This window comes from Cupressus sempervirens, chromosome 5 (genome assembly GCF_028749045.1).
Source record: "Cupressus sempervirens isolate cs-2001-9-10 chromosome 5, ASM2874904v1, whole genome shotgun sequence".
Classification (NCBI taxonomy): Eukaryota; Viridiplantae; Streptophyta; class Pinopsida; order Cupressales; family Cupressaceae; genus Cupressus; species Cupressus sempervirens.
Genome location: NC_143122.1, coordinates 552,018,715 through 552,090,803, shown reverse-complemented (window position 1 = coordinate 552,090,803; position 72,089 = coordinate 552,018,715). Strand labels below are relative to the sequence as shown.

General features: G+C 35.4%; 1 pseudogene; it reads right to left on the bottom strand.

Annotated features, from left to right (window-relative positions):
- Positions 1-13,975: 13,975 nt before the first annotated feature.
- Positions 13,976-60,899, bottom strand: LOC149557123 (beta-fructofuranosidase, insoluble isoenzyme 1 pseudogene; annotated as a pseudogene).
- Positions 60,900-72,089: the final 11,190 nt, after the last annotated feature.

Genomic DNA, 72,089 nt, shown 5'->3' with positions numbered 1-72,089 from the left:
TAATATGCACACATATAGTCTAATTTGTTTTACATGCTATTAGATTAATCATATACACATTTAGATTAATTGCACATCATCTAGATTTAATTACATTCTTCAAACCCTTCATACTAGATGTTTTGGTTGCCTGCACCTCAACTCTAAGAGCATAAATAGGCAAAATCCTTCTAGTTAGAAGGCAATGGGTCACACTGTTGGACCTCTTGGATGAACTATTCCATGTTCATTCTAGGATGAATCCATAGGTAAGGACCACGTTGAAGTGTGCATAAGGTTTAGAGGCCCACAAATTCATGTATACATTTCTGGCGCCCACCGTGGGGCGGGGAAAAATAGTTTTCTGGCCTCATTTATTTAATTTTCTATCATTTTTATTATTCTATCCATACTGTTATGTACAATTTTCTGAATTCTCGCATGAGAAATTTCATTTTCACGCAAAAATTTGAGGGTCTCACCCGAATCTCTATACTTTCTCATGCGAAAAAGTGCCCTATTGTGCAAGTCTTCACGCGACACCTCATTTTCTTGCGTGGGTTAGTGAAAGATCTCGCATGGTCCTGTGCAGGATTTCGTGTGAATTTTTGAAAGAGCAAGGTTAATTTTGTTGTTTTTCAACATGTTTTTCATTATCTTTTATTGATGTACTTTTCTCTGAAGCATTACTGTTCTATTTTTCTGGTTTTCTGCAGCTTAATGGTTGTCTATAGGACGTTTGATGAAGATTCCTTATACAAACTATTCAAACATGAACTGACTTTTTGTTTGTAGGATGATTTTTAAAGATACATTTGTCGAAGAAAACATTAAAACCCACAAAACAATGTGTCTTCTTTTTTATTTTATAAACATAGTCTAAATAGGGCTTGTGAACTTCTTAAGGTGCAAGACATAATAATAAGGGATTATGCTCTTCACCACTTGGAGGTCATGACCAAGGGTGAATCATAAACCTAGACGCTTTTGAAAGATAACATTTCGAGGGAGGCAAGCATCTTAGTGGTTATCTAGTGCTAATTCTTTTCTATGATGAGATGATGGTTTTGTTTTAAGGGGATCAAAATCTTTAGGAAGGATGAGTCTAGATTGATTAATCTAAGTCAACAATTAATGTGTTCTATGTATTTGGGTGAGAAAATAAGATAGAGGAGTATGCTCTTTCCCCTTTGAGGGAAATCAGAAACTTGAACCTTTATGTTCGAACCATTAGTCTGAGTCAATCCTTTAGAGGGCTTGCTAGAGTGATCCAACCTCTGGGAATGACCCAAGTGAGCACACTCCTTTCATTAGAGATTCCAACTCACTATAATCAAGATGCTTTGTGGAGCGACAAACTCCAAAGCTAGATTAATTTCTTTCCCTTGATTCTTGATATCACTTATCAAGGGGAAGCTCTATCTATTGCACTGGCCGACGCCGACCCTAGTCTTGCTAAGCAAGTGTGTACACCCTCAGATGTTGGTGTGGGCTACTAGTCTCAACTCCACTTGTGGATCCACTGGGGATTAATATGAATGGAAGCCAAGTAAAAACCTCTTAGTCAGAAGCTACCCGGTTCACCTTCGAAAGGAGGCATAATCTTTGTGCAAGGAGGGGGGAGAATCTCTCCTATAGAACTCACCATAGGCATGCTACTGGGAATTTGAAGGTGGTATACGTGCTTGACCCCTACCACAAGGGCATTCATTTGGCATATATGTTATTGAGCCTTTTGAATACACCAAAAACATAGGCGCCCTCTAGGGGGTGATACGGCTATGTGAGGTGCACGCATGTGCATAAGTTGTGGGACAAAGGTTTTGCCTTCTCTAGCAGTTTCTATTTCTAGGGATAAAGCGTGTTTGTTATCGAGTCCTAAACATGTCCAAACCTTCTTAAACAAATTGAAAGTCAAGAATCCCATGTCCCTCTGAGTTGCTTTGCCCTTAGTTGGATTGTATTTGACTATTGCTTGCTTTCTATGTCCTATTGAAAACACTTTGTCTTGTTTGAAACCCAGCGTCACCTTCACAAATCTGAAATCAACCCTACAATCTATCTATTAATTGTCAAAAAAACCTCCAATCTATCTGGAACAGTCCAAAATTGTCAAAAATCTCTTCAAAATTCAAAGTCTACTCTTTGTCCAGTCTCAAATTTTGCACATAGTTTTGCAAGATTTCGTGCGAGCCCATTTGTCTTGTCACTTCTTCGCACAAGTTTGCTAAGGTCTTCGAGCAAGAACTTGCATATGTTTGCATCAGATCTTGCTAGTTATCTTTTGTCAAAACTTGTTATTTGTTCATGCGAGTTGGAGTACATCTTCACATGAGTTTACGTTGTTGTTCTGAGATTTCACATCCCCCAATGTACTTTCTCACGCGCCTATCAAATGATCTTCACGTGATACCTTGTGTTAAAACTCAAATCAACTTATTTGAGCAACTTGTGATCTGTGTCTAGTTTGCTTCCTGCATTGAGTTATCTCTTCTCTGTCTATAAATAGTCCCAAACAATGACATTTCGCTTGACTAATGATTTGTGGTCTACACTTTAACTAGTCTCGTATCTTATTGTCTTTTTCTTGCCTCTTAGTGTTCATTATACTTTGTGTCATGGTAGTCATAATCCTTGGTTGTTCTAGCCTTCACGTGGACTACTTGTACCTTAGTATACAACACTCTTACTTTTACTTTTTGAGAGTATGTTTTAGTGTGATTCCTGTCTGGGTTCTTGCTTCTTGTCCTTGTCTATGACTGTCACAACAAGAAGCGACAATGTATTTTATCCTCTTAGACTTAGGCAAGGTTGTGCTAGGGGTCTTAATCATGGTAGAGGTCACCTTGCTTTTGTTACACGGTTTATATCTAATTTGTCTAGTGAGGCATCTTCACGATCTCCCTCACCTGTCAAGTCACCTTGAGTCCAGTGAACATTCTCCATAAACTTGTGACAAACCAGGAACCCTTTGTATCAAGAGGATCATGAGACTAGTAAAGGTCTCGTATCTCTGAATAAAATGTTTGAATTCATTTTCAAAGGACCTTTCCAATCCCAACATATTGAAATTGAACACATTCCTACAATGACTGATCATGAACCTAAACATGGTAGTTACATCAGACATCAAGAACCACCTAGGAATGATAGAGAGAAAGACCATGACATTGATGAGGAACAGGAAGAGGTGGAAATACTTCCTAAACACATAGCAAAGTGTTGGAAAAACAAAAACTTTCAAAAGGTCATGGAAATTCTACTCAATGAAGAGAAAGAAAAGTACGTTCTCAAACTTGCCCAAGAGGGAGCTAAGTTACCTTCTCATTTCAATGTGGAAACCATTGTCACACATGAAGAGGAAATTGAGATCTCTAAACTCCAAAAGCAATTAAAAATCATGCAAGACCAACTAGCTCAGATGATGCGTGAGAAAGAAAAACCCACAAAACATACACCTTAGACGCTCTTTGTCCATTTCTATTTGACAAGAGCATAGACATGCCTCCTTTCCCAAGATAAGTAGAATTACTTAAGTATGGAAAATACTTTGGAACCACCAATCCACAAGATCAATTGCAGGAATTTGGTGTCGTTTCTATGGAATTTATGCATAACTAGACATATCTCATGCATTTATTCCCTAGAAGTCTAGGTGATTAGGCTTTGGAGTGGTTCTCATACTTGCCTCTCGGTATCAAGACGTTTGATGAAATTGCTAACTTCTTTGTCTAACAGTATTCTCATAACATTCAACACCTTGTCAATATTCGAGATTTATGTAACCTTACTCAGAAGGTTGGGGAATCCTTCCTCACATTCCTCCAAAGGTGGAGATAGCTTTACACTAAGTATTTACACAAGATTCTAGAAATGGAAAAGCTTGACATCTTCACTGATAATCTTCTACCTGATTTTGGGTATAGAGTCCAACTTCAAGGTCCTCGTACCTTTGAAGACATGATCACACAAGCCATCCGCATAGAAGAAATTATGGTCAAGAAGGGTGAACTCACTCTTCAAAAAGACACAAAACAAAGCTCCACCTCCAACAAGGACAAACCCAAGTATGTCAACAAGAACTAAGAAATTGTACATGGTGGGGTTGTTGACAATGTCACTCCTAAACTTGCTAATGTAGCCTTTAACCTCACAAATGGTCTCAATGCAGCCAAAAATGCTGAGAAACCTCCTCCTAACAACAAGACGTCTAGGAACAAATTGAGAAACTCATGGGCTATACGCCCTAAACGAGAGTATACACCTTTGGGTGAAGCTTTGGATGTGGTTTACAAAACCTTGTTACAAAACAAGCTCATTTCACCATTGGACAACTCTTGTCCTTATGATCTACAACCATGCCCACCATGGTGGAGTGAAACAATGTTATGTGAGTACCACCAAAATAAGGGGCACAAAAGTAGCAACTGCATAAAGTTGCATCACAAAGTTTGGGACATGATTGATGCTGGTGACATTGTGGTAGATGCACATAACAAGAACTTGGATCACAAGGCATTCAAAGATCCCTTCTCGGCCTATGAAAAAGGAGAAAGTTCAAAACCAAAACCTAACGACAAGGTCAACTATACATATTCTAACAATGATGATGAGATAATCAACATGGTTGAATCTATGGATTTTGAATACTGTGACATCATTACCATCAAGGGCAAGCAAGATAAGGATAGACCCAAGACACCATTTATCTTGAGGGGCCCTATTCTAACACAACAAACAATGCATCTTCACAATACTATGCTAACACTATTACACGCTCTTGTGCCAAGTTGGTGCTCAAAGGCCCTGCACCTTCTACTCCTGATCTTGAACAACATAAAGAAAAAACCCTTGCTAGTCCATCTAGCAAAGTTGCAAAACTCACAATGAATTCAGCAACAACTAGTTATATTGTTCTCAATAAATTGAAACAAACTAATGCTCAAATCTCCATCTTTGAGTTGCTTAAAATCTTGCCTTCTCATAGACAGATTCTAGACAAAGCCCTCACTGAGGAAAACATTCCTCAAGATCTGAATCTTGAGTGATTTCAATCTATGGTAGGTCACCTGACCTCACCATACTTTATGAATTTCTCTGAGGAGGATGGCAACTCATTGAGTCACCCACACAATCAACCTCTACACATTGAGGTCATGATACATTAGATGCGTGTTTGTCAGGTTCTCATCAATAATGGTGTTGGATTGAACATTGTCTCTACCTCTTTTCTTAGACAATTGAATTATTTTGAGGACTTTATTGATCCTTGACACAAGATCACTATCAAAGCATATGACAAAGTCAAACAAAAGTCTCTAGGTCTTGTAGTCTTACAGCTTCACGTTGGTCCTATAGAAAGGGATGTCAATTTTCAAGTCCTTGACATTCCCTTGGCTTATAATATCCTGCTAGGACGGCCATGGATACATGAGATGCGTGTTGTGCCATCCACATATCACCAATGCATCAAATTCCCATTTCATGGCTCCAAAGTCACTATTCCTACCACTACTAGCTATACTTGCAATATGCTCAAAGTTGCCAAGAATTTCGTCCCCGCTAATAGGGAATCCATTGATTATCATGACAAGAAGCTAAAACAAATTGAGTAATCATTCAAGCTAAAAGAAACTAGCATGGGGGAGTAACATATCAAACCAGTGTTTTCATTAACATCTCTTCCTGAGTCTCCTCATCATTATGGGAGACCATATGAGGCAAAGAAGCCATTTATGTTGACACCTCAAACCAAGTATAACAACACTTTTGTCAAGGTTATAGTTCCCCTAGAGGATGAAAGCAAAAATAGAGCCATTACTACATGGCTTTACAAAGAAGAGACTCCAGTAGACCTAACGGAGCAAGCTCGAGAGATCACTCTTGAGAAATATGGACCTAGTCTTAGACTCATGAAGCGTTTTGGCTACAAGGGAACTGGTCCTATTGGGTGCAATACCAATGACCTAGTTGATCCTATCAAGGAAATAGCTTAAAGAAATAGAGATACATCTGGTCTAGGCTTTAAGAAGGTTCCCTTTCATTTGGGGGCTAACAAATTCATACCAGAGTCTGAAGATTCATCCAAAAATGAGTCACAAGCTAAGTCAGATACTCAAGAGGACCAATTTGATGATGAGGATCCTTATCCTTATCCTATTCCTCATGATTTGGCTAAATTCTTTGCTGAGGCTAATGACTTTGTGCCATGCATTAGCACTGTGGATGATACTAGTGATTCTTCTGCGGACAATACAAATCCACACAATACTCATTTAGAAAAGGGAGAGTCTAGTCAGTAATTGCGTATTAAATATTTGTTTAAGAACCTAGATGATGAAGGCAAGTATGTCCCCATCATTTTAGGGGGATTCTATAGCTTGTCGCCATGCAACATTGATTCTAAGGAATATGAGTTTGACTCTCTTTCAGAAGTGACTACTGATAAAGACATTGACCAAGTTCATGTCTATAAAAACTAACTCAAGGTGGGTGAAATGTTTAGGGTTAGGTCAGACGAGTTTGATCCAGCTAGTGTCCTCGAGTCATAAGTTGCTAACATTAGTACTCAAAGGCATTTGAAAACACCTATGGATGAAGTCATTGTAGGTCTCAAATTGCTGGTCCAAGCATTTAATGACTATACCATGAACACAATCAAACCTGCCACTACTCTTTCACTCACACATCCCAAGCTTATAGACTTGAACCCTAATGCATCTAGTGAAGTCCCCACATTCCAAAATAACTATGCTCTTGCTTGCTACCTAAATGCTATCGAACCTATAACGTCTTCCACCAGTGAATAGAGCATTAACATGACTGAAGGTGACATCAAATATCTCAGTCATACAATTAAAAATAAAAAATGCAAAAGGTCTAATGGTGAAAACCACATTGTGGCAGTATTGGAACCCAAAAAAGTAAAAACAAAAGACACATCCAAGGGTGAAAACCTCTCTAAGGTGCCCATGGATGAGATATTTGATGTACTTTCAAGTCACTTTCAAGAGAGATCATTAGTGTTGATAGAGCCAACACAACCGATCAACCTAGGTACAGAAGAGCATCCTCATATGATACATCTGGCACAGTCACTGTCTCTTGAAGAAAGGGAGGAATTCATTGCCTTCTTCCAAGAGAAGAAGATAAATTTTGCTTGGACATATTCTGACATGCCAAGATTAGATCATGATCTCATCATGCATCATTTGTCCATTACACTAGGCATTAAACTAGTTAAATAGAAACTTCAAAAAATGCATCTTCATGTTGTAATGCTCATCAAAGCAGAACTGGAGAAACTTCTAAAAGCAAGATTCATTTGTGCAATTGATTATGCTGAGTGGATATCCAACATTGTCCCAGTCTCCAAGCACGATAAGTCTATCAAAGTTTGTACTAACTTTCGTGATCTCAACTTGGCATGTCCTAAGGATGATTTTCCACTTCCCAACATTGATATGATAGTGGACATAACAACAGGCTATGAGATGTACTCACTCATGGATGGATTTTCTAGTTATAATCAGATCAAATTTGTGCCAAAAGATCAAGAGAAGACTGCTTTCACATGTGCATGGGGAACCTTCTGCTAGAACGTAATGCCATTTGGCTTGAAAAATGTTGATGCAACCTATTAGAGAGCAATAACTACAATTTTCTATAATATGATGCACAAGACCATGGAGGACTACGTGGATGATACCTTGGTCAAAAGTGCAAAACACAATACTCATCTACAAGATTTGGAACCCATCCTAGATTGTCTGAAAAAATTTAGTCTCAGGCTCAATCCTAAGAAATGCGCATTTGGTGTCACATCAAGAAAGTTACTGGGATACATTGTGTCTGCTAAAGGAATTGAGGTGGATCTAGAGAAAGTTCAAGCAATTATAGACATGCCACCACCTTATAACATTAGCTAGATGTGAGGGTTACAAGGAAGACTGCAATCTATCCACAGGTTCATCTCATAGTTGGTGAATAGATCACAAACTTTTACAAAGACTTTACATAAGGGTGTGAAATTCAACTGGAGTCAAGACTGATAGCAACGTTTAACACAGATCAAACAATATCTTGCCAATCCACCAATCTTGATGCCTCCTATCTATGGGAAGCCTTTGATGTTGTACATTTCAGAAATGGAAACATCTTTGGGAATCTTATTAGCTCAAGAGGATAACAATAACAAGGAGAGAGTTATTTACTACTTGAGTCATACACTGATCTCTTATGAGAGGAATTACAACGTCATTGAGAAAGCTTGCTTGGTAGTTGTCTTTGCTTCCCAGAAGTTGAAACATTACATGCTTGCCCACACTACGTGGTTGGTGGCTAAAATAGATTGACTAAAGTATTTGCTCAGTAAGGCGGATCTCATGAGAAGATTGGCTAAATGGGTCATGGTACTCAGTGAGTTTGACATTCAGTATGTTGAACGAAAAGCCATTAAGGGACAAGTGATTGCGGATTAGCTAGTAGATGCACCTATTCAGAGTCTTCTCCCAACGAACATTGATTTCCCTGATGAGTTAATTTTGACACTCACACACCAAACGTGGGTGATGTTCTTCGACAGGTCCTTCACGCAATAGGGATTTGGTGCTAGATTACTCTTCATAATGCCACAGAGGTATTCATTACCCAAAGCATACAAGATTTTGTTTCCTTATACAAACAACATTGTTGAATACGAGGCTTTGATTAATGGCATGAAGATTGCAGCTGAATGGAGAGTTGATTAGTTAGATATCTTTGGAGACTCTCAGCTTATAATCAACCAGGTTAATGATGTGTATCAAACAAAGGATGAGAAACTGATCCCTTACAAACACATGGTTGATGATTTGAAGAAGTATTTTGTGCACATCACCTTCTAGCAAATTCATCGAGCAGATAATGAAGTGGTTGATGCTATGGTTACTTTGGCCTCCTTGCTACAGATGCCTGAAAATGATCTCCGACATGAGTTCCTGGTGGAAGTATTACACTACCCAGCCTATGACACCCCTGATTCTAGGATGATCTATTCTATTATAGGACAAGACTCATCTTGCTGCCATCACATCTATTCCTATCTCTGTAACCAAACCATTCTAGAAGGTCTAACCCAGAATGAGAAACATTACCTTATCCCTAATGCTTCGTGGTATGTCATTATTGCTGATGACTTGTTTAGGAGAGGTCTCGATGAAACACTCCTTAGGTATTTAGAACTTGAAGAGTCCAAATGTGCATTAATTGATGTTCATGAGGGCATTTGCAGATCCCACTCAAATGGCTTGACACTAGCTCACAAACTCGTTACAGCTGGTTACTATTGGCCTAAAATGGAGCAAGAGGCAATCAAGTATGCTAAGTCCTGCAAACAGTGCTAGCTCCATGGGAATCTGATTCATGATCCAGCCAGGGAGCTGATCCCATCTACCACAATTTGGCCATTTCAATAATGGGCTTTCGACTTGGTGGATCAAATTCACCCAACTTCTTCTAATGGACATAAGTTCATTATCACAACTGCAGACTACTTCGTTCATTATCACAGCTACAGAATACTTCACGAAGTGGGTAGAGGCAGTACCTCTCGCAATAGAAAATGGCAAAATTGTAGCTATTTTTATCACAAGCTACATCTTCTATAGGTATGGTGTACCATCCTCCATCATTATTGACAATGGAGGACAATTCAAAAATAAAGACCTCAAGGAACTCTGCAAGCGATTCAAAATCACACAATATTGGTCTTCTATTTATTACCCCCAAGGTAATGGCTAGGCCGAGGCATCCAATAAGGCGATCCTCAAGATCCTCCATCGCACAATCAGCAAATCTAGGAGGGATTGGTACCTCCAGATTAATCCAGTCTTGTGGGCATATAGGACAAGCATCAAGACTTTGACGGGTATAATGCCCTTCACTTTGGTTTATGGAGTGAATGTTGTGCTTCCAATAGAGGTTGAGATTCCTACCTTGAGAATCTCTATGAAAGGCCTTATTACCAATGAAGATTACACAATAGCTTGGCTTCTAGAGCTAGTGTTACTAGAAAAACATTGACAAGTGGCGTGTGATCATTTGTGAGCTTATCAACAGTGAATGTCAAGAAGCTACAATTGGAAAGCTAGGCCACGTGACTTCCAACTAGGTGATCTCATCCTCAGAGAGAACTCTAAGAATCATCAATAGTGAGTCCAAAAAGGGAAGTTTGAACCAAACTAGCTTGATCCTCACATCATTACAATAGTGTATGGATATGGTGCTTACTAACTTTCCATATCTGAGGGAGAAGTGCTCAAGGAACCTATCAACACTCTCCACCTGAAGCAGTTTTACAGCTGATCTGATTATAGAAGCTCTGTGTACATACCTATATGTCTTGAAAAAAATTCTAAAAATCTAAAGAAGTCCTAAAAAAAATTGTTACCTTGGTGAAAAAATAGCAATAGGCACCTTGGTAACACCAAAAAAAGAAGAAGAAGAAAGAAAAATACAAAAAAATCGAAAAATAAAAAAAAGTGCCATTGGTGAAAACTTGGAAACAGACATCATGGTAGCAAAAAAATGAAAGCTCTGCCAACAAGGTGAAAACCTAAAAACAAGCATCATGATAGCCAAAAAATGAAAGCTCTACCAAGAAGGTGAAAACCTAGTAAACAGGCACCTCTTGTTCCTAATGCTCCATCTTGCAGTGCATCTTCTGGCTTCCTAGACAGTTGCTTTCCTACTTTAGTTTGCCATTTTTTCTCATGTATCCATGGATTGAGCCTCATTGTAGCTCGAGGGCATTCCCCTTCAATGTCATTCTCTTTTCAAGATTCTCCTCACAATATCTCTTGCATGATAGTCACCAGTTGTTTTAGCTGTGTCTGCCTACTATTACTTTTTGTCAAGATTCTCCTCATAGAATCTCTTTCGCAATAGTCACCAGTTGTTTCAGTTGTGTTTGTCTACTATCGCTTAGTTCTCTTAGGTTCTTCACCTTGAAGATTCCTCTTTGACCTTAGTCACCAGTCGTTCTGGCTATGTTTATCTACTATCATCACCCTACTGAAGAGATTTCTTTCATCTATGTTCTGGACATTGACACTTGACATCAATTCCATGACAAACATTGAACTCAAAATGACATACTTGTTTGGATATGCGAAGCATTTTCTTTGTTTTTTTTTTTTTTTTTTTTTTCACTTTATCATGTTTCCTCGAGCAAATTGATGATGTCATTTCTGACTAAAGAAGTAATGACTGGGGGCATGATCTTTTCTTTGTTTTCAGTTTGTGATTTAGTTCCAATAAGTTGACATATTCCTATAAATGGGGCATCCACTATAAGAGCCTCCATCTCATATTAGATGGCCAGGTTTACCTCAATTCTATTTATAGGAATAAATCAATAACGTTGGTCCTTCTCCTTGTTTGTTGGAGTGAACTCTTCATGTTATAGTAAATACTGATACTCATCCTGCTAAGTGAACGTATGGGTCACTGCGCATATATCTAGCACACTTCTATCTCAGATTACAAATGCAAGGGTCATTACAAACATACTACTTACTAAATACTTAGCATGAGATGGATCTCTTGTGTGTTTGGTGTGTCTGCCATGCAAGCAACATTTTGGTCATCCTAACATTTATGTTTTGATGCTTATGTTAACTTTCTACAATAAAAGGGACAAATGTTCTGGTCATTCTGGCTTCTTGTGCCTCAAATGTTTACATTTAATCCTAAAAAAACTATAACATATGTCTTATTCATATTCCCATGATTGCAATGTCAGTGGGAATTGTACGACATATGGGATTTTGTCCTATGCTCAGTGATGATAATTATCGAGGCTTGGTAGCCAGACCTAGGATTGCATCTAGCATAGGGTTGCATTACTCAGTTTAGCATATATGATTTGATGATAAATCTACTTTCACCTTTTGTAATTATGGATTCTTAGTTTCTTCAAAGTATCATGACTCTTCATGGCTGCATAAGCATTTGATCCTGTGGTTCGTCCTCTTGCGCTCCTCGTTTGGATACCTATCATTGTCAACCAAAAACATGAAACAATACATCAGATGTCAGTTCATTCACCTGTGCATTTCATCCATGATACCATACATCCATCTCGTCTACATAAACAACTCAAATCAAACATGCATTCATATATCACATTACGTTTGCATCTCATAATTGCAAGCCTAAAAAAATCTCATGTAAATCAAAAGACAAACAATGACAATGACATGAACACACTGCTACTTGGCTCAAAATCTCATATATGTCTCAAAGAATGTGTTAGTACAAAAATGAGTGCTACTCGAGCACTATCAATCAAAAAATGGCACAAAATGGTGCTGGCACACCAATTGATACATAGCTAGGACCATCAAAAACTAGAGGTAAGAGCATCAAATGTCTTAACTCTGACCCGCTCTTGATGGAGAAGGAGGAGGCGACATATCTGGCCTGGCTGGTGGGCATGCACCTCTAGAGTCTCATGCATACTGTGAAAAGTGAGGCACCTGCTGAGCCTCATCGGGCACCATTGTTGAATAAGCTACGAAGTAATAGGTTGCTCAGGCCATCTACAATCTCACCTCATCCTATAACATTTTTTCCCTCTGCTTGGCTACCTGTACCCACTCCTGCAGCCTTTAGATCTCATGATCTCTCTCTGTAATCCATGCATCCCTCATTGCAACCTAAATCTACAGCTCTCCCAACTATCAAGAGGTCTGCCTAATCCTTTCCCTCGCCCTCCTCATGGCATCCTAAGGCCCTGTAGCAAATTGCTCCTGCATCTCCTCATCAAGCATCTCAGGATGCTGCTCAGGTGCCTGCTCCTCCATCCACAACCTCTATCATCAACTCTTCTCCCCACCACTACCACCTACACCTAGATCAAACCCCATCTGACATGGGGGAATCAACATCTATCTAACCCTTTGTCATACCTATGGTTATGGACCCTGAGGCGCATGCTATTGGGGTGCCTACTGCTGGGGTGCTTGCTATGGTGCCTATGCTACCATCCTTAAAGGATCTGTGAACCGCGAGAAGGGGTGGCTAATGAAGTAAGCCTAATATGTAGGTGTCATCCCTGCATCTAATACCTCAGGGAGGTAATCCCACTATGTCTCAACTAGGTTGCGCACATCAATCATGGAACACCCAGGATCTAACTGTGCTAACCAACCCTGCTATAAGTCCTGTGCCAACCTGGCGTATGTGCAGTACTCTTGAGATATGTCCTAAGGACTACCATATTGTCTCCAACCCATGTGATAAGGAACCACTCAATGATCTGTGATGCTCGGCCTAACAGTGGCTAGGAGCAGAACATCCAACTGAGCTCTTTGGGAGCATCATCCCAATCCTCTGTCTCTTGCTAAGGCCACCATACAACGAAGACTAGGTCACCGAGATCGATCCTCCAATGCTCTGTCTTACCTAGGCCTACCTGGGTAAGATTCCCTCTATATCTGCAAATGTAGAGCTCCATGGGCTCTTTGGCATCCTCAAAGATAGGTTTGCATATAGGAAGGTGCTCCCAAGCCCAGATCTGTAACATATAAATGCCAACAGCCATACTCCTCCACCCATGGTAAATGATCTCGTGCATTTTTTAAAACATATGGGCGAGCATCTACTAGCCCCATCCAAATTGCTTGGGTGAGTTGAGCATCCTTTGCAGCATAAACGCCCACCCACACTCCAGTCTGTGCTACCCCCTGTCTAGTACTAGGAAGCAGTTGATAAAAATAGCCAAAATTGAGGTCAACCTATGTGTCTAGTCGTATGTATGGATGAGCTCATCCCAAGTGATGGCTCGCCCTATCGCTAACTCTCTTTGGAATATGGCCCTCAATGCCTCTATCCCTGCTCGAGGCACTGTATCATAAACCACCCGTGGTCCATGGAATGGTATGCAAAGTATCCTATAGATATGCTCTGGGGTGATTGTCATCTCCCCCTATGGCAAATGGAATGTCTTCATTTTCTAATGGAAATGCTCCACCAGTGCTGTCAAGAGGCCGTGATTCACCAGCACTACTGAGATCCGACATAGAGAGGTAAGACTCAATCTATCTATGTGGGCCATGTCTATGTCATTGAAGCTCCACAACAAAGATCCATACGATGGATAATGAGACCTAAATGTGACATCATCGAAGACATCCTGCACTCATGAACACCAACAACATGCAAACAGTCAGTACTTGCTTGACAAGTCAAAACAATGATGAAACGAAAGAAAATTCAAGGCTAAAACATCAAAAATGCAACTTTCAATTCACATGTTGTGCCATATTTTCATGTGAGAATGCATTTCTTTGCACAAGAATTCATTTCTTTGCATGAGAATTCAATTCTTCGTGCGAGAAATCAAGTTCTCGTGCGAGAAATCAAGTTCTCGTGCGAGAAACGAAAAGATCACGAGAAAAGTTTGCCAAAAATCTTGCGCTTCTCACCTGAGAAGTGGGTATCTCCTGTGCGAGATTTCCCATTGACGCGCACAAAGAAACACCAGGATTGTGGATCTTTGCACGAGAAATGATTGGCTTCGCGCGAGAACCGATTGATGACCTCCTTAAACATGCTAAAAATATACTAAAACTACCTCAAAATGTGTGAAAAATTGAATGCAAAACTAGGTTATCAACCACTCACTGGAGGTCCATAGGACACTGACTGTGTCATCGGGAGCGCTCAAAATGATGAAATCGCATGGAAACTGCCATCTTCCTCTTAGAGCTCTCTTATTCACTAAAGACAAAATGTAGAAATGATTTGAAAATGACCCTTTGGGCACTTATATAGGTTTTAACCTAATTTTTCAAAGTGCTTTGATTTGTGCAAAAATCACACCCCTAGCTAATTTGACTACTTTGAACCCATTTTCGAGATCAAGTTCAAAATCTTACACACTTAAGCAGCCCAAAAATGCGTTTTAAAATTTTGGGGCCAAGGTGATCGAACGCTTGTGCAGTCCAAATTTTTCTAATACTTTATGATTCTTGGAATCTTTTTCAACTCAAAATTCATCATGTTTTTTATATTTATTTCAAAAAAAGTCAACTCAAGTCAACTCTAGTCAAATCTAGTCAACTTTTGGTCAAAATTGGTCTTCGGGACCTCCAAATCATGCTGAATTGACTCTGAATTTTCTTCTGATCATTTTGATTCCTTCTACATTTTGCTGAATCTCATATTTCTTGTATATCTCTCAACATACTACTTTACATCATATTTTTGGTGTTTCATCTTTTGATTTCACTCCCGAGGGGGTAGGATGATTACATCATTAAATCAAAATTTTGAACCAATTTTAATCTTCATTGCTTGGGGCATTTTGTTCCCATCTTATGTCTTCATTACTTGGGGCATCTCATCACTTGGGGCATCTTATTCCCCTCTCTCTAGCATCTTTTCCATCTATCACATCTTACAAAGAGTTCGATGAACAGGTATCGAGACAATCTAAACCCCAATTCCTCAAGATCAAGCCTTGTTTTGGGGATGATTCTATGACTCACAATTTGATCTTGTTATCTTCTCTGAATTTCAGGTATCTAGATGTTCTATCTGGATCCTTAAAGGTTAAGCTTCGTTCTGGAGATAATCTTTTAAATGCTATCAATTTTAGGTGTCTAGATGTTCTATCTGGATCCTTAAAGGTTAATCTCCATTCTGGAGATAATCTTTTAAATGCTATCAATTTTAGGTATCTAGATGTTCTATTTGGATCCTTAAAGGTTAAGCTTCATTCTTGAGATAATCTTTTAAATGCTATCAATTTGAGGTATCTAGATGTTCTATCTAGATTCTTAAAGGTCAAGCTCCATTCTGGAGAAAATATTTAAAATGCTTATCAATTTAGGTATCTAGGTGCTCTACTTGGATTCCTTAGGATTAAACTATGTTCTAGAGAGGGTCCTTAAAAGCTTATCAATTGGTCTCCGTGACATAACCTTTGGAACCAATGTTATTTCCTGATCTGTGCATCACACTTTCTGATTTTCTTTGAATCAAATGTGTTGCTCACCCATTCATTCAAAGAGGGGTTAAATGTAATACTCCAAAATTAGATCATTGCCATGATTACCAATTTTGGTCTATTTTGATCAATTCTAAAGTCCTATTTCACTAGGTAATTCTTACTCTGATGTTCGCTACTTGACTTAATTGTCAAATGAAAAAAACCCTAATCTGCATTAATCATGCTATTTATTTAATTCCTAAAATATTGACTCGTATTAGTCACATTAAACCTATTGATCAAGATCTAATTTAATTTGAAGTATTTATTCTTTAATTAAATTAAATTATCTCCTAAGGCTAATGTACTAAGGAATTAAAGAATATTTAATTTAATAACTATGCTTATTTTAATTAATAGAATGTAATTATTCAATTAAATAGAAAAGGCATTTATGAGGTCATATTTCATTTTATTAAATTGAATATGTTTCCTGAATTCTATTTCTTAGTTCAAAATGGAAATTCTTAGTTAACTACTTCTCGAATTAGAAGTGACTTAATTCACTTACTCTCACACTAAAGTGAATTTGAGTTAACTGTTTCTTGCACTCAAAATTTGGGGCAATTAACTGCATCTGTATTGGGAATCTTCCACTTTGACTGGATCTTGGCTTCAATCTTGACCTTCGATTTGAGTTGATCTCAATTGTTGATGGATTCTAGGAATTCTATTTAAGAGATTCTTAATTCCTCCTTACAGAAGGTTTGACTTGATTTGCATCAAATTTCTGTCAAATTGTGCACTCATTTGCTTACTATCATCATAGCTTTTTATTGCTTAGATTTAATATCATATAGTTTTGATATGCACACATATAGTCTAATTTGTTTTACATGCTTTTAGATTAATTGCATACACATTTAGATTAATTGCACATCATCTAGATTTAATTGCATTCATCAAACCCTTCATACTAGATGGTTTGGTTGCCTGCACCTCAACTCCGAGAGCATAAAAAAGCAAAATCCTTCTAGTTAGAAGGCAACGGGTCACACTGTCAGACCTCTTGGATGAACTATTTCATATTCATTCCAAGATGAATCTACAGGTAAGGACCACATTGAAGTGTGTGTGAGGTTTAGAGGCCCACAAATTCACACATACAGTCGTGACATTGGCAGAGCACAAGGATTTTTTGAGAATATCCTAGTGCAAAGGAGATAACTCTAACAACTCAAAGATGGATATTGGGGTTGGAGTTCATTCTAGTTGACTAACTAGGTCATAACTAGATATTGCTAAGGTAGTTGCTTGTTTGTATGATGAAGTATTTTTAGGATCATTAGCAATTTCAAGAACAAGTTTGGATTGCCCACTAGTGATAGCATTAAGTGGCTCACTCTGTAAGGAGGAAGATTCTGCCACTTTAAGTACAACCTTGGGTTGAGTGTTCTTAAGTTGTTGTTGAGAATTCCATGTTCTGAGGACAACCTTGGTTCTTTCATCCTCAACATCATAATTAGGTTGTTTGTTAGAATTAGAACTCATCATGCAAAGATATTCAATGGGCTCGATCATGTTTATAACATTGTCTTTGTTAGCGTACGCATAGTTGATCTTAACATCATGGTTTTTCTTTGTAGCCTTGGAGGATTCACCTTTTCCATAATCTTGTAATGGTTGTTTGAAATCTTTGTGATTAGAGTTTTTGGCTAGGCCATCTATGACAACTTTCCCAACGTCTATGAGATCTTGAATGACATCTTTGAGCTTAAAACAATGTTCAATGTTATGGCCTTTGCTTTTGTGATAACTGCAAATATGATCCTCTCTCCACCAAGGGGGTTTGATGGGTGGGTCACAGGGATGGGAACTGTCTTGAAGTGCAACTTGTTTATTCTCAATCAAGGTCTTCAAGACCACTTCATAAGGTTCGACCATCAGTGTGTAAACATGTCTTTTCTTAGCAAATTTGTTGAATTGGTCAAATGTTTGAGGCTTCAAACCCTCTTGTTGTTTTGCAGTGTTAATGGCATTGGAAAGGTTGAAAATAATCTCCTTGGCCTTAGGAGCATCCACTACTCCATCATTGACAACGTATTTGTTTTTGTTCCAAGGCTTGTTCTTTTCCTCATTATTTTTGTCGCCATTCTTGTCTTTGTTCACGACATTGTCACCTCTCTTGATAGAAACATCCTTAATATGATATGCACTTTCAACCATGGAGTTGAAGGATGTGAACAACTACTTTCTCAAATTGAAGTAAAGCATTGGTACAAGTGTATTGACAAAGATGACAATCTTCTTGGTCTCAAGAAATTGCTAAGGCTATCTAGATTGTAAAGATCTTCATCACTGGAGATATGTTGCAAAAGGTTCTCCTGGTTTTTGTTTGATGCTACATAAATCCAACATAGTGACAAGGTGCTAAATGTTCTAGGAGTATTGTTGAATAAAACATTGGGCAAGTTCATCAAATGTCTTAAGAAGGGGTGTCAATTTTGTGAACTATTCCATGACTTTCCCTCTTAGACTCCTAGGAAACAACTACATGAGATAGGTGTTTTCATGCATGAAATCCATGCTAATAGCATAAAAGTGCCTCATATGATTGTGAAGGTCACCATTTCCATCATATTTATCATACTAAGGAACCTCTATATCCCTAGGAAATGGAGGCATGTAAAGACTCTTGTCAAAGGGAATAACACATATTGATTCGACAAATGAAGCCTTAGGTTGTTCTTTGCATGTTTGTAGCTGTGCAAGTTGTATCCTAAGTTCTTGCATTTCTTCTCTCAAGATTTTAGCCTTGGTGGGCTCTCATGTTTTTTAAAAATTCTTTGCACATCAAAATCTTGAGGGAGTTTCCATCCCTTTGTTGCCATATATTGAAAATATTGGTCCCTATTATGTTCTAAGGCTTTGAGCATCAATTTTTGGGTGACCTCATCTTGTTGAAATCTTATGGCATCTTCATTAGTGATTTCATCATCACTTTCATGATGTGATTCTGATTATCTAGGTGGTGATGGGCATACTCCCATGCTGACTCTAGGAGTCCTAGGAGGTGTGTTGTTTCCATCATTTCCATCAAGGGGGATGTTCTCAAATGGATTGTTGTAGTAGCGTCTTCTATTTTCCTCATTGCATGCATGAGCATCAGGCTCAACTTGTTGATAAGTTTTTTCTCTAGTGCGTATGGCCTCTTTGAGTTTTTCATTTTCTTACGCTTGTTCTTCTAGGTGACATTTGCTCTCCCTAGGATGCATGGTGATCGAAATGTTGTCTTCACCCTTAGGTGCATCAAAAGGTGTATTGAATGGGTTTTAAAAGCTATAGAGTGGATTTTGTCAGATGTTGGTTTCTAACATTTGATTAGAGTCAAGATCTTCCACACAAGGTTTTTTGTGAGGGCGCCTAGGTGGAGTTTCCAATTGTGTAAAGGTGAAATAGGGACGACTACCTTTATTAACTTGGAACCTAGTTGTGACTGACATGTAAGGATATGTCTTCATTTAGTAGGATGAGAAAAATGTTTCAGATTTGAAGCTCGTACAATCAAGAATAATCACTTGTTAAAGTAAAATAGATGGCTTGTCAAGAGTGCTCAAGAATTTATAGCACTAATGTTTCGAGCCAAGATAGTGAGCAAGAAGCTCAATAGAAAATAGTTAGCATAGAACAATAAATGGATTTTTCCAAGTGATCATCAATGACATTTTGAGACTTACATCTGGCAGACTAGACCCATCTTTTTAACTCAGGACAGTACCTAACATGGAGGTTTGTGATCAGGTTCAGGAAGGATGAAGCAACAAGACCTCTAGATCAGCTAAGACATGTTTTAGACTCTGTTTTGAAGACAAAATAACCCAAGCAATACTTTTTCAAGAGCCAGAAAATAGTAGGATAACAATTTGTATCATATGATATAGTTCAAAGTAACCAATCGACACTTTTCTTGTGGGTGATACTTTCCTTTAAAGAAGATGACATAATTCACTATAACTAGGCGATATAATTTTGGAAAAAAGTATCATGCAATATTTCTCCAGAGATGGTATGACAGTGTGCCAGTGAATTGTGAAAAAGGATAGTTTTGACTCAAAAAGTTTGCATTTCAGTCTGATAGTTGAGTAGTTCATGTCAAAATGTTGTGTAGGCAGTGTAGAACTTCAGTTTATGTCAAGGAAAAACATAGTTTGTAAACATTAGAGGTATTTTTCATGTCTCAATCAATTGAACAAGGGACAAAGTAACCTTGCCAATATGCATTTGTGATATTAGAACAAACTTTCTATCATCCTACTAAGATTTTTTATTTGAGAGAACATTTACATAGGTTAGGACATTCAAAAACACTTGCCAAGCATATCTACCTAAAAGTCACGATTCATTGCTCAAAAACTTGGCCAACAATAAATGCTCCTTTGCCTCAAATCAAGTGGCTACCCACAAGAGATATTGTCTTTGTCATGGAAATTCCATAAGCATAACCAAGGGAACACAGATGGTGGGTGTAAGATCTTATGGTGATCCTGGTAATGCACTAGGACCGATCCTTGCACCAAGAAGTTGAGTGCCAAAATAGGGTAATTACTGAATTAGAGTGTTTAGAAAGGGCTTCTATTCATAATGTTCCTCTTGCACCCAATTATGGGACATTGCACCTTGCGACAGGTAACATACCTTGTGGCCACAAAAACACCTTAAGCTTTCTTGCTTAGCATTTTCCTCATGCTCCCAATCTGACAAGTACTCACAATAAGCAAAGACAAACACTACGTCTACCAAGGTTTTGTGTCCTTGATAGCTTTGAGATTATAGTGGTTTGGTATAGCTAGGTTTTCTTGTCCCCAATTGGGTCATTCCTCTTGGTTGCTCAAGAGTAGGCCCTCCAAAGGATTCTACCTACAACAGATTAGATCCACTTTCAAGAGTCAAGATTTTTGATTCACCATGAGGGTGAAGACTTTACTCTCCTATCTCAATTGTTTCCCCCAAACATGCCAGAAAGCTTCAATTAATCCCCTTGTTCTCAAAATACAAAGGTGAGTTAAGATTTTTGATTCACTACAAGGGTGAAGAGCATACTTCCCTATCACCCAAGGATCCCAATTACAAGTTTATGTACCTAGAAAATGAAACAACTAGTAAGATGTCGCACATAAAATGAAAGAAATACAAGCAAATGTTTTCTTTTTATGCATTGGGTAGCCCTGCAAACAAGTGCTAGTAGCCTTTGTGCATTTGAAGCTTCGACATGTGTTCTTTTCAAGATAAATATACAAACATTTTAAGGCAATGCCCTACAAGCACAACTGTTAGTCCACCACAAGTTAGTCCAAAATAACACAAAAATATGCAAATGGACCTTTGTTAGACTATAAGAGACCTAAAAAATTTGACAGATAGACAACAACAACTAAGAAACTGATCAAATCCCCCAAACAACAAGCAATTTCACGCTGGACGATGTTTCTTGCTGGAAGGGTATCGTGCAATGCTTTTCAGTATACCCATGTGATAGTTTTCCTTCATGTAATATATCTCCGTAAGTTGTGTGATACTACTCATTATACCAAGGCAATATAGTTCAGTAAGGGCATATGATACTTTTGTTGGAAAAGTATCACCTAGCAGTACAAACAAATATCATATGATACTGGCAAAGTATTGCCTGATATTTGCGACTGTAAAAAAAAAACCGAACAAAGAATGAAAAATGCAAGAAATGAATGTAGATTAGGAGAAGAAATTGAGTGTAAAATCCCACGATGGGAACCAAAAATGTACACTAAGATTGTGTCACACTCTAAACCCTTCTATCCAAGTGATTCCATGAGATTGAAATACTTGAATGGCGACTTAGAGCTCCCTATCCATGGAGTGCAAGAAGTGTGTTTTAAGCATGAAAGAGGCTCTTAGTTGAGCCTTAGAGACACATTCCTTGCCAACAAACCAAGCAATGGGAGGTTCTTTATGGCAAGAGCAAGAATGCAATTGTCCACAATGAGTTCCTCAAACATGCAATGCAAATATGATCTACACTAGAATGAGATGGACAATACAACTAGATTAAGCAAATGAGATGTGTTACAGAACTAGCCTAGTTACACTATGTGAGCTAGATTATTACAAAATAGAAGCTAAACTACATGAATCTAAACTAGAATGCCATGGATGATAGAATGAGACAAGGAAATAGAAATTCTCCACAAGCTCTCAAGAAGATCGATCAATAAACCTGCAAAATAATAATACTCAAGAGTGTGGATCCTTTGAGAAGGGGAGAGCTCTTTCTTTTAAAGATGTATGAACAATTGAGATAAAGATCAATAGATGAAGGATCAAGGGTTAAGTTTACTTTAGCATGATCCATGTACACAAGCAATTTAACCAATAAGAAAATAGTTGACTTTGAATGTGAGACAAAAAGCCTTTTCTTTTAAATTTGAAATAGGAATAATGGTTTATGTGTGCACATTGAGTGGATTAGAAGAATGAGGTCTTTATTTAATTAAAAGGGGACATGTTTTTTTAATCAAATAATGAATTTAGGATAATATAGTCAAACTATAGGTTATAACCAAATTAATTCATTTTTAGCAATTTGGTCTAGGAAAATGACTAATAAATTTAGCCAAAATGTTGAGAAGGGGGATAATAGTCTAGATGACCACTTTTAGGTGATTAAATCTATAAAATCACCAGTCTTCTTGACTTCAAGCTTTGGATATTCAAAAATTTGTAATAAAATTGGGTTTATATAGAGTTTTCTCGAGTCCTTCATTAAACCTTGAATTTCTTCTTTAGTCAATATATTAGGATTAGGTGGAGGGATGTCAATTTCATCTTCAATTGTGATAATGTCTTTCTATTCATACTCACTAAAAAGTTTTTGAATTTCCTTGGTCAACTTGGCCCATTCTTGCTTATATTCATCTTCAAATTCAATAGCATCTCAACCTACCCTCACCTCTACTATTGAGTAAGCACTCTAAATGTTCTTTCCAAATTCTTATACTATCTTGCTCAATTTCATGAGCTTTATTCTTCAAAACTTTGTATGCCCTGTCCCTTGGCATAAACTTCTTGACAAAATCTTTAAGGGCTATAGACATATGTGTCTTCCCTAAATCTGGCATAACTTGTGCCAATATTATCTCTCTTATTTTTTTTTTAGTGGACAATTCCCATTGCCACTTGGCATCCACTCTTTTGTACAATCTCGCTGGAAATCCAGTTCCTAATTCTAGGGGTGTGTGCCTACATTTGATCATCATATCAATCATTGCACTTTCAAGCTTTATTTGATAATCATTGTTCAAAGAATCATATAGTATATCTTTTAATCCTAGAATGCTTTCAGATTCTATCAATTTTTCATATACCTAATCACAATCATTAGAGGGACTTGGTTCATGACCTGTAGTTTAGAAGTCTTACCAGACTTGGTCTTTTCTTCATGTTCCTCCTCCTCTTGTGCAACAATCAGTTTCCTCTTTGGTTTAGAATGATCTTCTTCCGACTTCCTCTTCTTTGATGGACTCTCAGTTAATAGCTCAACAAGAGGTTGTGTTGACTTCTATCTGGTGATGATCACCTTTCCCTTTGGTCTTTGAGGTGTCACCATTTCATATACGTCCTTCTTCAAGTTTTCCTGCACCTTAGGTTCAATTACAACCACCTTTTTCTGTCTAATGACCCTTGGCTTCACAATCGCAAGCTCTTTGCCTTTTCCTTCCTCAACCTTTGAGGGTTGTCCTAACCCTTCTCCTTGTTCTTTCTTTCTATCCACAAATAATTTTCTCTTCTTTTTATTATCTACTTAGGTGTACCAAATTTTGCAGTCAACTCGGCAATAACAGTCTCATATGTGTCAAACTGCTTGGCATAAGCATCAATTTATTCTACTAAGAGTGTAATAATTGATGTCATTACATCATCTACATTTACCTCATAGGGCATTGGCGTTAGCCATGCTACCCTCGATAATACTGCCTATGCATACACAAAGTCTGTGTCCACAATGAAACATATTTCATCATAATATCTATCTACAACTGACTTTGGAATCCTCATTATGTTCTTCATCTTAACTTTGAATTCTTCAAAATAGTTGTCCATTACTACCTCAAAATTCTCTCCCAACCTATCTATTAGGTCACTAAGTTGCTCCGTAGCAGTCCTATCTCTATCCCATCCAATCCTTCCAGTGGCAAGAAAATAATTTTGTACATAGAAAAATATGAAAACTAGTAGGGAACCAAACTTACAAGATGTGTTCTTCACTTTTCTCACTACTTCTCGGTTCTCTATGAGTTAGTGGAGTTGTAGCTTGAAAAGATCATATGAGTGGTCTTTCTTCACAATTTTGTAGCCCAAATCAACTGCTACACATCATACATTGGTTAATCTACTTGATTGATAGAACTTGTGTGCAATCACAAGAACAAAAATTCAATTAATGGATCCTTAATGCTATCTATTGACATTCCACAACCATTCCATTTCACCTTGGTTAAGTTTTCAATCTCATTCTTAGTTCACTCCTTATGCTCTTAGGTCGATCCAATGTAGGGTACCCAATTACCCTTCAAATGATTTCCTTATTGATCTTGATTGGTCCACTTTCCAACCAAATTTTCATGTCATGAAATCGGCTGAGCACAATCTTGATCCATTTGACCTTGAAAATTTTCATAAATCCTAGGGCATGGGTAAGCCCTTTGTTAGCAATTGTGTTGCATAAAAATGTAACCAAGGAATAAAAATCAAGCAACTAATGCATCTTCCTACATTATCATGCAAAACCTCAAAATATGAAAGAAGACATGAACATAAACATAACATGAAACAAAAAAAGAGTATAAACTATCAAAATACCACTATGCAAACCTCATGAAACCATCAAGTGTAGATGATTTCATTGTTGTGGGATGTGGTTGCTCACAAATCTAGCAACATAACAATGAGGTAGATAGTAGATGATGAGAATGAGGAGAGGCCTCTCCTTTTATAGGAAAATGGATGGCTGAGATTGAATGCAAGATGGATGGCTAGGATCTCTCAGGATCAATGAGGTGTCCATGAGGTGGAGGCCAAGTAGACTCCATGTGGATTAGGGTTTTGACCATGCAAATGGGGCAAGATGCTCACACATGTGTGAGCAACCTTTCATGTGACATGTCTATGATAGGTGTAAGAGGGTTGGAGGCTCAAGGTTTCTCACACGTGTGAGACACCTTGGTTCATATGTGAAGGGGGACAAGGTTGTAAGAGGCATGCAAGATATGAGGGATGAAGGAAAGTGTGAACATCTCTCACACATGTGTGAGGATTCCTCACACATGTGTGAGAACACACTTACAATTAAGAGGTGATTAGCTAGGATGATTATGCAAAGCAAGCATGATTAGGGAAGTGGGTAGGTTTAACACGATGTGTTAGTTAGGCTAGTGAGGTTAGGTGAGGGTTAAATGTAGGAGCCATGTGCTCAAATAGGATTAAATGCAATATTTAATTCCTAGTGGGATTAGGAGGGAATTAATTAAGTAAACAAAGTACTTAATTAAAGGGGATGGGTTAGGATTTAAATAAACCTTAGTTTATTTAAATCAAGGAAAGGCAAAGGATTTAAATAAACCTTAGTTTATTTAAATTAGGGTAAGGCAAACATAATTAAATAAATGTAAAATTTATTTATTTAAGGTAGGGGAATTAAATAAATAATGAATATTTATTTAATTGGCTAGGAATGGGTTTTGGACAAATTTTGGTGTCTACATTTTGCCCCTCTTTGATATAGAATTAGTAATGTTATATCAAAGAAGAGTAAAATATAGTGGCTAAAAGGATAAGATTAGTAGCATGATGCCCCAGTCATGAAAGGATGAGGAAGGATGATGAGGATGGAAAGGTATGCCCCCTCAAGAGGACATGCGGGTTAGGAGAACACAGATGTTCTCTCGAAATGGAAAGGAAGAGGATGGAAGGGAGTTATGTTGCAATGGTGTGAACAACCTAAGTTTGATATTGTAATCAACACTATGCACCAAGGTATGAGGAACCAAGATGACAATGTGTCCAGTACGTGATAAAAAGGGTCTAATACAACCATATGCCTTATGAAACCATGATATGGAAGACCATGATTCCTAGGATAGTAGGATGCAAAGACCATGATACATGCAAAAAATGCTAATGCATACAAGTAATCAAGCAATCATGCACAAAAGACCAAAAGCAAACCACCATTTTGCCCCTAGTCAAGCTGAAAAACCCATGAATGGACTGATTGATGATGATTGATTAATGATGGCAAGGCTAATGCTAAGCGTAATGCACATCCAAGGATTGGGAAGGATTCATCCCATGATAATGATGTTTGAATATGGTCAATTGATTATCAGCTGATTGGGTCAAATTGATGAATTGATTAGGATTGATGGTACAAGATTGCAAGATTAGATTGATTGGATTAGTATTGATTGCACAAGTAATTTATTTTTTGATTTTTTGATTTTATTGTGGATAGAAGAATGAACATGGATGAGATTGGAAGAATAGATATTGATAGGATGAAGAATGATGAGAGTAGAATTGATTTGATGTGAAAGAATTAGAAGAATTAAAAAATGACTGACTTAGAGGATGAATGAATTGGAAGACTTAGATTGAATGTGATATGAATGAATGTGGAATAGAATGGATAGAAATGAATTGATTGAATGAATGTGGGAGAATGGATAAAATGAATGGATTGAATGAATGTGAGATAGAATGAATAGAATGGAACCAATGACAAGGGAGGGTCGAGGTATGGTAACTGGAGGAAAAGCAACGTGATGTTGGTGGATGCAAGGAATAGTGAAAGGATATGAGGGGCCAAATGATATGGAATTGGAAAATGTGGAGTCAAGGACCATGTTTCGAAGGAGTCCAAATGATGCCCCATACCAAGGGTATGAAGATGGAAGGAAGTATGGTGGGAAAGGATGCGTGAAAATGGGAAAATGGTGCGAAGGCTTAGCGTATGGAGGAAGAGAAGGCATGTGCTCTTCCAAAGCATGTATGAACATTTTGTTATTGTGCCTCTAGTATTGATCATGAGCATGGGTATGAAAGTGGAATGAATAAGGGATATGGGAGGGAGGGTATGAAAAAGGGATGGGTAATGACATGAAGGATATCGATGAAATGTGGGATATGAAGTGGATGAAATGGATATGATAACCAAGAACAAGAACATATGAAAGGGGTATGGAAGTATATAGGAGTATGGATGGGAAATGGATGAACATGACAAGGACTATGGGATGCACGATCTGGATAGCATGTCAAGATCAAATATGTAAAAGGATGATGGAAGCATGTAGGAAAATGTGTGGATAATGCGCAAGGGATATGGAAAGCATGTATGGATGGATGAATGGAAAGTGAAAGTCAAGATCAAAGATGGAAAGGGATAATGAATGGTAAATGGAAGGATGGAAGATATGTATGGAAGTTTGGTATGGTTGGAGCTTGCCCCCAGTGTAGAGTGCAAGTGGAAAAGGAAAAGTTAATGGATGGATAAGCGGAATTAGAAGTCAATGGATACATGATAGGAGAGTGAATGGAGGACTCAAGCATCTATTTTAATGGATGGTATCCCTTGAATTTTTATTATTCCTTTTTTCTTTCTTTCTTTTTTCAAGGAATTTTGATTATTTGCTCATAGATGTTGATAGGGTAGTGAATGGAGGAAAATGACTTATGAAATTTTTTGGATTAAGGGATTGGAGTGGGTGGGAGGAAGATATGGTTGATGGATGCTAGGCTGGAAGGCTTGTGAATGAGTGGATGAAGGAGGTGGAAAGATCAGCATTGACACACACCTCGAAGGGTGATGGAAAGGAGGAAATTGTGGGGGATATGTAAGTTTGGATTTTGGGATATAGGGACCCAAAATAGATGAAGGAGACGATGGATTTGGGATGGTGGATTTGGGTATATAATGACCCAAAATAGATTTGGGAAATGGAAGCGTGGATGATTTATGCATGAGGGAAGCCTTTGGATTAGTAGAATTGGATGCCATTTGGAATCTTTCTTTGAGATTCATTGCTACATCAAGTAGCTTTGGAATCCACATAATTTTTGTATTTTTGATTTTCAGCCTTTGTGGCTTTTTGATGTGCTTTGGATCAGATTTTTCTTTTATTGGACATGTCTTTTAGAGGGGACATGTTGATCCTTGGATTTTTGTGGATTTTTGGCTTTATGCTCTTTTTCTTTAGCATCCAATTTACTTCCATTGGCTATGGTATGGGTGCATGATGGAGAGCATATGGATGATGAACATTTGGAGAAATTCAAGGATGCGTGCCTTTGTTGATCTTTAGGAGCATGAGAAGATGAAGGGGAAAACATGGATATGGTGGATGGGTGTATGTAAGGACCTAAAATGGAAGGAAGGGATGAAGGATTTGGCGGTGGAATATAGGGACCTAGAATGGATGGAAGATAAGGACCTAGAATGGACTTGGAATAGGAATGATGGAAGTGTTTAGGTTTCAAAGGAGGAATTGTGGGGTTGGAAGAAGTGGAAGGTGTACCAACATCTTGAGACATTATTTCTTCAATAGGATATTTATCATTTTTAACACAAGATGCGAGTCCAGGTATATGGGGTTCATGAGTGGATGAGGTAGGTGTGATAGGATCATGTGGAGTATTAAGAGGGAGAATAGCATCATGAGATGGAGGGGAATCATGAAAGGAAAATGAAGGGGTACTTTGATCTTGACTTAGAAGCGAATCATGAAGCGGAATGAGTGGATCATGAGATGGAATAGGATCACATAATGGAGGGGAGGGAATGAAACCATGAGATAGTGTGATTTGATCTTGACATGGAGGAATATTAATGGATGGAGTGGAAGGAAGTTCGGCATGAAGTGGAAAAGCTATGTAGGCTAACTCTTGAGATGGAGTGGGAAGAGGAATGTGCTTGGTACATGGAATGCCTTGATCTTGGTTAGAAATAGAATCATGAGATGGACTAGGAGGGATAAATTGATCTTGAGGGATAGGGGAATCATGGAATGGAGAAATGCTCAGATCTAGAAGAGAAGAGGCATCTAAAATGTCATGCTTTGGAGAAAGATCTTGAGATAGAATTGGGAGTATCACTATGGGTAATTGGTTCACTATATCTTGTTCTTTACACTTAGCCAAGAGTGATGTGAAAAACCCCTTACGAGGTGGGGATGATGTGGATTTTGGAGGATGAGGATCATGTGAAGGTGTAACTATGGGTGGGGGATTGCATGGAGGTTGGGGTCGGATGGGACATGAGGACTAGGATCTTTGAAACATGGAGGAAGAGGACACATGGCATGGAAGTCGGCCTCTTTTTGTTGACTTGCTAAAAGATAATTCTTTAATTGTTCCATTTCCATGGCAAGCTCATTTGTGTTTGAGGAAGTGTGTGGGCTAGGAATGGAATTGTATGGAGTTGAAGGATAATGAGGTGGATTTCCCTTGTCAAAGGTAGAGGAATAATGAACATGAGATGGATTAGATTTGGATATGAAGTGTTGGGGATGGATGCAATATGTAGGTTGAATGGGAGGTATAACTCCATATTGTCTTTGAAGATTGTCGACCATTTGATTAAGCAAATTCAAATCCATAGATGCTAGAGGAAGAGTGATGAAAGATTTGATGAAGGATGGGATACGAACTTAGGACTAGGAGCTTTGGACTTTTGTGTTGATTTGATTTGAATTTAATATTGATTTGATATGATTTTGATTGGATATGATGTGATTGAATTAGGGTTTGATTTGATTTGATAAAAACCCTATCAGATTGCAAACAAGTGAATGCGAGATTTGAATTAAAGTCCAATGTTTATGAAAATGATCCTATGACCAAAGTAGAATATTTGATGAAAAGTTGAATTAGAGGAAGACGAATGAAATTAGGAAGATGGATTATGGAGGCATATGTAAATGAATTAAATTAGAAATTGATTAGAAATGCATGAATTTGACAAGGGGTTGAATTAGAAGAATGATGATGTGGAGGAATGAATTAAGAGTGCATTATGAGATTGGCAGAGGAAATTGGATTTGGATGATGATGAAGCATGACTAGGATGAAGATTAAGAAGTAAAAAATATGTTGCATAAAAATGTAACTAAAGGAAAACACATTAAGCAACTAATGCACATTCCTACATTATCATGCAAAACCTCAAAATATGAAAGAAAGACATGCAAATGAACAACAAAATAGCACTATGAAAACCTCATGAAACCATCAAGTGTAGATGATTTCACATTGTTGTGGGATGTGGTTGCTCACAAATATAGCAGCATAACAATGAGGTAGAAGGTGCTTGTGAAAATGAGGAGAGGGCTCTCCTTTTATAGGAAAATGGATGCAATGGACGGCTAAGATTGAATGCAAAATGGATGGCTAGGATCTCTCAGGATTGATGAGGTGTCCATGAGGTGGAGGCCAAGTAGACTCCACATGGATTAGGGTTTTGACCATTCAAAGGGGGCAATATGCTCACACATGTGTGAGAAACCTTTGATGGTGACATGATCAATGAGGTGTGAGAAGTGTGTAAGATCATGTTTCCTCACACATGTGTGAGACACCTTTGAAAGTGATGGGTCAATGACATGTGTAAGAGGGTTGGAGGCTCAAGGTTTCTCACACATGTGTGAGACACCTTGGTTCACATGTGAGGGGGGGACAAGGTTGTAAGAGGCATGCAAGATATGAGGGATAAGGAAAGTGTGAACATCTCTCACACATGTGTGAGAACACACTTAGGATCAAGAGGTGATTAGCTAGGATGATTAGGAAAAGAAAGCATGATTAGGAAGTGGGTAGGTTTAGCAAGATGGGTTAGTTAGGCTAGTGAGGTTAGGTGAGGGTTAAATGTAGGAGCCATGTGCTCAAATAGGATTAAATGTAATATTTAATTCCTAGTGGGATTAGGAGGGAATTAATTAAGTAAATGACATACTTAATTAAAGTGAAAGGGGTTAGATGCAAGTGGGAATAGGTTAAGATTTAAATAAACCTTAGTTTATTTAAATCAAGGAAAAGGGAATACAATTAAATAAATGTAAATTTATTTAATTAAATGAAAAGGTAATTAAATAAATAATAAATATTTATCTAATTGGTTAGAAAATGGGTTTTGGACAAATTTAGGTGTCTACAGCAATGATCTTGAATTTGGCTTTCAAAATATCCATCAATGCATAGCTTGTCATATGCTACCCTCATTTCAAAATCTCCAATCTATCCAATCTTGTATTGGTAGCACGATCTGATGTCTTCAATAATCAAGACTCTAGGTGGAATTGATGACAATGCTCCAACATCATCAACAAGGGGTTTCAATGTTAACTGAATTTTTGAAATTGGGTGGAGGCCTTTGATCATTCCTAATGATTTGTACACTGCTATCCTTCAACATTCCACTTCTAGATGCCATCTTGAACTAGGGTTTTAAATAAAACTTTCAGAAATATCTTCACTAAATATTTTGCTCAATAGTGAGAGTGATACCTCACTTCACAAATTTGCTAATAACCTACTGAGATTCTCTGCTCTAGTCACTGAAATCACTTTGATAGCCTTTAAATCTTCTTGTGAGCTCTCTAATCACTTGGTGAGTAACAATTAATGTTCAAGTTTGATAAATACCTTCAATCTTTCAATTTTAGGTCTATAATTAATGTCTTTGTACTTAGTGTATGACAACTAGCTCGATCTCCATTTCAGCTCGGTCAAGGTTATTCACTTAGTCATAACCACTAAACTTGATTAGTATGTTGTCTTCCTTGATCACTCAGTCTATACTGCACACAATTCAGTCAATATAGACAGTACCACTACTGCTTGGGACTTTATGATTTTTAATTTCTAACAGTTCTTAACACATCTTTATTTATGTAGATATGAATTTGCATCAGTTCTATGCTAGGAACTGATGTAAAATATAACATTAAGTATACAATTCCTACATACCTTCTTTCTTAGTGAGATGTGGTGTGATCACTTGGTCTATCAAATCAGGTGATCATAATATCTTTAGCTCTACTACTTCCAGCTTTGACTATCTCTATCCATGACTTCTTTCCTTTAGGTTTGTCATTTCCATTTCCTAGTACTTGTGTTGGTGTTATGGTTTTGCAGTTCTTATTGATGTGTCAAAATTTGAGACAACTGAAACACACTATCTCTCCATTTAACCATTTCTTGTAATTTCCTCTTAAATGTGTTTTGATGCAATTCTCTAGAATGTGTCCATACTCTCCACAATAGTGACAATTGTACCACATATTGTAATCCTAATTGTAGGAATTTCCTTTCCTTGTTGTATGAGTTTTTTTTTTTTTAGGTGACCAATGCGACTTTTTCTTAAGTCTACACTCATGAGCTCTATGTCCATACTTTTGACAATTGTAGCAGTAGCCTTGGAAATTAGATGCCTTTCTGGTTGTATCATTGTTCTTTGATCTACATTCATGTGTTTGATGTCCTGCTTTCTTGCAATTAAAGCAATTAGCACTTGATTTAGGTTTATGAATTTTCTTATGCAAATATTGGTTGTGTGACCAATTTTCCCATAGTAGTGACATGTATGCATTTTTATTTTACATTCCTTCGTTCTCCACTTTTGGATGATTCTCCTTCTTCAATAGATGAAGATTTCTTGTTGTATCTGAGTCTAGAGGTGTATTTTTCTCTAGGTGACTTCATCATGTCTTCAAAGTGCTTGATTTCTTTATTTAGTTTTTTCAATCTTTCCATGAGTTCCTTTTCATTCCTTAACTCACTTTTCAACTATTCATTCCATAGCCTTAGATTTGTGATCTCCAAAGCTTTTCTATTTGTTTCCTGATTTGAAATCACTGATTGATTTATCATTTCCAACTGATTCTTTGTGAGATTTTGAACTTCAAATGATCTCTCCTCAAGTCTTTTAGCCATTTTTCTTTTTTGTTCTTCAGCTTTGAGCATATCTTCCATTGTTTTCTTCTTTTGTTTGATTGCTTCACATAGTGCAACTGCTTGAATTTCATGTTATGTTTTGAGATCTTTTACTTTTTTTTACCAAGTTATTGTTTTTCTCTACCAATTATTTCAATGCTCCATCATTGTTACCAATCTTTCTACTGTTTGAATTACAATAGGAAAGGTAAACTTCTGAGAGGGGGGGGGGGGGGGGGGGGGGGGGTGAATCAGTGCTTTAAACTTTGACCAATAAAACATTCACCACACATCCATCCCATACATTCAATAAGTAAACTGAAATACCATGTGAAACATGTACATCTAAATCATGTAAACAAGTAAGCATTCACACATATATGACACTAGATATGATTACCCTGAAACCCTCCAATGAGAAGGTAAAACTGGAGTGGGGATCACACCCACAAATCTTAACTACTATAGTAATAAAGTGTATCCAATGAAGGTTACGATGTTTGATCATGAAACATGATCTACCCTATGAAAGGTCTACCTTGTTAAAGGCTTACAAAGACTATTAGGTCTTATCCTGTTAAAGGATTTCAACACCCTGTTAGAAGTGTGCTTTGTTAAAGGACTTTAACTCATAATTAAGTAATCACTCTATTAAAGGGTTTCAATATAGACTCTTAGGGCTACTTTGTTAAGAGATTTAACCAATTTACCTATTAGAATGTCTCAACATTGATCCTACAGTTAGCACTTTTTGCTTGATGATAGATCACCTCTGAACTAATGTATTCTTGATCCTTCTTGATTAGATATCTCTCTACTATATGCTATTCCATTCCTCTATTCTTCTTTAATTTATTTTGCAATGCAATTTCAATTCACAATTCCTTAGCCACCATGAATGTTCTATTTGTGCATGCAAACTTCTCTCTTTGCTCCTTCCACATACATACCAAGTTTAGGGTTTTTCCTCCTTAAGAAGACTTAGGTGACTTAGGGTTAGGTATGAATCAACAACTGTGATTCATCCATTTGACCACTTAAACCTTCCCTTTTTTTGATTGGATGCATGTAATTTATAGGGATTCTAACTAAAGATTCATCCTTATCTCCAAAGTATCATAATTCAATCTTTAAGTTGGCTCAAAAATAGTTTACATAGTTGTTTGCGCCATTACAGACAGCTATGATAAAACTATCTTACTCAGCATCTGAAGTCTCTGATGCTCGACATATACTATTTTTTATACTTTGATTCAACATCTAAATGACTCGGCATCCACTACTTACTTGGCTTCTGAATCACTCAGTATACACTGTCTTCTCAACACTTGAGTGACTCAACACTCACTGTAGACTTGGTATGCTCTATCTTATACATGTTGTGCTTGATATATACTACTTATTTGGCATGAACTTAGTAAATGACTTAAGTGTATAGACACTCACTTGTCAAAACCAATCTGAGATCAACAATCTCCCTCTTTGACATGAGTGTCAAAAATACTTGGTCATGCATTGATATTCTTATTCTTATGAGCATAACATATCTTTTATTATGCTTATATACAAAACTTCAAACTTTCTAAATTTTGCAACAACTTATACCTCAAAAACTTATACTCCCCCTGAGTTGTTTACTCTATTATGTAGTCAAAATCATCTTATCCTGCTGAGTAGACATGTCTTAACTAATACTCTATACTCAAAAATTTTCACTTCATGTTGTTTGTGTTGTTCTTTTCTTGCTCCCCCATGCTCTTACTTTTTTTTAGCTTAAAACTCTCTCTCTCCTTTCCTTATTCTTTCTCTACCTTAGCTAACTCTTATACTCCCACTTGTTGACACTGATGTCAATGGACTATACAATGATAGTGTGTTTGTCCAAGAAAGATTTATAGGCCTCTAGTATAATCTTAAGAGCTACATCCCAATTTTCACAAGCTAAATCCAAAGACTTAATTTGGATAGCTAGCTTGACAGAAAGGTGAACTAGGCCATCTAATGTAGAGAGATTGGGGTTTTTCTTCATAATAGTTTTTGCATAGGCTAACTCCTTGTTCAAAATTTCCATGTGAGGAGTCAATGTGGTTTGGATGCTAATAAGTTTGGCCCTTATGTTGGCTTATTTGGCAGATAATGCTGCTAACTGACTCTGGGTTTGCAATAAAGCTCTAAAATGCTTCTCACTTTGAGCTAGAGTCATTGGCAATTTTGCATTTGATGCATTAATTTGACTTTCCAAGCTCAAAATGTGACTTCTTGTCTCTTGTGTGAAGAGTGTGGGATTGCATAGTTTGGTGTACAGTGAGAAAATGTTCTCAAGTACCTTCTTCACACTTTCTACCTTAGTTGCCAATGCAACTTGTGTGAGTGCTATATCACCTAACATTTTCTCATTCACTTTACTTTGAAATTTCTTTTTAGACCATTCTAATAATTTTGCATTTGTATCAAGGTCTACATCACTTACCTTTTCCACTATATTTGTCAATTGTTCAATTAGTGGCTTTGTTTCATCTAGAGTAGGTAGATTAAATGCATCTAGGCAGATGTCTTTAATATCCAGCAAAGTTTTCTTCTACCTATTCTCTCTTCTAAGTAGTTCTTGATGCTTCTTTCTAGCCAGGGCTTCTTGTAGTATACCCATCTACTCCATTGTCATTGTGGCATAATCAAATTTTGGTAAAATAATTTCTTCATCAAGGCTTACATCTCCAGATGTTATTACCTCTTCTATCTTTGATGAACTTGGACTCGACACTAAGAATTGCAAGGGTGTTGCATCTATGCTCAGATTTTGAAGAGTGTGACTGGAAGGAGTACCAGATTCTAGTTAAGTTACCAGGGCTTGAATTTCTACTTGCTCCTTTAGCTTGGGTGTCAACTCAGTCTCTTTAGGCTTGTCCTTTTCTACCAAAATGCCTTGAATTTCACCTTGAACTTGTGTTGGAGGTGCACATAAGTCTATCTGACTTGTTTGACTTTGTATTTCAGTAGTGCCTTGGGTTTCCACTATATCCTTTCCAATTGTATCAACCTTTGTTGGTGTAGCTTCTAGTACTTCATCTAAAGGTTGTACATGAGTGACTTGAGTGGTGATGGTAGGTGGTTCTTGTGTTTTCACCTCTTTCCTTGTAGTTTCAGTCACTAATTTCTTTAGTTCATCTACACTCACTAATATAGGGTTATCATATAGTTTAGCCTATAGTGTAGATTGATCAAGTATCTTTTTAAGATCTTCCTCTGTTAGGGGATTGATGTTCTGAGTAGTGAGGTTAGAAACATCTGTTACTGTAACTATTTTAGTATTTACACTTGTTATTTGTTGAGGGCTAACATTTGGAAATTGTGTATCTTGTACACTCTATTCTTCTTGCTGCTCTTTCTCAACTATTGCCTGGTCATCTATATTCATCTTTGTACCTCCCTCAATTGTGTTTTCATTGTTTTCATCTTCTTCATCATCCTTAACCTCAATGGGTTCTTGTTCACCTTCTTTTACTATAGCTAACCCATATGTGACTTTCCACATATGAGTGGAATTCTTTACAACATCTTCAATATTGTTATGTAATATGCTAAAGGCTCTATATTTGGGAATAAATCTAAGAACATATTTCTTGATGGCTTTAGCAATTTGTGCCTTACTGAGTTCAGGCATAACATGAGCAAGTGATGTCTCCCCAATCTGTCTTTCTAGGTTCAAACAATAATGCCATTTCTACTCCACTCTTTCATATAAACTTTTAGGCATAGAGTTTACAATCTCTAGAGGCCAATCTTTCTTAAAATTTTCCATCATAGCATATATTGCCTCCTCCACTTGATTCTTTTCAACTTTTCCAAAATTATTAAAATCAATGTGAGAAAATCCTAATAAATCTGCACTATTTCTAACATTCTCACATAGGTTGTCTAAATCAAAAGATGGATTATGACTCACTACTTGGAATTGTTTATTGTCATCAGATTATGTTATTTCTTCATCAGATTTAGCTTGAGCAATGTACTTTGTCCTTGGCCTTTTCAATGCTCCTCCTTCCTACTTTGTAGGTTTGGTCTTCTCTTTTTCCTTTTGTGCAGTGACACATGCACTAGCCCTTGTGGAAGGTGCTATAGGTTTGGGCTGACTTGGTTTGGCAACCTTCTTGGGTCTTGTCACTGCTTGTGCCTTGGCCTTTCTCTTCTTCTTATCAGTAGGAGTAGGTGCTTCCTTAACTTCTTCTTCCTCGACACCTTCTGCACCCTTTGTTTCTTCCTCTTGTTTATCGTCTCCCATTCCTTGTGTTAATGCAAGTGCTGCTTGGATATGCCTATCTTCTTCCTCTTCATTTTTTTCCTCTCCATCCTCTTCCTTCTCGACACCTTCACCAAATTTAGCTTTCAATTTCTTTACTAATTTATCCTTTTTCTTTATGATAGAGGCACTCTTTAGTTCCATGGTAATATTAAATTTGGCCATCTCATAATTACCAAATATTTTGGCCTCCTTATCTATATATTCTACAAGTAATGCAATTATTCCTGCAGAGGTCTCATCTACATTAATTTCATAGCCTAATGGCCTTAGCCATCTTACCCTTGGAGTTGCTATTTGAATAAATGTATAATCAACATCAACAAGAAAACAAACATAATCATAATGTTGTTCCACTAATGTTACTAGAATCCTCAATCTCTTCTTCATAGATTGCTTGAAGTCCTCAAAGTAACTTGTCAATATTGACTCAAAATTCTCCACTAGCTGTTCAATGAACTCTCCTATTTATACTGCCACAAACTTGTTTGTCTTCCATGCCATAGTGCCAAATGTAGGAAATGTGTTCAGAACATAGAAGAAGATACATATCAAGATAGATCCAAATTCACATTGAGCACTCTTTTTTTTCCTTATTGCTCCTGGGTTTTCAATCAATTACTATAACTGTAGCTCAACAAGATCATTTGTCTGATCCATCTTGACAATCTTGTAACCCACATCCACTGTAATACAGGGCACACTATTCAATCTACTTGATTGGTAAAACTTATGTGTAATTACCCTTACTGCAAAGTCTATCAATGGATTTGTGATGGTGTCAATTATCATTCCTCTCTTATTCCACACAGCTCCTGTATTCTTTTCAATAACCTCTTTTGAATCATTTCTCAAAATCTTAGGCCGATCTAGGGTTGGATACCCTATTAGCCTATGGATTATCCTTTTGGTGATTTTAATAGGCCCATTATCTAATCAAAGTGAACTATCATTAATCCTTCTCAATAAAATCCTAATCCATTTGATTTTGAAAATATTAGGGAAATCTAGGGCACGAGTTAACCCTTTCTTTTCTACAATTTTAAATTCTTCCCTTAATACTTTGTTTTCACAAAGTCTATCATATGCTTGTCTGATCTCCATGTCTCCAATACTCCCAATCTTATAGTTGTAACATTTTCTAACATCTTGAACCATTAAAACTTTTGGTGGTATCATGGACAATGCACAGGCGGGATCTTATTCATATGCAATATCTGGTATGGCTTTAAAAATTGGTTGTTTGACCTCATTGCTAACCAATTGAACATTCAAAACCTCTTTACCCTCTACACCCTTTGAACTAGATACCATTTTATAAAACTAGGGTTTATGAAATTTTCAAATAGCATAGTTTGGCATATGATAAATACCTTGCAAAATCTGATGAGATAGTGTTGAATCACTATTCAAATCTCTTGCAATCACTTTGGATGAATTTCCATATCACCTCTTGCTCTTCTTGCTTTTTCTCAATTTTGAAATGATGTAAAATGAGTTGAAATTGATCAAATACCCCTTTGAAGTACTACAATTAATGCTGAGTGCTTACACAAATGTAAGCCAACATTAACTAATTTTAGGCTCACTCGACATCCATTAGCATTTCCATTCATTTGGAAACCATTACAAGCTCAACATCAACTAGCTAGTATGTTGGCTCAACATCCTCTAGCATTTCACTTGGTAGTTATAGGAGACATTTCATGCTTGACAATGACATGAAAAAATTAAAGATTTTTCTTTGATTCCCAGTAACATCTTGCATCTTTATTCATGCTTATGTAATCTTTTCAGTACTAAATCTTTTGAACTAATGTATGATATAACTTTTGAATATCAGTCCAACATACCTCTTGATTTCTTAATTTGATGAGGTGTAATCACCTGACCCATTGGATGAAGTGATCCCTTCTCCACTTGATGTGTTGCAATCCTTTGTTTTCTTCCATGTCTTGTTAATTTCATTTCTGACATTTTCAACATTTGCCTTGCCTTTGCCTTTATTGAACTCACAACTTGGTGCCTTTGACCTTGTTGGACAGTATCGACTGATGTGACCAATCTTCAAACAACTAAAACATGTGGTTTGACTCAACCGCCTTTTGTAGTCACTTATGAAGTGTGTTCTAATAAAATTCTCAAGAACATGTCCATACTCTTGACAATAATGACAACTATACCTTGTATTTAATCCTAGTTATAAGAGTTTCCATTGTTCTTTACCTTTGTTTTCCTATTTGATGACCACATGGCTTTGGATCTGCACTCAAAATCTCTATGCCCATACTTATGACAGTTATAACAATATCTTTCAAATCTTTAGTGTGCTTGGTCTTAGTCTGCATTCATGTGCCTAATGACCTTGTTTGTTGCACTTATGGTAGTGAACCATGCTTTTATGTTTGACATCTTGATCTACAGTCTTGCTCCTGCACGCATTAGTAGTATGTCCTTTTTTACCACAATTATGACAAGTAGTTTTGGAATTTTTACCTTTGTTACTCCTTTCTTCAGCACTTTTGGATGACTCTCCTTCTTCAACACTTGTGTATCCCAATCTAGATGTATCATTATTGGATCTAGGGGGTCTCAATAATTGCTCAAAGTATTTGATGGCTTCACTTGGTTTATTGAAGCATTCAACAAATTCCTTTTCTCTTTTTAGGTCATTATTCAATTGCTCATTTTGCAACTTCAAAGTTGTTATCTCAATGTCCTTAACATTCAATTCATAGTTGGTATTCATCATTTGATTCAAAGTATCTAATTGCATGTTAGCAATCTTAGTCAGCTCTGATGATTTTTCTTCCAGTCTATTGGTCAAAACTCTATTGCCATCTTCAATCATGGCTTTGTCTTCCATAGCTTTCTTTTTCTATTTAGTCATCTCACATAGTAGTATGGCTTGTGATTCTTGCTCTAACTTGAGATTTCTGATTTCTTCAGCTTGGGCTCTATTCTTTTCCATTAGATCTGCAACTGCTACATCAAATTCATTAGAGTCTCCATTAGAAAATAACTTAGTAGTGTCTATCTCTCTATATTATGTGTCATTCTCCTCAATAGAAATTTCCTTCCTTCTCTTTAAAGATTTCTTTAAATCTTCTCTTTCTTGATTTAGTTGATGTAGAATGAGATTTATTTCAATCTCTTGATTCTCAATAATATTTCCCAACTTGTAGACTTCCATTTTCAAGATCTTTTCTCAAAGCTGCAAAGCTTTTCTTTTAGAGAACACAACTCTAATACCAATTCTTGGAATTACAATAGGAAAGGTAAACTTGTGAGATTGGGGGGGGGGGAGGGTGGGTGAATCGGTGCTCTAAACTTTGACCAATAAAAAATTCACTACACATCCATCTCATACATTCAATAAGTAAACTGAAATACCATGTGAAACATGTACATCTAAATCATTTAAACAAGTAAGCATTCACATATATGATTACCCAGAAACTCTCCAATGAGAAGGTAAAACTGGAGTGGGGATGAGATCCAAAAATCTTCACTACTACAGTAATAAAGTGTATCTAATGAAGGTTACAATGTTTGATCATGAAACATGATCTACCCTGTGAAAGGCTTGCCTTGCTAAAGGCTTACAAATATTGTTAGGTCTTACCTTGCTAAAGGATTTTGACACCCTGTTAGAAGTGTGCCTTGTTAAAGGACTTTAACTCACAATTAATTAAGCACCTTGTTAAAGGATTTCAATACAGCCTATTAGGACTACTCTGTTAAGAGATTTAATTGATTCACCTATTAGAATGTCTCAGCATTGTTCCTACGGTTAGCACTTGTTGCTTGATGACAAGTCACCTCTAAACTGATGTATTCTTGATCTAAACTGATGTATTCTTGATCCTTCTTAATGAGATGTCTCTCTGTTGTATGCTATTCCCTTCCTTTGTTCTACTTTAACTAATTTTTTAATGCAATTTTAATTCACAATACCTTATCCACCATGAATTCTCTATTTGTGCATGTAAACTTCTCTCTTCACTCCTTCCACACACATACAAAGTTTAGTGTTTGTCCTCCTTAAGAAGACTTAGGTGACTTAGGGTTAGGTATGAATCAACAGTTGTGATTCATCCATTTTTTCACTTAAACCTTCCCTTTTTCTGATTAGATGCATGCAATTCATAGGGATTCCAACTAAAGATTCATCTTGATCTCCAAAATATTGTAATTCAATCTTTAATTCGGCTAAAAAATAGTTTACTTAGTTGTTTGTGCCATTACAAACAACTATGACAAAACTATGTTACTTGGCATCTGAAGTCTCTGATGCTCGACATATACTATTTTCTATATTGTGATTTAGCATTTGAATGACTCAACATCCACTACTTGACTCTTGAATCACTCGACATACACTATCTACTCGAAACTTGAGTGACTTGGCACATGAGTGACTCAATTCTCACTATGGACTCAACATGCTCTGTCTTATACATGTTGTGCTCAACATATTCTACTTTTTCAACATGAACAAAGTAAATCACTTAAGTGTATAGACACTCACTTGTCAAAACTAATTAATATGAGATCAGTATCCAATAGTCCTTCTATATCAACTTTGATGCATTAAGTGTCATTTAGTTGAATAGATATCTCTCTTCTCCTCTTTAGGGATTTCCTTAACTCCTTTTTTTTGTTTCCAATTGTTGTAATGTGATATAGATTTTAATCATCTAATTCTCAATGATCTTTCCCATCTTATACACTTCCATCTCCATGATCTAATCCTCTCAAGTTGTTAAGCTTCTTGACAAGAGAATTAGGCTCTAATACCAATTTTTGGAATAAGTATATGGGAAAAAAGATAATGAGGGGGGGGTGAATCAAGATCTTAAACTTTTATCTTCAAAACTAATTTCATCCATTCATACCTAATTCATCTTACAGATCTACCATTAAAAATGAAACACTAAAACATAAATGAAATACATCACATCCATAAAAATTTCAACACATAACATAATGATTTGGTTACCCATAAACACTTCAAGATGAAGGTAAACTTGGGGTGGGGATGAAACCGACAAATCTTCAATGTTGCAACAATAAAGTTAACCTATTAAGATTACAATGTTTGACCATAAGATATGATCTACCCTGTGAGGGGTCTGCCTTGTTAAAAGCTCAAGAGACTATTAGCTCTCACCTTTTTAAAGGATTTTACACTCAAAATGAAGTAAGGACTCCATTAGGAGGTTTACATAGGCCTATTAGGACCACTTTGTTAAGAGATTTACCATGTCTCAATTACAAAATAATTGATTCAATACCCGACCCTTAATTTTCTCTGTAAGATGATCTTGGGTCTCCTCTTTGATATATCATTGATATGATTCTCCTTATTTGATAACTCTATTTAGTCATTCACTGCTTTGATTTCTCTCTGCTTGATATTCTCCAAGACTTTACCTTCGCTCCTTCACATGCATATAAAGATACTTGTCCTTATCTCTTCTTCCTTCTTCATACACTCACAATCTTATGATTCTAGGGTTAGAATTCTCCTTAAATAGACTTCCTGTGAAGGTTCTAGATCTTGATCAATGGTATACATTTCATCATCTTTTTTCATTTACATGCCTTTTTCTTATTGGTTGAATTGCACACCTAAGGATCATTACCTTCTGCAATGACACGCAATCAACATCTTAGTTGGCTCTACAAATATTAAATATCATGTATAGTTGGGAAAAATGGTTTACATATGAGTTTGTGCAATCAGAAAATAACATATCAAAATTAAAATACTCAGTATTTGAATGCTCTAATGCTCGGTCATGCATAAACCTTCATGTTGTTACTTGACTTCTATATACCTATTTTCTCAAAACTTGATAACCTATCAATATGCTCAATCTTCATTGTATTTCTCAGCTCTTACTTCTTCTTGGCTTGTATATCTATTAGTCTCTAATGAATAGTCAACAACCACTATCCTGCTTGGTATAAGCTTTGTATGCTCAATCTTTACTAAATAACTTGGTCATAGTGATGACCTTGTAATCTTGCCTAGTAAATGACTAAGTGTTTGAATACTAATCAATAACATAGGCTTAGAGATCAATGATAAAATTACTAACTTCCCTAGGATGCTCCTACATTTGGAAGAGAGAGAGAGAGAGAGAGAGAGAGAGAGAGAGAGAGAGAGAGAGAGAGAGAGAGAGAGAGAGAGAGAGAGAGAGAGAGAGAGAGAACATTGTAATAAGATGTAGGCCTCCACTTTATGGGGTCACTAAGCCATTCAAATATATATGTGAGGGAAAAAAGGGAATTTCTAGGTATGATTCCACTTATGATCCAAACTAGATTAGCTAGGACTCAAAGGAATACAATAGCTAATACTAAATTTGAATTATAAAGAGGAATACAATATAAGGAGATGTACTCTCTTTCACCCTTAATAGGATAATGTGAATGTGAAATTGAAATAATTGCCTAAATAATGTAAATATAAAGGTTATGTAAACACAATTATCCCAATTAAGATGTAAATATAGGGTAAAGATATGAAAGGAAATAAAATATAAAAGTCTCACCTTGAAATGTGTAGAGGAAGATGTATTTTCACTCTAGAACTTGCATGTATGAATTGTATGTGAATATCCATCTGCAAAACTCAAAATAAAATGACAAAAGGAACAAAACCTAGAAATATCCCTAGAATCTGAGACTAGAGGACTAGGTCAACTTGGGTAGACATCTTATGAACAGGTTGACATAGTCCCATGATCTACAACTGACAACTCTAGAATGCTTGCAAATAGTAGGTTCCATATTTGCAATCCTTTTCTCCCAACTTGTAAATCAACACATAAAACAAAGGTTTGGGGGTTGGAGTTTGATGAGGGCTTACCTTGGTCAAGCCCTAGGCTAAGGAATTAACTATAATTGAGAAATGTAAATGTAAAATAAATGCTTGCATGTAGTAGATCTGAATAATATTAAGTGATAGATACAATTAACTCTGTAGATACAATTGACTTTGATATATGACAAAGTATGTAAGTGTAATAGCCTTGACTCAAAGAAACCATAAAGAAGAAACAACCTCTATTGGAATTCTTTAGAATAACTGAGAGGGTGGGGTGGGGGGGGGGGGGTGGTGAATTAGTTATTCAAGGTCTAGATGTCAAAATAAAACTTTTACAATTCAGTGAACCCATTTAACATTCTTAATCATGCATGCAATCATTGTGAGTTAATCAAAACTGATATGTTACTATCATGCAAAAATCTAAAGCATAAAATGTAACACATTCATCAGTACACATGACACAATTATTTAATGTGGAAACCTAATTTTGGAAAAATCATGCCCTATTAAAGGCCAACCCTGTTAAAGGTTACAACATGCACTGTTAAATGTGACCTGGATAAGGGATTTTAGTCATCCTATTAAAAGTGAGCCTTGTTAGAGGACTTTAGACCATTCACTTGGAATGCCACCTTGTTAAATGATTTCTCAATGACTGTTAAGTCAACCTTTCTCTAAAGGATTTACCCTAATCTGATACAATTGTTAGAGAGTAACAATAGAGTTTGATCTGATACAACTTACAACCTTAATTGCAAATTATAGATCACTATTCAGTTCTCAACTTTGCTTGGCTTCCAATCTTTGTAGTTCTGACAGCTTGTTCACCCTCCAAGAATTCATCTTCATTAAGCCTTCTTGCTTAGTTCACCATTGCAGACTTCTTCACTTAGGTCACTTGATGAAGCAAACCCTTCTTCCTCCTTGTCAGATTTTCACATCCAAATAACTTTCTGACCTCTCTCTCTCAAACTTGCTTCATGATTAGGCATCCCTAGATATAGGAAATTAGAACTCTTTTTCCACTCAATATCCATCTCAAAAATTAGGGTTTTCAATGGATTAGGTAGGATATAATGTATCTACCCCATATCTTGTCTTCTCTAGAAACTTCTCCTAGAATCCATTTGAATTCACCTCCAAAATGGTTTACATAAGATTTTTTGAATCTAGCTCATCAATCTTATCTTCCTCCTTATTCACAAGTTCCAAGAAAATAAACTTATTGGCTTTTATTTGGTAATCTTCGATCTTTTCATAATGCAGCAGCTCGACATTACCAATTTATTGATGTTCAGCACATACTGTGTTATTTGACATCTACTATAAAATCACTTGGCATCAACTGGATTTTACTAGTGCTCGACACATATTGAAAATCACTCGGCATCTACTAACTTGCTCGACACTTATTAGTTTGCTCGACATCCACTAGAAAATGCTTTCACTTGGCTCCAACTAACTTTTTGCTTGGCTTGCACTATCTTTACTCGGCACCTTCTATCAACTTGGTCAAGCTTTGCAAATGATCTTTGTTCAACCTCTTTCATATGAACTTTCTAAGTTTAGCCAAACATTTTGTAACCCAAAGTAGATCATCAATACATTATGTTATCACTGTCTTAATTGATTCTTGCACTTCAATACATAATCATAACTCAACCTTTCCTCTAGGTACTTTTGTTACATCTTGTTGATCAAATCCTCTTCATCAATCAACTAAGTGATAGTGCTTGAAACATATAAGCGATTGTCTTACCAACATATAGTAGGTTTGACATTAGTGACAAAACAATGATTGAGAACACTTCTTACAACAATGTTCTAACTCAAATGATCTTTTCAATCATATATCAACAATCTCCCTCTTTTGCATTGATGGCAAACCAAATTGATCAACTATTCAAAACATCAAACTAACTATATTAAATAGTAAGGCAATACGAAAAAGAAATTTTGTGAATAACACTTCTCCCTATATCAGCAACTCTTTCTTAGGTTACAAAATCTTCTCCCTCTTTTCTCATTTATCCTACTTTTTCCCTCTTTCTTTCTTTCAATCTTATGATCTTCTAATGATGTATTTTCACTTCATTGTTGTTCTTTTACCCTCCCTTTGACTTGATTTTCTACTTTGATCATCTTTATCATGATCAATATGCACTTGATCAGTTTATTGAACATTCTCCCTCTTTGACAACAATGCCAAAGACATGTACTCAACACTTGGTATCTTTGTATATGCATATATAAACTTTTGTAGGCTCTTCAATTTTCTCCCTCTATCACCTTACTTGTGACTGATTTGAAGTTCCAATTCTGTAATTACTTTAGGCAATTTCCTAAAGTAAAATCCACTAAACCAATTTGTAAGAAATGTATGTTAGCTTGTTTGATGTACGGTACTCCCTCTGTCTTTCACATAGCCTTTGATAGGGGTATTACCCCTAATTTACCTCTTAGATACTCATAAGCATCCTTAGGTAATGCTTTGGTGAAGATATCAACAATTTTCTCTTTTGTGTTGATATATTCCATCTTCACCTCTTTGTCTTGAACCAACTCCCTTATATAATGATACTTTATTGCAATGTGATTTGTCTTTGTATGCATAAAAAGATTCTTTGATATATTTATAGCACTTGTATTATCATAATAAAGTGTCACTGGTTTAGTGATTTCTTCTTTCATTCCTTTTAGCAGTTGTTTGATCCATACAATGTTTGTGCAATTGATAGCAGCAACAACATATTCTTCTTCAACAGTAAATTGTGAAGTACAATTTTGCTTCTTGCTTGTCCATGTAACAAGTCTTCTACCTAAGAAAAATGCTCCTCCGTTGGTGCTCTTCCTGTCATCAATATTTCCAGCCCAATCAACATCAGTGTAGGCTTTCAGTTCAAATTGTTTATTATTCTTATAGTATAAGCCACACTCTTCTGTTCCCTTCAGGTATCTCATTATCCTTTTCACTTCCATCAAGTGATTTTCTCTTGGGTTAGCAAAGAATCTAGAAACTATTCCCATAGCTAATGCAATATTAGGTTTGCTGTGTACTACATATTGCAATTTGCCAATCATGGATCTGTACAATGTTTGATTGACCTCAGCTTATTCATCATTCTTTGATAGCTTGAGTGCTGTTACCATTGGTGTACTTACTAGTTTTGAGTCCTCAAGTCCAAATGTCTTCAAAATTTTCTTGACATATTTTGATTGAGTAATATATACACCATACTTCATTTGATATACTTATAGTCCCACAAAGAATTTGATCTCACCAAACATTGACATTTCAAACTCTTGCTTCATTTGATTTGTAAAATCTTTACATAAAGCATCTTGTCCTCCAAATATAATGTCATCAACAAAATTTTTAGATAACAATATACCTTTTTCTTCATCTTTCTTCATGTACAAATTGCTATTATCATTTGTTCTTTCAAATCCAATCTTAACAAGATAAGTATGAAGTCTCTCATACCATGCTCTTGGTGCTTGTTTCAATCCATATAGAGCTTTGTGTAGTTTGCATACCATATTTTTATTGTTTTTGTCCACAAATCCTTCTAGTTGTTCTATGTAGACCTCTTCTTCTAATATTCCATTCAGAAATGTGGACTTGACATCCATCTGGTAAACTTTGAATCCTTTGTAAGCAGCATAAGCAAGCATAATTCTTACTCCTTCCATTCTTGCAACAAGGGAAAATGTTTCACCATAGTCAATTCCTTCTTGTGCATACCCTTTGCAAACTAGTCTTGCTTTATTTCTTGTTACTTCACCACTCTCATCTAGCTTGTTCTTGAATACCCATTTTGTGCTAATCAAATTCTTGCCCTTTGGTCTAGGAACTAGACTCCAAGTCTTGTTCTTTTCTATTTGTTGAATTTCTTCTTCTTTCATAGCCTTCTACCAATCATCATCTTCCAATGCATCTTTTACTGTCTTAGGTTCCTTCATGCTCAGAAAACATGATTCACCTCTCAATCTATTTCTTGTCATTGGCCTTGCATCTTTGTCTCCAATGATTTGATTTGTAGGATGGTGTCTTTTGATATATTTGGATAGTCTAGGCTCAATTCTTGTGGCTGCATTCTATCTCTCAGCTTCAATATATGCATCTCTATCAGGTATTTTAGCATCTCTTTCATGTGTGCTCATCTCAAAGTTAGATTGTGCATTCTCCTCATTCTACAACTTGGCATCAGAAGGCAACTCAAAATTTACAAGGTGTGGTTCAGTAGTTTTTGAAACTTACTGTTGATTTGCTACATGATTTGTGTCATCTTCTTCAGTAGGCATTCCTTCATAATAGTATGCAAATGTCTTGTAATCTTTTGGTTCTTTAGTAGGTTTAACTTCACGTGATTTTGTAAACTCATCAAAATTCACATTTGCAGATTCCAAACTTTTGTTAGTGTTAGTAATTAAACACTTGTAAGCTTTACTTCTTATGGAGTAACCAAGGAATCTACCTTCTTCGCTCTTTGCATCAAACTTTCCACTTCTAACATCTTTGAGAATATAGCATTTGCTTCCAAATACCTTAAAATATTTCACATTAGGTGGATGACCATACCATAGTTCAAAAGGTGTTCAGTGAGTACCATTCTTTACTTGCACATGGTTCATAGTGTATACTGCAGTACTTACAACTTCTCTCTAGTATTTTAGGGAAACATTTTTCTCCATCATTAGTGTTTTGGCACAATCCATTATAGATCTATTTCTTCTTTCAACAATTCCAATTTTTTGGGGAGTCCTTGGTGTTGACATCTGTCTTTTAATTCCTCTATCATTGCAAAACACTTCAAATTCATCTGAAGTGAATTCTCCTCCTATGTTTGATCTCAAGCATTTCAAACTCTTACTTGTTTCTTTCTCAACTCTTTCCAACTACCATTTAAACATTTGAAAAGCATCTAAAATTTTGTTTTAAAAACATGATAGTCATCATTCTAGAGTAATCATCAACAAGAAACATTATATACATGTCTCCTTTATAGCTTTGCACTTCAATAGGTCCACAAAAGTCAGTATGAACAATTTCAAGTATTTCCTTAGAGGTATAAGCTTTACTTCTAAAGCTTGAGTTTATCATCTTGCCTAGCTGACATTGTTTGCACATTATGTTTTTTGGTTTCTTCAACTTAGGCAAATCTCTAACTCCTTTCATGTTACTTATACTAATTAGATTATCAAAGTTGATATGATATAATCTCTTGTGCCAAAGCCATACATCATCAAATTTTGCAATAAGACAAGTAGCATCTTCTATATCCAAATAGAATAGATTACTCCTAGATTGATCACCTTTTCCAATTAGATTTCCATTTGTATCATATATCTTGGCTGATTTGTTTTCAAACTCATCTTTTCACCCCAAATTGTTCAATTGTGACACACTTAACAAATTATAATTCAATCCTTCAACATAATAAGCATTGTCACATGAGATCTTATCTATAAGTTTAATAGAACCTTTTCCTTTTATTGAACATGGTGCATCATTACCAAATCTTATAGCATTTCCATCATAACAAGTTAAGGTAATGAACTTACTTTTGTCTCCAGTTATGTGATGTGAGCATCCACTGTCAATGATCCATTTGTCATTCTTTTTTGCACAAGTCATAAGTACAGTAGCCTCATCCTCATCTGATTCATCCTTCATTGCAACATATACCACTTCATCATCATTTTCATCAGAGTTGCTTTCATTAGCAATATAGCATGACTTATTGCCTTTATCTCTGTAGTCTCTTCCATCATCTTCTTTTCTATTTTTGTACTTGTTCCCTTCTTTGGAGTTTTTCTTCTATGTACATCTTGCTGCAATATGACCAACTTCATTACAATTAAAACAAATGATAGGAAACTTACCTTTGAATTTACCTTTTCCTTTATGGAATCTTCTTGCCAACAATGCTTCCAATTATTCAATGTCACTAGTACATTTGACTTCATTTTTCAATGAATATTGGTCAAAATTTCAACCAACCAGTTGGTCAAAATTTTTCTCGTAGAAATTTTGACCAACTAATTTTGACCAATATGTTGGCTGAAAACTTTTAAAATTCTTCAAAATTTTGACCAATGCTTGGTAGAAAACTGCCAAGAATTGGTCAAAATTTTGACCAGTATGTTGGTCAAAAATTTTAGAACTCTTGGTGTGATTTCTACCAAGCGTTGGTCAAAATTTTGACCAATGCTTGGTAGAAAACTATTAGGCATTGGTCAAACTTTCAACCAATACATTGGTCAAAACTTTCAAAATTCTTGGTGTGGTTTCTACCAAGCATTGGTCAAAATTTTGACCAATGCTTGGTAGAAAATTGCCAAGCAATGGTCAAAATTTTGACCAATGCTTGGTAGAAAATTGCCAAGCAATGGTCAAAATTTTGACCAATGCTTGGTAGAAAATTGCCAATTTTTTTTTTGAGGCATTCTATAAAATGGTTCACTTGCCTTGCCTATGATTTGACATTTTGCATGCATCCTGCAGTCTCTCATCCTGATGATGGATTACAGAGAGTGATCTAAAATGATGATGCTAAAACACACACACAATCAAATCCAAAACGAACTTGCATTACAAATGGATTGTGAAAATCTGATATTGTTAATTTTGCATGCATGTGTGTGTGTGTGTATATATATAAATAATATTTATATGTTTAAGTTGTGATTGTCCTGGTACACATGCATGCAAAATTAACAATATCAGATTTCCACAATCCATTTGTAATGCAAGTTCATTTTGGATTTGATTGTGTGTGTTTTTTAGCATCATCATTTGATCACTCTCTATAATCCATCATCATCTGGATGAGAGAGTGCAAGATGCATGAAAAATGTCAAATCATAGGTAAGGCATGTGAACTATTTTATAGAATGCCTCAAAGAAGCTAAGAATATTGAAATACTTACAAGGGTGTGAGGCACTTCATATTTGTTGATTGCATAATATGGTTTAAGAACTCCTCCTCACTAATTAACTTGCACCATAGACCGACAATCTTCATCTTTGTTGTGGGCTCCCATCCCCTATGTGAGTGCTGATGTAGAAGCCAAAGCGGAAAAAATAAGTGAAAGCATGTTAAATAATGTTTCTAATCTCAACTTGGTCAACATTGTTTATTTAAGGGCTATGGACTGGGCAATTCTTCAATGTCCAACAATTAGGGGTAGCATTGCATCCTCTTTAACTATTACATGTACAACTCTAGGAGGAAATAGGTTGTTGGCTACTTCTTTTGGCCTAGAAGGATATGACTACAATAAAGACTAAGCTCAATCAAATATTCCCAAGTTCACAGTAGCTTCTACAATTTCAATTGATTAGTGTACAAATGCAAAAAATAATTGTTTACCAAATGTATGTACTAGTGGAGTCAATCTCAAGCACCAGAATAAAACTATATAGATAATACATTCCATTCAGACACATGACAACAACAAAGATTTTGAGTTCATTTGAATATCCTTAGTTCAGTGTAGTAAGCTCAACAAAATGATTTAATCAAGCCAAAGTGAAACCCTTAGATAGGTTTCCATTTGTCTTGTGTTACAACAAGTTCAGACCAAAAAAGATATGACATCCCATCTTTCCCTTGAATCTTTGGAGACAAATCTGTGAATAAAATCAAGCTTAGTAGATGCCTTCATGAATCTTAATTGCTTAATAATGTGACAGTGTTAAAGCTCTATTATTTGCTTCCATATTTTTGTTTCTTGGTTGAAAATATTTGTCCTTCAAGTGCATATATGTTTAAAAAGAATTAATTAGTGACTAAGGCAGAAAAAGATGTAAATGTATCCACTATGGGGCCCTCCTTGTTTGAAATTCTTTATCATCATAAAAATTAAATATAATAGGAACAACAATAAACACACAAATCCTTGTTGTTTTTCTATTTCATATCAATTATAGACAGAAAAGCCACTAGTCTACTCTTTGTGTTTTAACCAAGCACAAAGGAAAATCCATCATCCATATAGAATACATAAGATATTTGACAAATGCTAAAACCTATAATATAATTCAATTGGAATTATAACTACTTACTCAGTCATTAACATTGGAGAAATCTAACAAATTCCTTAAATGCTCCATGAAAATGAAATCTGCTAGAGAATAGTGATGTAGAAGGTAACCAAGTACACAAAAATAAGGTTGATCACCCATATACACTAGAATTTAGTCTAAAATAACTTCATCTCCACTTAGATTTATTATTAATTGAGTGTAAGACATTTGAGTTCAAATAATTGAAACTTCCTTCTAGTCATGTTACCAATTTCATAATTTAAGACAAGTTTCAATATTAAATTAGTTTTCAAAATATCAGCACATTGTTAATGGGAAAGTACTTAAGCATCGACCTGACTTTTGTGCTTCACCAGTTATTGTATAGTAGATGACTCCAACAAAGTCCTCTTCTTGCTAGCAGTCTCAACCTTTCATCAAGAAGGTCTTAAATGAGCTATAAGCTAGAATAAAAAAATAGAATAATAACTTCAAAAATTTAAACCTTCCAATCCATCATCATACCATGGGTGTCTTTTGATTCGTGTCCTTGTCACTTTCATATTCAGAAATTCTTCTAAATAACTATCACTTCTTCTTGCAAAACAATAAGATATTGGATCACTTATGAAAACCTTGTACAGTCCAAAAAAATATAATCTCCACAAGATATTAATGTGAAAATAGTATAAGATGAGGAACAATATTCATTTTTTACTACTACAATCTTTCATCAGTTTTAAATAAAAATGAACCAAAAAAACTAAAATAGAGAACCAACCAAATGACAACTAAATAAATTTACATGTACACAACATATTCCAACCAAAAAACAATGAATAGCTAAAAGACTAAAAGTCATCAAAACACATTCAATACAATTAGTTTCTAGGTAATAAGACTACATAAATATATAGAAGTGAAAATATGGGTCGAACCTTACCTGAACACCAGACCACCCCTTTGCAATATCATCCTAAACATTGTCTGACTCATTGATCCATCCCCACAAGACCCTTCTATTCTTATGACTATCAAAAAATGTTTTGGATGCATAGAATTTTCCATAATCATATCTCAGTCCATATTTGTTGTCAGCACTTGTATTGTTCAAAACATACCTATCAATGTCTGTGAAGTAAGTCCCAATTGTATAATACTCAAATCTTGTTTCATCGAGGGATGCCTTCAAGACATGTTTGATCTTAGGCCTAGTAACAAAAATATCAAGACCATGTTTTCCCAATGGAGAAATAGGATAAAAATTAGGGCACTCCCACATTCTTGTCTTCTTAGAGGAATGGAGAGGGTGCTTCTTTTTGGTCTAGTGAACAAAATCTTTGCTTGTGTAAAGAAGGGCCTTTCCATTAAGATGCCAATCTTCCTTGTTTCCCACAAAAATTCTCCACCTTCCATCTTTTCCAAGCCATCCAGTGGTTGGATCTCTAAAAGAGCTCCCATTGAGTCCTTTCTTAGGAACAATGATGGGATTTTTAGGGATCTTCACCCATTCTTTTAAGTAGGGATCATATGGGTCTTTAGGAACAACCATGTTTTGAACCTATCTAGAGGAGTTGTCCCATCCTATGTAAAGAATCACTAGCTTTTCTCTAGACAAAAGTGTAGTAGAGCTAGATCGACAACCTTTTATGTCATACATTCACTTGGAATGATTGCGAAATATAATGGCTTCTAATTAATCAAATCCTTTGATACACCATGCCCCCACACAATGTTTCCCCATACTAGCCCTTGAGGATTGTACTGGTAGAACAAATGGTACAAACCTTTGTAGAACATGGGCCCTATAAAATACATTGGATGTTATATTCATTCTCTTTTCAATTTCAGATGAGCCATTTACACAAATCAAAACTTCAAAGTGAAATTACCAAACCAATGAAGATGAACAAATAAACTCACCATTTGGATCTATTCGCAGTTTACAATCCAATGATAGACATTGAAAATATCAAATAGAGAAAAACAATAAGATTAAAATGCCTAAAACACCAATTGTATAAAAGATTGAACTTCAAAGTTATTTTGCTCATTTGAAAAAGAATTTGAGGAACTAAAAGAAAAGTAGAAGATTTCTAACCATTTTAACCAACCAAAAAACAATGAATACCTAAAAGATTAATATATCCATCATCTTCATGTTGCAAGATAAATTTCCAACTTTGCATACTCTCATATGTTTGTGGGAAATCTTAACCCTATATCAAAATAATGGACCATTTTACAAATTTCAATCCAACTGCATCTAGGTAGCTCTTTTATTCCTCTATCTTTTATCAATCCTCTTACCTTTTGAAAATTACTAGATCTCCCCATTTTTGTACAAAGAAATAATGTGTTCCATTATTTGGATATAGGATTAAGATAGGGATGATGTTGGAAAAGGTTACAGATTCATACTTTGTACCTTATAGTTGTACTTATTTAATAAGCTCCAAATCCCTTTCAAAAAAGCCCATTGTGTGCATATCTTGCAATGATTGTAATCTATGTGACCATGTTAGGTTGACACATTTTGTCAAACATTTTATTTGCTTTCTATATGTTACCACATTTCACATACATGTCTATTATCCTATTCCAAACTCCAGCATTTGATGAAAATATACATTCAATTATGCTTTCATGGATGTCCATGCCCTTTTTCAAATCTCCCATTTTAGCACAAACTGGTGGGATGTTAATGAGGTTTAACTAATTGAGTTAGATATTAGTTTATTGTACTTGTAAATAGCTAAAGTAAATAGCTAGACTAAATATAATAACACTAACACATCAAAGATATGTAAATTGATTACAAAATCACCTTATTTGAATGCACATACATGCAACTTAAAAATTTCAAATGTGAACTTGCTTCAAGTACTGTCGGCCATCAAAGCCACCAAGAGCATACAAAGCTCCACCCAAAATTGCTCCTGCTAAAGCAAATCACTACCAAAGTAGAGATCCAGACAAACAAAACACAAAACATTTATATTACCAATAAGTACAAACAAATTTAGTAAACATGAAAAAACTATAGTCAAGGACAAGCAAAATTGAAGTATACCATGACAGAATTACAGGAACCCTGCTCCTCTATTTGACTAAAAGGGGTTAAATGTTTTCTCAAAAAATCAAATTCAAGAAAGACAAAGGAGAAATGCTTATTCAAAAGATGCTTTGAAGAATATAACTAATTTTATTGAGTTTCACTAACATGTTAGCAATAATGATTAGGGAGCAACATATCACCTTGCCAACTCATCTTTTGATTGAGTTTCACTAACATGTTAGCAATAGAGTCAGTAGTCTTGTTGGACTCATGGTAGACATGAGATAAAAAATAATTCTCCATAGTTATAAGGATGCATTTAGTTTCTTGAATTGTATAATTAGTAATTCATGAAGGTTTTGATATCCCCTTTAAGAAATTTATAATATTTTTTGAGTCACCCTCCAGCCAAAGATTAGAAATACCCATGTTCTTCACCACTTCATTAGCTTGAAGAGTCATGATCACCTCATCTTAGTGACTGGACTCCCTAGTTAATGATTTGTTGTTTTGGAATTTTTTGACAAGAACTACCTAACTCTTGGATTTTCAAATTACATTATTCCTTCTACATTTGTATTTGAGCATTGATCTTTGAGGTCTTGAATCTTGAATACCTTAAACTAGATTTCTTGAAACTTGGACATTTTCAACACTAGACATTGGAAGTCTAGAGAAATTTCAAAAGATTTTGTTTTAAAGTGTTTTAATATTATTGGAGCCTTTAACCATGCTTGGTGGTGACAAATTATGCCCTATTCATTTGGTTAATACTTGTGATTTCTTTAGCTCAAATGAAAGTTGTTGTCTTCATCTTAATAGAGTTTTAATTAAATGTTGCCAGGAAAATCAGAGGAAAATAGCAAGGTTGTCTTCATATATTGAAGGTCTTGTTGCTTTATCACCTTGTTAATGTTATTTAATCCATTCTTCTTGCTCACTATTTCATATTTTAGATTGCATAGCTGACATAACTACAAAGAAATATTGGTGAAGCTACCAATCCTTCATCTAAGAGAATTTATTATTATTAAAACAATGTAAGTGGAGTGGATATTTAATATATGGTATATAGTGCAAAAATAAAAGGCAGTCAACAAAGCATAGAACTACAAGTCCTTCCTAAAAGGTCAGGTTTAAAACAACAATATCACAAGCGGTTGCTACAGCTTATGCTATAAAGTATTTTTGAAATTATAAGCATGTACACATGCATATGAGTTCTCCCTGGCCAAGTACTCTAGAAGACTTACTGGGCTTGCGAGTAAACTCATACATTTTCAGAGATTTCTATGGCTTAATTTATGATGTTAGTTTGAGATAGAATGCTTCTCATTCACAAGGAAGATGTCAAAGCTATCCACTATCTAAATCAATACAAATATATGGTGAATCTTGCTAAACTAAATCAACTAGATAAGATGATGAAAGATCTAAATATTTCCAATGACACCCAGAACTTTGCCTTTGATAAGAATGAACATGAAGATTTCATGGGCCCTAATGATAATACACCAAAGGAATATGTCCTAGTAGGCTAGAATGATGAACTGTTTGCTAAGACTTTCTAGAGCCTCTAGAAAGTAATGATGCTTGGGGCCCTCATGAAGGATGTTAGTTACTTCTTTATCAAGTTTAATACTATCAAGTTTTGATGTGCTCTAATGATTATACTGCTACTCTTAACTCCTCATGCTATATATACTTCTCATTTGTTTCCATGGGATAAGTTCTTGATATGTAATAATATGTATTCCTTTATTGTATCTAGTTCCTAAAGCAACTTCTAGAATTTTGATACTTTTTTGCTAAATATATCCACCCGAACTGGTTGTATCTAGTGATTAAACTATTTTAATATAAAAAATAAAAGGCAGTAACCAAAATGTGGAACTACAAGTCCTTCATAAAAGGAAAGGTTTAAAACAACAATATCATGAACAATTACTACAACTTATGCTATAAAACAATTTTGAAATTATAAACATGTACATATGCATATGAGTTCTCCTTGGCAAAGTATTCTTCAGATTCACTGGGAACAAAATGCAAGAAGAAAATTGGAATATTACAATGCAACATATCAAATTTGAATATGAAAAACATTCAAGAAATTGCTATGAGGAAAAGTTCATGTATTGGTTATAAACAAATTAGTAAATAGTTAAGGTAGCATATGCAAATGAAGAGACAAATAAATTGCTTTTCCTGAATGCAAGCTAAAAGGCCTTTCTAGTAAGTGGCAACTAATCCTTGGTCTATATGACCAAATGTTGTATCAACTCAGGATCCTTAACATTATTGCACCATTTTCCAAGATTGAATTCATAAAAATATAGAAGACAAGGTAAGGAGTAGTCCATATAGCACCAAAAAAAAGACTTGGCACAAGGCCTTTGTAGTAGAGTTCGTATGTTGGTAATACATTGGAAGGGATGGAATTGAGGATGGTAAATATATCATTCTTTTCAAAAGGTAGATCTCTAGGTCTATGATGAGACTGCAAAACCAAGTGAATGTTTGATTGGAATAGAATAGTAAACCTTTTTTTTTGTTACAGTGGAATTTTAGGGTTGAAGATCATTTTTTCATCCACTTTAGCTCAAGCTACAATAGCATTAATTTCATGCCTCATGGATATTCCAGAGAGCACCCTGCCAGAATTTTTGGTGAACCCAGCAAGCCCAATGCTCCATTCCAACCTGTATGCACAAAAATGAACTTAGCAAAAATCATGTCAAAGCCAACCACTATCATGGGATGAGATTTCAAGATTCATATTAAATAATCTTGTTGGAAAATGGGGTCATATCTGAATCAAAGTTTAAGTGGTGGAGTTCTTGTATTTGTATTCAATAAAAACTAAGGTATATAGGACTAGGAATGACAAAACCAATCTTTGTTTGAAGCCTTGAAAGCATTTTCCCTAATTTTCCATATTTGGCCTAGTTGAGGGCTAGTGTCCCTAAAGCCTTAATTTGACCCAAGTTTGCTAAGAGCCCTAGAGAGGGGTTAAGACCTTAGAGAAGTGGAGTCCACTTGGAGAGACATAGGTCAGCATTGGGTAAAGGCTGGTAACCTTGCTTGACATCTTGTAGTGGGTTGGGTGCTACTAGGCACTTAAGAAGATTTTGGTGGATTAAGGCTGTAGACTCTACATTAGTTGAGGCAAGATATGAACACATATTTTGGGCACCTTACAAGTTACACTACCTCAACTTGGTGATGCAAGCAATTGGCATCCAAATAAAGTGGGTGAAAGAAATAGTGCACATTATTCAAGCACATCATTATTTTATTTGGAGAATTATGATTCCAAGATATGTAGATGATGAATTGATTAGGATTTAGACCCTTCCAAATAAAAGTGGTAGAAAAGATGACTTATTGGGATGAGAAGATGAGAGGTAGATGGATTTGGGTTTTGCGATTCCTTGGTATGTTAGTTTGAGCTTCAATTGGTTTCAAGAATACTATAATATTCTCTACTTAACAAGGCCAACCATGTGAAGGTGGAAGCTCATCTGGCCTCACCCCCCTCCCCCTAACATCAATCTAAATTACCCATTATCATCTAATTACATACTTCATTCATTCATTCATCCATTTATGAACTATAACATTTAATCATTACAATCAAATAACATTCATTAATATGATATAAAATTCATTAACACACAATACTAATCAAGACTTCATTAACACGTAACAATATTCATTAGCATAAAATAAAAATCAATATTAATATGCATCATTCATAGATAATTAGTTAAAACAAAGATCTTTCATTATCCAAAAAGGTTTATCAAAGAGCATTTTTAAAACATCATTTCTTCTTTTTGTTTTTCTTAGTTCTCTTAAGAAAAACACTCATAGGAGCATCCATATCTTCCTCATTCTCCTCCTCTTCTAGCATGTGTAATGTCATATTACAATAGCTCCTTCTCTTTGGGAGAGCAGGAGGCTACTGCACTAAAGGGGGCTCTGTTGCAAGAATAAGTAAACGAGATAAACTGGCGTACTCTTTTTCTTTTTTTAACTGTTACAAGTCTGTAATTAAGTACTAGCACAACATAACATGCATTTTTATTAGCTACCAATTCCACATCATGTATATTAACATTTTGATCTGCCATCACATCAACTTGTTGAACACTTGGGACATGCTCCACTCCTTCACCATGATGTTCAACATGCTCTAAAATATTCAAAAAAAGGATACACATCAAATTGCAATTGAAGATGTTAAATTGTATTCATAATTGCATAATTAATTTCCAATAGCAAATTAATACCTCCACCACTATAATGCACATCATGGACTTCGTCCTGAGTAGGTTCTGTGATAGGATATGAAGGCTGCAAAATGTTATGCACATTGTTATGCAGTCAATTTACATTCATAACTAACACCAAAAAAGAATCTTCTCAACTATTCAATTTCATTTACTTTTCATCTGACCAATTTACTAATGAGATGTCATTTGGTGCACTGGATACTTGGTCAAGACTTTTAGATTCTTCATGTAGGCATGCAACCATGACTTTATAGCCTTCCTTCAAGGAAATTTTTCTATCTTCATTTGTGAGCTCCACATTGAATTCTGTGCCCTATTTTTTTTTTCTTAATATCATCAATTTTTGATGTATGGTTTCATTACACAAAATTATTTGCAACATTATATAAAAAATAAAGATGAAATTTCATTGCTCCTAATTACAAGTCGAGACTAGAGATTCATATAGCCACTAGAGCCAAGTTCGTGTTGGCCAACCTTTTGTAGTCTCACTTTTGTAGCCATGGATGTGTCCTGCAATCTATGAACAATTTCAAACATCTTAGATTATATATTTACAAATATTACTAATTAGTGCATGATTACAACGTACTTAATACTATCATGACATACCTTTTTTTGCCCTATGCTACTTCATTTACTCTATTTTCACATAACCTTTTCTCCTTTGCATCTTCTATTATTTCATTCCACTCCATCAGTGGAATCATAGGAGGATGGTTGTAATTTGGGTTCTCCTTAAGACCCCTTCTATATTGATCCCTCACAATCTTTATATGCTTTGATGCTCTTTTTAGAAGTAGGTCAGTGTCAAAAATGTTTTTTCCAAATTTCTCCTCAAAAGATGTAATCAGCTAATTTTTTAATTCCATAGCTTGTAAATTCCACCTTTAAAAAAAAATTAGATCATTAGATTAATAACTTTAATATAGTACAATAAATGTAAGAAAAGAAAAATTATGTAGCAATGATATGAAACTACGTACCTTTAACGTATGGTGGGTCAAAATAGTCTCAGTGTCATATGAAAAAGATGCTCAAAGAAAACATCATTACCTAAAAAATCATAAAGGGATTATCAGTCCAAAATGAGTAATGTAAAAGTAAACTAAATTTACACTTTAAATAATAACAATTTTAAAGCACTAGGAAGCTTTCATTCTTTTAATATAAACACAATTTTCTTGTTTAGCAACAATGTCCCTACATATGAACCAGTACTAATCACACAGACTGCTTTGAGAAATGGATCAGCTTTAGTAGTACTGCTCTCTATTTCTCTACCAACTAAAGGTCTATCTATTAGTGCACAAAATAGGATTGTAGTAAGATCTATCTGGCATAACCTTTATCACTAGTTACATTCACTGATGAATTAGGGAAAACATTTACAAACCATACTATTCTTTTACTACCATTCCTCATGACGAGTTTGAAGATTTAAAATATTTTACTTCATTGACATCTAATGAGCCTTAAAGTGGAATTGAATGCCCTAGAAGTTATATGAACATTTTATATTCAACAAAGTATGATTGCTACAAATAAATCCCTTTGTAAACATAAATGAAGCAGTCAATTTTTTTTTTCTTTATTGATATTGAATGAGCCTTAAAATGGAACTGGATCCCCAACAGTTGTCTAAAACATTTAATGTACAATAAAGTCTGATTGCTACAAACAAAATGCCTTTGTAAACAAAAAAATATACTTAGAAGTAAATATTTTATTTTATTGACATTGAATTAGCCTTAAAGTGGAATTGAGTGTCCTAGAAGTTGTATACACATCATATCCAACAAATTCTGATTGTTACGAACAAAATGCCTTTGTAAAAAGAAATGAAGCACCAAGAAGTAAAACTTGTGCATATACCACTTGAACTTTGTAAAGTTTTTGATACATGCTTTTTTGATGGAATTCATATTGAAGGAAATGTCGAAGTCATCTCTATGTACATTATTGGAAAGTTGTGTCAGGACTACTATTTGAACAATATTTGATTTATAATTATGATGCATAATATGGTAGGATGGAATAAGTCTCTATTTTGGGAAAAACAAAGGAGAGCCATGCTTTTAGCTGAGGTGTAAACCTATAATTACATCAGTGACCTTTAGAAAATGGAGATGATCTTTAGGACCTTTGAGCTCACAATATGTAGGCCCTTAGGCTGCTATCGATTTCTAAATATTTAAACCTATAATTACATCAACAACCTCTAGAAAATGGACATGATGTTTAGGACCTCCGAGCTCACAATATGTAGGCCCTTTAAGCTGCTATCAATTTCCAAAAATTTGGAAGTGTAAAAGAAAATAAAAATTTAGGAGAGCTATAGTACACATTACCTTACATGCTTCTTTCAATCTATATGGATGTGTACACTTGTAGTGGTTAACAAATTGAGCTGGAGTTGTTCATACGTCATCTGGATCAAACATTCCCCTATTCCATTCAAATCTCTATAAATCAATGATATTAAACAATAATTCTTGCAAAAAATCCTTTAAGTAGATGAATCATAAATAGTATGATCCATATCATATCAACATTTTTTTAATTGCATCATTATGGGCAGTGTGTGTAATATTACACAACTTTTGTTATCCTCAAGTAAGATGATCATTGCCTTCTCTTTCATACATGTATTTCTCCTCGAAACTAGTAATAACACCCTAAGTCATGCATATCTCTTCAACCAAACTTGCTCTGTTACCAAACCACCATGTGATCATGCATAGATTGCCTTGTTTTGGTTTTTGAGCTTCCAGGGACCTAGACCTTACCATTCCAACCTATGGTAGATGATGAAAAAGCATAATCCAATGTATACAGTCCTATAAAGGTTAAAGTTGCAATGAACATTTTAATAGTTGTTGAGCTTTCTTAGAAGCTAAGTATATTTTCTATATAGCAGTTGCATATATTATTTAATTGAAATTATTTTGGTATAATCAGATAGAGTCTTATGTAACAATTTATGCATTACATCTAGTACTGATAGTTTTGTATAGAATTTCAATTCATATTGATATGCATGATCAATAAGATTATATTTACTAGTTGAAGTGCATAGATGTGGAACAATGTGTACTGAGTTTAGAGTAAATTATAAAAATCATGTCATATTTGTTTTTCTATCACATTAAATTATGTGCTAATTTATCAACATTCAAATGCATTCTTCCAATGTAATATTCTTGATCATATTTTGAGCTGAGAGTATTTTTCTTGTTTCATAGACATAAGGCTGAAAATGATAGTGACGAGGAATGCTTTGTTGGTGGTGGAACTAAAGTATTAATCACATGGACTGCTCTAGGAAATGGATCAATCACACATACCAGAGTACTAATCACCAAATTTTGTACTCTGGTATGTATGATAGGTACATGAGTATAAAATCCACCCAACAAAAAAAAAAGCATGATTAGCACATTACAAAATATATCAAAACAAGGTGTTACCAGTTGTAGTGGGCATAAATGAGGATGTTTGCATGGTCCTTGTTGCCGACAATGCACAAGGCAATACTGGATCATCGATCGAAGGAGTCGTCCGCACTTCATCATGAGCTGAAGAATACAATATTGTTAGCAAAGACATTTGCAATGGATAAAGATCAAATGGGATACTAGCTAGAAGTGTCCACAAAAAAAGAGGTAAGTGTTATAATGTTGATGAAAACAAAGAAAGAAAGTGTTACTTACACGAAGGTTGTGCGCTACAATCCTCACCATGTTCACCATGTGATGTCACAAATGTCACATATTTCTATACAAGAACACATAAAATTAGAGATCATGATCCATAAGATACTATAAAATATTAACATCTATTGAACTTCTATTATTTCTTTAGTCGAATTACTACTTACCTTCAAAGATTGGAAACTACGGTCCAATTCGTTTCTTAGTGCCTCTTTCTCCTCGCTTGTGTCACCCTCGATGATAATGTTAACAATTTCATCAATGTATCTTTGTTTGAGTCACTGGACCATGAACATAGGGTCAACACTAAGGGCGATGTCATATAGAAATGACACCCGTATTTCAGATTGCATTTGATCAGTTGTCATTCTAGGTTTTTCCTATCATTTGTGACATCAAATATCAGTAAAATTTCATCAAAATAACTCAAAATCCATAAAGAAAAGAAAATAACAATAAAACATTTGTTTTTGTATTAACATAAAAAATTACAATAATTAATGTTTACCTCCACTGAAGGTGTGTGAGATGGTGCATCCATGTCGCCCTGTGAAAAAGATTAGTAAGTCTTAGAAATCAGTAGTGAAATTAAAGTAATAGAATTACCAAAAAAAATTAATAATAAAGTAGATTGTATATGTAAATCATTTGTATTCATTAAATTATTAAACCATTGAGGCTGAAATGACTATTATTTTTTGGTATATGTTTGTTTCCAATATTCTTGTATACTTAGCTTACTATTTTATCACATGTTTTCAAATACTATGATTTCAATTAAGATTAAGCCTGTATATCAGCTTGTGTCTTCACTTTTTAAGAATTTTTAATTAAAAGTATGTTAATTTAATCATAATTATTTATTTCTACTGTCCCTTTGCACTCTTAATAAGAATTGAGACATTTAGGACATGTTCACAGGCTCAGGGATGTATCCAAGGTATACCATGGCCATGCCCAAACTAATATTAGTATCTGGTATGAAGATGGTCTAGATAAGAAATATCAAAGCTAGGATAGAAATGACTATGGGTCATCAGACAACATTTACGATAGTATATTCTATAAGCAATTTCAACATTTTAATTTCATTTATGTCAACGATAATTGATTGGTAGATTTAATTTCATTATAAGATAATTACTAAAATCCCTATTTAATTTCATTATAAGATAATTACTGCAATCCCTAAACTTAGAATATTTGAGTTCGCAATCAAACTATGCAATGGATGCTATGAATATAATTGTGTGGAAAATAACAATGAACAATTTCACTTGCTATCTTTGATATATACAATTATATATATGCTAAAAAGAATTGATACTTCTTGCACTTAGTGGAATGATCCTTGCTATGTCAATTATGTCAATATAAACTATATGCAATGGAGATGTAATGGTATTGCTTCTACCAATGCAAATTGCTGTCACTAGTATGAATTTGATAACATGTAATATCTAATCCTTATTTATTGCTAATGGTGATACAATTGTATTAATGTTGTTTCTAATATAATCCTTCAATGCTTGCAATCAAATCTAATTATTGCTTAAAGTGAGATTTGATGTTTCCAATTTGCTGATAGGCTTATGAAATTCTAGAAATGCTGCTATGTCTGATATGATTGAATAATTCTTGCAACAGGGGTGTTATGTCTGATCTTTCTTTAAATGTGTACAACCAATAATGCCAAAGGCAATCATTCAACATAACATGTTTATTTCAAATTGATGTTGAAATAAATGATAATGAATGTCCTTTTATACCATGCACTTGGTGTGAGAAGTCACGTAGGATAAAGAATGCTCTCTATCTCTTTGTAATGTCACTCTTTATAACAACTAATTGTAACACAACCTTGTAATTGCCTCCTTCCATTATTAATTACTTATTAGAACATATCATAATTCATTGTCTTAATCTAGATTGGGCTTGATTACCATCATCAAGGTACCTATTCATGATTAGTAATTGTTGAGAATGGATTAACATTTTGTCTTTGCATAATGAAATCAATTTGTTAATAACTCAATGCTAACATTAACATAAACTATCATATTATCGATAAGGTAGTCTTTTTTTATCTTTATCAATCACTATTTATGATATTGATTATGGATGCTATTCAATCATTAATGTTTGAAAACATTAGCCTCTAATGTGATTGGTTCATGCCTTAGCCAATACTAGTTTCCAGTGGCCATCATTGATTCTTGAAAATGTTCTCCATTAATTATGTTCTTTGATGGTGAACATGGATCCTCCTCTTAGTTGATCTATTAATCTTTCTCTTGCTCTATGATTGTTTAGTTATTACAGAAATAAATAGATATACTGATATTTGCATTCACTCTTCAACCCTCAATATTGTTTGTTGTTCCTTATCAACCATTGATGCTTCTATCAACTCCCTTAATCTTGTTTGTGATTTCTGACACTTGTCTTGACTGAGGTTCTAATCTTTCTCACTACTTTGCAATGCATTTTTTTTGAATAGGTATCTAATTGATATCTTCAATTGATATTGATCAATGTAATCTTATCAGTATCTTCTTTTTGATGCTCAGTGACCTTCTCTATTGGTTAGCTTCCTCATAGTATTAATTATATGATCAGTCTTAGTAGGATTCAGATGAATCATCAATATGCATTGATTTTGACTGTCCTTTGCAATTTTTGATCAATTGATCTACATAATTATAGTCTATAAAATTCATGATGATGTCTTGAATATGTCAATGAAAATGAAGATGCATACTTGGTATGATTGACATGTTGTCCACTTTCTTGGCAAAGTCATCAAAATCTTTGACTAATCCTTATTCCTCTGATGCAACTATGGACTAATTCTTATTCCTCTAATGTAACTAGGAAAACCATCTTATTCATAAGACTCCATGGTTTTCCAAACATCTTATTCTTCTACTAATACATATGTACATCTAATTTTAATTGTCAATGTATAATTGGTGTCAAAGACTGCCACTCCTTGTCCACAAAAAGTACTTTATTGTCTGTATGTTATTAGTCTGACAATGGATACATCACAGTAGAGTAGGTATGTCAATGTCTCTAGTTCCTTTGGTATATGGCTAGGCACAAAATCTAGTAGTTTTTAGTTTTGTTACGCATAACTGAATATTGTTATATATTATAAACTGTAGGTCTTATTTTGTCACAAATAAACTTCAGAAATCTTGATTGTATTTGTTAGAAGAAGAATTTGAGTAAAAAAAACATTATATGCTATGACCAAGGTTTGAGAGGCAAATTTTAGTTTCTTTTTGGCTGCCATAGTGAAGGAGTGTGTCTTTTTATACATGGATTATATCTATGAATTAGTGGATAGGATACTTCAACAGAGAGACCCAATCTATATTGAAATATCTAAAAATTAATCTTTATAGACTCCACTCAATAACCTAAAATAAGAAAATGCAATTGGTTTTGAGAGATTTTAGAGAACCTTCATTCCCCAAGCCACATTGATTTTGAAATATTTACAAAATGAATGCATGGTTACTAGTTTAGAAAACTTCAAGCAAATGCTAAAAAAAACTAGACAATTTGAAGACTCGGCAAATGGTATTAAAGATCAAAGAATAGGTTTCTCTCTCATGGGCTAGACTAAGTTTTGGCTAAATTGATTTTCTCCCAAATTTGATCTTGTTAAGCTTATAAAGTTCCCCAAAGATGTAGGGAAGTGATATTTCAAACTATTGCTTCTAGAGCAGTGAGAATTGAAATCATTGAGTGAATTAAAACCACTCAAATTGTTTTCAAAGAGATATAACACTACCAACCTTTGTAATTTGTCTATTTCTCTTGGGATTTTTGAAGAGAAGCATAAGTTTTTTACAGTTGCCAATTTTAGGTGGTACAGAGCTCGTCAAGCGGTTATACCCAAATCTTGAAATTTGAAGATTTATTAGCTTACCAAGAGAGGCATGCACTACTCCAGAGATATTGTTATTAGATAAATAAAGCTCAAACATATTTGAAAAGTTCCCCAGCTCTAGAGGAATGAAGCCAGTTAGATTATTTCTACTCATATTAAGAAGCAATTGATGAGATTTGATGGAATATTAACCCCTCTGAAAAAGCTTTTTGAAAGATAGATGTGTTGAAGCTGAGTGCTATTTCCAAATTTAGGAGGAACATGCATGGTCGATATAGTCTATTTTCAAAAGGCACTCCAACTCCTCCAACTAGCCTACTTTCCCAATCATGGAAGAAATAGTGCTAGATAGATATCAGCTTGGAAGAGTGAGTGAAATATGAGATTTGGGGATGTTGTTGAGCTTGATATGCCCTCGGTGCATTGCCAGTTGAAGAAATTGGATGAAATGAGTTTGGAAAAATTAAATAATTTTCTCTACCATTTTGTAGCGACTCTTTTATGTGTAGGAGAATTTCTCCCGAAAGCCCAAAGACACTACTAATAATGGGCAATGATATCCCATATGGGAAATGGTATGAGACTTAAAAGATTTCAAAGAATACCATACTCTCCTCAAATGCAAGGAGCAAGAAAAATTGCATTCTTCAACTTGACATTTTAAATTCTACAAATTGGTTACTAATTTTAACCCAACCTAGTGAGGGTGCCTGAACACTACACATGAGGAGTCTGACATAGAGATAATCCTAAATGGTTAAAACATGCACTATAGCCAAAAGAAATACTATAAAGGAATTAAAATGGAAGCCCCCAAACAAAACAAAATTTTCATTTCCTAGATAAAATTGCAAGTTAGAACATAGTTGGGTTTTATCACGTTGAAACTTTAGACAATATCCTATTAGTTCTTAATTTAGATGACATCTATCTAGTAGGCCAAAACTCTGTATTGCACATTCTCTAATATTTAACTATCTACAAATTAGAATTAATAACTTGTAATCCAAATTTACTATACTGTCTCTTTCCTATGCAAAAGGACCGACTAGTTTCATACCTTCAAATTTTGCAAAAGTTTTTGTATAAGGTTCGAATGAAAACCCTCTATGTGCACTTCAGCTATTAAAACACAGTGTTAAACCTAGAAATGACAACTTCCTTAATGTTTACTACTTGGATATTGATTCAAGGAATCCAACACCTCCTCATGTGTTCCATTTTGCCTATAGCTCTCCGAGAACCCTTCACACATTGCCTCACAAATTGCCTCAAGTGTGCACTCGATTGATACATTGTTAGCTCTTGATTGGAAACCCTACTCCTTCACTCCTTTGCTCTTGTAGCTCCTGTGCTCTGTGAAAACCAAAACAAATGCTTGTGTAGCTCCTGTGTCAACTCTGTGAAACCCTTTTTCATTTTAACATGTTAAGCTCATGTTGGTCAAAATTTCAACCAACACGGGCATGGATTTAAAAAAAGAAAGATATTTTTCCTTCCATATTCTAACCAATCTAAAACATTTTAATAGATGGTCAAAAATTTTGGTCAAAAAATGAGGTCAAATGTACTAGTGTCTTCCTCATTTGTATTGCTATCACTCGATGCATACTTTATCTTTCTTTTCTTCTTCTTGGGCTTTACCTTCTTTGAGTCCTTTAGTAAAAGTTTGGCTTTGAAAGCTGATTCAATACTCTCTAGTCTATAGTTGTCAAAATTAGATAACTCAAATGTAGTGATTCTACCCACTATACCTTCAAGGGTTAGATCATTTCCTGGCATACATCTTAACTCTTGAATTGTAGACACTCTAATAGCATATACAGGCAACAATGTTATCAAGACTTCACTCATCACAATTTCATCATCTATTTTACCAATTGCACCTTTTATAGCACTAACAACCTCTTTTATTCTAGCAACATATTGAGCAATGTTTTCACCTTCTTCCATTCTCATGTCATCAAACTTACCTTTGAGGCTCTCTAACTTGGCCCTTTGAACATTTTTGTCTCCTCCATAGATGGTGTTTAGGGAATCCCACATCTACTTTGCACTTTTGAGGTCTTTGATATCATCAAACTCAACATAACTCAGAGTAGAGGCAATCTCCAACATCGCCTGATTATGCTCTTTCTTTTTCTTCAAATCTTCAGCAGTTAGGGCACCTGCTAGATCAACATTTTTTTCTATAATGCAAGTTTGTGCATAGTCTCCAAGTCCTCCAAGGTGAATCATCAAATTTTTCCATGTAGGAAGGTTATCTCTATTCAGCTTGGGTACCTCTCTCTTTGACATCTTGATCTTTATGCTTTTAGTACCTTGAAACTAATCCTCTTAAGAAACTATGCTCTGATACCAATTGTTGGAATTTTTACGAATAATTGAGGGGGGGGGGGGGGCGGGGGGGGTGTGAATCAATTATTCAAGGTCCAGATGTCAAAATAAAACTTTTACAATTCAGTGAACCCATTTAACATTCTTAATCATGCGTGCAATCATTGTGAGTTAACCAAAATTGATATGCTACTATCATGAAAAAATGTAAAGCATAAAACATAACACATTCATCATTACACATGACATAATGATTTAACATGGAAACCCAATTTGGGAAAAACCACCAGTAACATGCTACTCCTTTCTCACTCTTCTGAAGTGATGCCTTGTTGAAGGTCAACCTTGTTAAAGGTTACAACATACACTGTTAAATGTGATTTGGATAAGGGATTTCAATCACCTTGTTAAAAGTTAGCCTTGGTAGAGGACTTTAGGCCATTCACTTGGAATGCCACCTTGTTTAAAGATTTTTCAATGATTGTTAAGTCAACCTTTCTCCAAGGATTTATCCTAATCTAATACAATTGTTAGAGAGTAACAATAGAGTTTGATCTAATACAACTTACAACCTCACTTGCCAATTATAAATCACTACTCAATCATCAACTTTACTTGGCTTCCAATCTTTGTAGTTTTGATAACTTGTTCACCCTTCAAGCATTCATCTTCATTAAGCCTTCTTACTTAGTTTGCCATTGCAGACTTCTTCACTTAGGTCACTTGATGAAGCAAACCCTTCTTCCTCCTTGTCATATTTTCACATCCAAATAACTTTCTGACCTCTCTCTCTCAAACTTGCTGCATGACCATGCATCCCTAGATATAGGGAATTAGAACTCTTTTTCCTGCTCAATATCCATCTCAAAAATTAGGGTTTTTGATAGATTAGGTAGGATACAATGTATCTACCCCAAATCTTATCTTCTCTAGAAACTTGTCCTAGAATCCATTTGAATTCACCTCCAAAATGATTTACATAAGATTCTATGCCTCCAGCTCATCAATCTTATCTTCCTCCTGATTCATAAGTTCCAAGAAAACAAACTTGTCGGCTTTTATTTAGCGAATCTTCGATCTTTTTCATAATGTAGTAGCTTGATATTATCAATTTATTGATGCTCGACACATATTGTGTTACTCCTCATCTACTATAAAATCACTCAGCATCAACTGGATTTTACTGGTGCTCAGCACATACTAAAAATTACTCAACATCTACTAACTTGCTTGGCACCTGTTAGTTTGCTTGGCATCCACTAGAAAATTCTTTCACTCAACTCGAACTGACTTTTTGCTCGGATTGCACTATCTTTACTTGACACCTTCTATCAACTTCATCAAGCTTAGCAAATGAACTTTGTTCAACCTCTTTCATCTAAACTTTCTAAGTGTAGCCAAACATTTTGTAACCCAAAATAGATCATCAATACATTATGTTATCACTGTCTTAACTGATTCTTGCACTTCAATACATAATCATAACTCAACCTTTCCTCTAGGTAATTTTGTTACATCTTGATGATCAAATCCTCTTCATAAATCAACTAAGTGATAGTGCTTGAAACATATAAGCAATTATCTTACCAACATATAACAGGTTTGACATTAGTGACAAAACAATGATTGAAAACATTTCTTACAACAATGTTCTAACTCAAATGATCTTTTCAATAATATATCAACAACCTCATGTATGGAAATGTATGTGACATTCCATGGATGAATAATAGAAGAAATTGGATGGATTAGAATGATAGATATTCTCCTTAGAGATAAACTCCACCACCACCTTGAAGGAAGAAGCTTGATACAAGAAGGAGATGCTTAGGCTTGAATGCTTGAAGATGCTTGCTTGAATAAGAATTCCTTGAATACTTACTTTCTTGTGGATGTATTGAGAATATGTGATATGATAATGAAGCCCTCAATCCTCCTTTTATACCATTTTTTGGGCAAGAAAGCAATTCAGGCTGACTGGGAACGTAACTGAACTAATTAGTAAACTTGAGAACTTTTGGGCCCCAAACTTTGTGATCACCAGGAAGTAGGTTAACTTGGGTCAAATTGACCTAGGTTGACCAAGTCTAGGTTGACCTAGTCCTAGTGGATAGGTAAGAAAGGCCACATAAAACTCCAAAAGGCGATGCAAATGAAACTGGAAGATAATGAATAGAACATGAGATATGGTCAAAAGAGTATCAAAATGACATCTAGAAGACCATTTTAGAAAGCAAGAGATGAAAAAGAGGAGTGAAATGGAATAAGAGAGGATGAAAAGAGACTAAAACCACATTAAAAATGGCTAAAAGGTCTCAAAATTAAGTGTGTTCAATTTAAGAAGATACATTTAGCCCCCACTTTAGCCAAAGTATGAGGCAAGTCATACTCTTGGTAAAAGAAGGAAGAGAAGAGACACAATGTCACATTGAGGTAGAAGATCACTAGGCTTAAAGATATATGCCCCAAATCCTAGGATCCTAACTTCATTCCCATGCATAAGAGCATGAAAACAAAGAAAAAAGAAACCTAAAGAAAGCAAAAGGAAAACAAGGCCAAAAACACACAATAGGGTTAATGTCAAAGCCCAAATCAACTAGTGAAAAAGACCTTAGCTAAGAAAATGTCTCACTCACTA